At 47.3% G+C, this 72,089-nt stretch overlaps 1 protein-coding gene across 1 annotated transcript; it reads right to left on the minus strand.

The window, feature by feature from the left end:
- Positions 1-17,897: 17,897 nt before the first annotated feature.
- On the minus strand, positions 17,898-33,444 carry LOC112890380 (cellulose synthase-like protein D5). Its single transcript, XM_025957282.1, has 7 exons — positions 33,369-33,444; positions 31,333-31,502; positions 31,151-31,234; positions 30,392-30,402; positions 20,608-21,192; positions 19,717-20,500; positions 17,898-19,625 (listed from the first exon to the last, which is right to left on the minus strand). The coding sequence occupies exons 1-7, from the start codon at positions 33,442-33,444 to the stop codon at positions 17,898-17,900; spliced, it is 3,438 nt and encodes a 1,145-aa protein (XP_025813067.1).
- Between the last annotated feature and the right edge of the window lie 38,645 nt (positions 33,445-72,089).

The following is a 72,089-nucleotide window of genomic DNA, read 5'->3' on the forward strand; positions in this document are numbered from 1 at the left end:
GCGCCGGAAGAAGTGAACGACGACGATAAGAAGCAGGACATGTTCAAGAAGGGGTTAAGCCCGGAGCTACGGACCTTGCTTACTCCCCAGATCTATCCGGACTTCAATACCCTAATGAACAAGGCCATCCTCACGGAAAGGGCCAAGGCCGAAGAAAGAAAGGACAACAAACGCAAGTTCTTCGAAAGTAAGGCTCGCCAACAAGACCGTTTCCAGAAGCCGAGAAATTCCAGCTATACTGCACCAGGAACTCAGGCCCCGATGCAGTATAGAACTCAGTCCCAGGTGACAGGATCACAGGCCCCGCCTAGAAGCCAGAATACCTCGAGGGCCCCACAAAGCAATGCAAGTCAGACCACCCCCGACAACAACAATGTCAGGGCCTGTTTTAACTGCCGCGAAGTAGGGCATTACATTGCCAATTGCCCTTATGCCAAGAATAAGCCGGCCACGTCAGCCTTCTCCAACACAGTGAATGGACCCAGACCAGCCCTGACCGGTGCCAACCGAGTGCCCGTCCGCAACAATGACAACAGTCAGCAGACGAAACAGCCCCAGCAATCGTTTGGACGAGCCCGCGTCAACCACATTGATGCGCAGGAGGCTCAAGAAGCTCAGGGAGTAGTGCTCGGTGAGTACCTAGTCAACTCAGCTCTGGCAACAGTACTATTTGATTCTGGAGCATCGCACTCATTCATATCCTCGAGCTTTGTGGAAAAACACAAAATACCCACGGTACTACTAAAAACACCCCTATTAACCCGGACGCCTGGAGGCGACATCAATTGTCAATTAGGCTGTCTACGGGTAAGAATCAATTTAAGTGGGGTAGAATTTCTAGCGGACTTGGTAGTACTTAAGTCAGGGGGAATAGACGTAATCCTTGGAATGGACTGGTTAAGTCGACACAATGGCCTCATAGGCTGTACTGACAAAGTGGTACATCTAACAAACCCTGAAGGAGTACAAGTGATCTGCCATACCCGGGATAGTAAATTTGACCCAATGGTGTTTAACATGGAAGCCCAGCCCTTAGAAGGAGTCCCGGTGGTGAACGAATACCCAGATGTTTTTCCCGAGGAACTTCCCGGTATGCCACCAGACAGGGATATAGAGTTCGTCATTGACCTTATCCCTGGAACCTCCCCTATAGCCAAAAGACCCTATAGGATGGCGGCATCTGAGTTGACGGAATTAAAGAAACAACTAGAAGAACTGCAACGCATTGGTTTCATCAGACCAAGCTCGTCGCCGTGGGGAGCCCCGGTTCTGTTTGTCAAAAAGAAAGATGGGAGCATGAGGATGTGTGTAGATTACCGGGCACTGAATGAAGTTACCATTAAGAATAAGTACCCCCTCCCCAGGATTGATGACCTGTTCGATCAGCTAAAAGGAGCCAAGTACTTTTCCAAGATCGATCTAAGGTCAGGATATTTTCAGCTCAAGATTAGAGAAAGTGACATCCCTAAGACAGCTTTTGTCACCCGCTACGGGCAGTTCGAGTTCACCGTAATGTCCTTCGGACTAACCAATGCCCCTGCTTACTTTATGAACCTCATGAACAAAGTATTTATGGACGAGCTGGATAAGTTTGTTGTAGTCTTTATCGACGACATACTTATCTACTCCAAGAGTATTCAGGAACATGAGCAACATCTGCGGGTAGTATTGGAAAAGCTGAGGGCACATAGGTTATATGCCAAGTTCAGCAAGTGCGACTTCTGGCTGGAGAGAGTAGCTTTTCTTGGTCACATTCTGACTGCGGAAGGCGTAGCAGTGGACCCAGAGAAGGTCGAAGCTGTTTCCAATTGGCAGCGACCAACTAACGTCAGTGAAATCAGGAGCTTCCTTGGGTTAGCCGGGTACTATCGGAGATTTATCGAGGGATTCTCTAAGATAGCTCGACCCATGACAGAACTCCTTAAAAAGGAGAAGAAGTTCGCTTGGACGGAATCTTGTGAGAAAAGCTTTCAGGAACTAAAGCAAAAGTTGACAACCGCCCCAGTGTTAACCCTACCGGACATTCATCGGGATTTTGTCATTTACTGTGACGCGTCCCGACAAGGATTAGGATGTGTGCTGATGCAAGACGGGAAAGTCGTTGCTTATGCCTCCCGCCAACTCAGGACTCACGAGCAGAATTATCCGACCCATGACTTGGAATTAGCAGCCGTAGTGCATGCCCTCAAAATTTGGAGGCATTACTTGATTGGGAATAAGTGTGAGATTTACACTGACCATAAGAGTCTGAAGTATATTTTCACCCAGTCAGATTTGAACCTAAGACAAAGAAGGTGGTTAGAGCTAGTCAAGGACTATAATTTGGAAATCCGTTACCACCCCGGAAAAGCGAATGTGGTGGCCGATGCCCTGAGCAGGAAGACTTATGGACCCAAGGATGATAACCTACGCGAGGAAATGGCACGATTAAATGTGCACATTGTTCCTCGAGGTTCGAGCCATGTGCTGAGCGTTCAATCAACCCTAGAGGATAGAATTAGAGAGGCTCAAAGCTCGGATCAAGAGTTAATGAAGATCTGCAAACAAACTGGAGAAAACAAAGCGCCGGGCTTCAGGGTAGACGATAAAGGAACGTTATGGTACGAGAATAGGATTTGCGTACCCCAGAATGGAGATTTCCAGAAATTGATCATGGACGAAGCCCACAACTCGGCCTACTCTATCCACCCGGGATCCACCAAAATGTATATGGACATAAAGCAAAAATATTGGTGGAACGGAATGAAGGCGGATATTGCAAGATTCGTGGCTCATTGTGACACTTGTCAAAGGATAAAGGCCGAGCATCAAAAGCCGGCAGGATTATTGCAACCCTTACCTATTCCGGTGTGGAAGTGGGATGAGATAGGGATGGACTTTGTAGTAGGACTGCCCCGAACACAGAAGGGACACGATTCCATATGGGTAATTGTGGATCGACTCACTAAATCGGCACATTTCATACCCGTAAGGACCACTTATGGCGGAGAAAAGCTGGCAAAACTTTACGTGGAAAACATAGTGAAGTTACACGGAGTGCCTAGCAGAATTGTCTCAGATAGAGGGACCCAATTTACCTCTAGGTTCTGGAAAAGCTTGCATCAAGCCATGGGCACCAAGTTAGATTTCAGTTCCGCATATCATCCACAGACTGACGGTCAAACCGAGAGGGTAAATCAAATTATGGAAGATATGCTGAGAGCATGTGTCCTGACTTATGGAAATGATTGGGAACAGAGTCTGCCCTATGCGGAATTCTCGTACAACAATAGTTACCAAGCCAGCCTGGGCATGTCGCCATTCGAAGCTCTCTATGGGAGAAAGTGCAAAACTCCCTTAATGTGGTCGGAAGTTGGAGAACGTGCGCTAGTAGGGCCCGCACTCATAAAAGAAGCAGAGGAGAAAGTAGCGGAAATCCGCGAGAAATTGAAAGCGGCTCAGTCCCGACAAAAGAGCTACGCAGACAAGAAGAGACGGGAAATAAGTTTCAATCCGGGAGATTTTGTCTATCTCAAAGTCTCACCCATTCGAGGGACACGAAGATTTCAGGTACAAGGAAAATTAGCCCCTCGATACATTGGGCCGTATCGAGTTCTAAAGAAAGTCGGAACCGTGGCGTACCGACTGGAGTTACCAGAAGAAATGTCGGATATACACCCAGTATTTCATGTCTCGCAATTAAGAAGGTGTCTGAGAGTACCCGAGGGAGAACACGTGCCGGTGGAAACAATAGATCTGCAACCGGATCTGCGGTACCAAGAAGTGCCGGTTAAAATTCTGGACACTGTCACTAGGAGGACAAGAAACTCTGAGGTGCGGATATGCAGGGTTCAATGGAGCAGACACGGAGTAGAGGAAGCAACCTGGGAGCGCGAGGAGGCCCTAAAGAAAGAATTTCCCCATCTATTTAGAAGCCAGCCGAATCTCGAGGACGAGATTCATTTAAGTGGGGTAGGTTTGTAACGCCCTAAGAATTTCAAGCCTAAGCTACGCGTTAAAGGTTCCGATTAAAAACGGATTCACCGTAACACCCTGACCCCCTTTGCACACGTGCGCGTTACGTCCCCCGCCCTGTGACACACAACGCACGGCTTCCCCCACGCGCACCGCCTCGACCCTCGCCATCGTGTCACGACGATCACGCGCGACCGCTGCCGCAATTAGCGCCGGCGCTCCTCGCGCAGCGCGCGAATCCAGTGCGCGCGTGGCCGACCGGCCGCGGCTGCCGCCGCGATTGGCGCCGCCGCGTTTTCCCTCCACCCCCTCGCTGTTCTCCTTGCGCGTGCGCCGCGCGCGCGAATCCCGCCGACACGCGTCGCCTTTCCTCCCCTCCCCATTTTTCTTTTCTTTTCTTCTTTCCCCTTTTCTTTTCCCCCATTTCCTTTTTTTTTCTTCTCTTTCCCTTTCTCCCCTTTTCTTTCCTTTTCCCTCTTCTCCTCTCCTCCTCTTCTCCCTGTTTCCCTGCTCCCGAGCGCTGCACGGCCGGCCCTGTGCGCCGCGCCCGCGCCCTGCCTGGCCCTGCAACGCGCCCACGCGCGCGCGCACGCGCCGCGCGTGGCCGTGCGTCGCGCCGCGCCGCCCGTCGCCGCGCCCTCGCCCCTGGCCCGCGCCGTGCCGCGCCGCGCGCGCACGCGCGCACGGACGCCGCGCCGCCAGTCGTCACTCGCCGCTGCTCCCCTGCCGCGCTGCCCTGTGCTCGCACAGCACCCCCCCACGTGCCCTCGGCGCCTGCGCCCCGCCGCCACGCCGTGTCGCGACGGCCGCGAGCGGCCAAACTCCATTAATGGCCGCCCGCGACCGCCGCCGGCCGAGCCCACCGGCCTCCACCGCCCCTCCACCGCGGCTGCCTATAAATAGGCCCCTCTGGCACCTCCGGCACCCCCACAACCCGCCACGCCGCCTAGCCCTTCCTCTCCCCATGCCTAGCGCCGCCCCTCCGAGCTCCCGCGGCCACCTCCGCCGGCCTCCGTCGCCCGACCCCCTCGCTCCACCTCGGCTCAAGGTGAGCGGGGGAATCAATTCCCCTTGGCCCCCTCTTCCTTTCCCCCCCACGCGCCCGAGCCGCCCCGGGCCCCGGCCGCCGGATTGAGGCCGGCGCCGAGCTCCCTCCTCCCCCTCTGTTTTTCCTCTGGCAAAAGGAGGAAGAAAGGGGGGCTTTTGCCCAAAGCCCCCTCCCCTCTTCCTGTTTTTCCAAAGAGCCCCCCCCCCCCCCACTCTAACACCCCTATTCACTCCTTTTTACAAAAGGAACCCCGCTCCTTTTAATATTTCAAACCAAGCCCCCCCACCACGTAAACTTAATTACACTCGACACCCGTTAGCATGCCCTAAATACCCCTAGTATTCGCAAATGAGCCCCTACCCTCTTTAGGTAATTGTGAATAGGCCCCTGGACCCCCGTTTAAGCCCTGAAACCCTCTTTAGCGCGTCATTTTATGTGTGAAACGACCTCCGATCGACCCGAAACTTTACCACGCCCTTTCTAGTATAGTTCTAGCCATGCCATTAAGAAACCACCCAGAGATATTGCCCCGACCTTCGTAACTAAATTATTTCCGATTCAAACTCGACGATAAAAGCTTTTACTTCTTGTGCTTGATTGTGTGCCTGTTTGATTGCGTCGTAGGACACGGAGTGAACGAGGAAGGACCCGAGCGTGACCAAGCAAACGAGGATCAGTACTGCGACCCCGAACCCAAGGGACAGTGCTTCGACCAGGACTTCTCGCAAGAGTTTGACGATGGCAAGTTCAATCCCGCCCTTTGATGCATGTTTCTGTCCTAGTTTTTATAAACACAACCCAGTGGCCTGTTTTATGAAATTGCATGGTTTTGCGTGTTGAAAACATGGTAGGATAGCCACCCTTGCTTGAGACAACCATACTTTGACCACCTGATTTTATAAAGAAAATGTGTGTGTGTGGGAAGGGATAAAATGTGGTTTTGAAAAGCGAGTTAGACGGGATGGATGGCATTTCTGTGTGAAACGCCGTTGGTGTGCTCGTACCTGTGTGGTTGAGCGAGGAAGGGAGATATCCATCTTGTCACCCCTAAGGACCGAGTTGATGTGACATCTCACCTAGCTTCTTGTCGTGCGAACCACTTGACCGTTGTATGGGCAACGGCTTAGCATAAACCCCACTAGTTAGCCTGATAGCCATCAGGAGAGCTGAGAGCAACGGGTGATCGAGGAAAAGGGATAAGATCTGTGTGACTTATGCCCTGGTTAAACCTCAGAGATAGGTTGAGTGACCCCTTGATGGATCCCGTGATGGCTAGTCAGGTCTAGCTAAGGTGGGTAATGGCTTTGTTGGGATCTGCACCGGCACTAAGGTGTTCGTGCTGTGGTACCCCACCTGTGGGTAAAGTTGCACACCTCTGCAGAGTTAAAATCTATTCGAATAGCCGTGCCCACGGTATTGGGCAAGTTATGGTGTGGTCACATAACTAGTGATTCTTTCTGGGAATGAATGGGCTGGCGTGAGTTGTTTGGAAAGTGTCCGGCAGTTGTGCCGTGTGCTACGGCGGACGGGGAGTCCGGTAGCAGTTTAAAACTTGGATCCTGTGTGGATCAAAATCGTGTGCCAGAAAACTCGTTTTGGAAATCATTTTTAAACGAACCCTTGCATACAGTTGAGTTTTTCACAAATGAACCATAACCTATCCTTGGATTGTCCTGTGCATATGATTACTGTTATACCCCCCTCCGTGGGTGTGATTGGACTTGCTGAGTACGTTTGTACTCACCCCTCTCTTACTTTTACGGTGGAAGACCCAGACTACATCCCCGAAGACAACGAGTAGGGTTTCGTCCTGCACCCAATCTTGCCTGTGGTTGAGGCCACCGTTGGATTCCGCATGGCGCAAGACTCTGATGATCCTTTATTCGTCGCTAGTGTAGTTGTGTGGGTTCTGGTTGTAATCCTCGCGATAGTGGCGCTTCACTGCCCATTACCGCGTAGAGTTGTACGGTGATGTACCATCTGATGTAATAAAAGTGTTATCAGCCTCCTGGGACTGATAAACCAACACTTTTAAGTCTTCCCTGATGGGGGGACGCTTCATTCAGTGACATGAGAAAATCTCTCAAAAGGTGGCACAGTTCAGCAAGCGGAGTTCACAAACATATATCAGGAAAACACCTACAGCTAACTTGGAGAACCTAACAAAAAGTAGGATAACACAGTGCTAACAAACAACATAAGGCATATTAAATCTGTGATACAACCAACCATTCAAGAAATATTCTATACCACTATAATATATTTAGCCAAATCAGTGAGTACAGATAAATAAGAAGCTAAACTGAACTGAATATCGTCAGATACAAATCGCTAATCAATGATTTACCTCGAGTATCGACGCAACGATCACAGATCCCTCGCTCCCAGCTGCAGCATCATCGATAATCGGCGCACATACATTGATTATCGGCCTTAATCGCATGAAAATAAGTGAACGGAGCTGAAATCACCCGCTCTCTTGCTCTGTGCTTGCGCGCGTGTGAGGAAAGTGAGAGGCAGGGGAAAGTGAATTGGAGCGCGTGTGAGGAAAGTGAGAGGCAGGGGAAAGTGAACCGGAAAGGGACAAGGGATGCTCCGTGCTTGCGCGCATGTGAGGAAAGTGAGAGGCAGGGGAAAGTGAACTGGAAAGGGACAAGGGACATGAGGTTGGACAGAAGGTCGGAGAGAGAGTGACTGTGGTCCTCGTGAGGCCATAGTGTGGTGGAAGGGTTAACGGGTTAACGAGTTAGTGGATCGTAATGGGTAGTTAGATAAAAATATTTTTTCCCTAAGCAAACAATTGTTGCTTTTAATATGTGACAACATTCTGGAATCAAGAGAAGGTCTAGTTTTTTATAAAAATAAGTTCTCTACTTTTTATAAATTTTTTTAAATTTTTGAATTTTCCACTGAAATCTAGTGAAATTTCAGTCGGTTTACGTTCTCAGCTAGCATCGGTAACGATAAATTTCACTGATAATCGCGATTATCGAGCGGTTTTGTATTCCCTGCGTCACACCGAAGAAGAGAATCTTGCTATTTACGACTATTAAATAAAAGTATTAAATAAAGTTTTACAATTTTTTCACAGATAGGTGCTAATTCGCGAGATAAATTTAATGAGCCTAATTAATCTATAATTTACTACACTGATGCTGCAGTAACCATTCACTAATCATGGATTAATATACCTTATTAGATTCGTCTCTCGAATTAGCTTATGGGTTCTGCAATTAGTTTTGTAATTAGAGTTTATTTAATACCTCTAAATGATAAAATTCTCTTTGATGTGATAGGCTAAAGTTTAACCCTCCGGAACCAAACACCCCTAAATATTACTTGACCGCCGGTTAAAGCGGTGAGAAAATTATTAGCAACAGCCAAGTTTAAAGAATATTTACTCAGGTGGCGAGATATACATCTAGATTGATAACATGTGCGAGATATACATCTAGATTGATAACATAGTTGGCAAGATTTTTAGATCTTACTATCTCAGTGAGATAAATCTAGCTGACCTTGTATTTTCAAATTCAGCAACTCAGTACAGACGCCTAGATACTCACATGTACACTTATTCCTATACACGTAGCTGTATCTCTGTGAGAACCTCCAAAAAATTAAGATATTTTCTAAATTCTTAACGCCTTTGCAGATAGCATAAGGTCCGCATCATTTTATTCTATATATTTCTCATACATTTTAAAACATCAATACCAGCACTTATATCGGATCCCTGAAAAAACCTATATCAATCGTCTCTAGAGTCCATCTTATATATTTGAATTGCTTAAAAAAGTTATACATTTCAAGTATTTATTCTAGTTGTTAAGCCTATCGTTTATGGTATATATTTGAATTTCTATAGTAGTGAATTTTTCTTTAATACCCATACCAATCCGTACTTCTTATCAAAACAATTTTTCTTGCTTAGAGTTATTTTCCGTGCTTAGCAAATTTATTTTCTTTGTTTTGTATATTTTCCTTGGTGCTAAGAACAATTTCTATTATTGACCGAACTTTTTCCATGCTCCGAACATTTTGTCGAACCTGACCTGGCTCAAATGGCCAAATCCTCTCGAACATAACCCGCTCCACTACTGCAAGCTTATTTTTTTGAATCGAGGCAAGCCCTATTTCCATTCCAAAGAAACGGAAAAAATACATGGCCTTACATCCAGAAACAGCCAAAAGAAAAGAAGGGGATAGTTCGCCTCGCGACTTTGAGGGCACCCCTAGACTACTTAACTTCGTTCAAGCTAATTAGTGTTCCTACAATAGCACTCCTAGGATTTCTAAGAGCAGAGAAGCAAAACACCTGCCGCATGATCCGTGAGACTTTGCCCTATGATGAAGACGAGATACAGAGAAGCAAAACACACGCCCACCAGCGTGATTTCCATTTTCATCCGACATCAAAAGCCATGCCTTCAGTTCTCCTCATCCTCCTCTTCCTGATCCTCATCCGGCATGGGTAGCAACATCCTCACCGCAACAGTGTTTCCAGCTTGCATCGCCAGCGCGCCAGCAGGGCCTTGACTCCTTCCAGCAGCCCCCCTTGAAACTCCTCGTTGTACAATCCTGCCCAATAATTCATAAGAGAACAGGCATGTAAGAGGACTTCAGCTGGATGTTTGATGACCTTCTTATCAAAGCAGGCTCTGTTCCTGCTCTTCCATATTTCCCAGCAGATGGCGGAGAGACCGAATTGATACAGCCTCCGTCCACTTGGGAGCCATTTCTCCATCCACAGCTTGTATTGCTTAATATTACCCGGGATGCCTTTGGAGCTTGTATTGCTCAATATTACCCGGGATGCCATTTGCTCCAAAGGAGCTCCCCACAATCCCCCACACTACTTTAGATACAGAGCAATTGAAAAAGAGGTGTTCCACTGTTTCATCTCGGTTGCAGAAGTAGCAGGTGGGCTGTCAGATCCAGGCCTACGGGACTGTGCACACAGCGTACATTTTCTAAAATAAGAGATAAGACATGGCCCAAGCTCTATATCTATTGTAACTACTTGTAGCATAGTAGAATTACTTATATAGTAGTAAACTAATTGGAGACGATAGGAAACTACCTGAAAAGTATTCGGATAGGACTCCTGGAATTGTACTTGACTAGAACTTCCATATAACCCTATCCCCTAGACTATATAAGGGCGGATAGGGACTCCCTCCAAATGGGAGATCACCCAATCACTACCTAAGATAATACAAACCACACAGGACGTAGGGTATTACGCTCTCGGCGGTCCGAACCTGTCTAAACTTTGTGCTCCTTGCACCTTCGAGTTCCTGATCTCGGCGACACCCTACCTATAAATTCATCACCTCGGGGGTATCCCTCAGTGGGCGTGGCGGTAAAACACTGACAGCTGGTGCACCAGGTAGGGGCGTTCATCGAGCATCTACTGGAGAACTCGATGGCATCTCTCATCTTCACCAGCACCGTGCTCGATGAGGGCACAACTTTCATCTTTGGCTCCTGGATCCGCGTCGCTAACGGCTTGGGTGGCTTCAACATCCACCTAGTCGACTCCAGGAAGCCGGAGGCCTCTACATCTACTCAAAGCAGAGACCTCGACGAGTTGCTGCTCCCCGATCTACCCATGCAGATCGAAAGGATGTCTGTTTTCGACACGACTTCAACTCGTGCTGCACCAGGACAACTCGGATCAGATTCAAACCGATCTGAGAAGCCTTCACGATCCAAGTCCCTCTTCAACTTGGAGGAGGACTTGGATCGCCTCTTCAAGATTCGAGATGAGGGAGCCACCGTGCGTCGGCCCCCCCCCCCCGGTTCTTGACTACAACTCTAAAAATGAAGAGTACCCGTTAACTACAAGTTCGAGCCGAGGAGGACTCAAGGACGGGGGAGCCACCGCTCATTGGGAGGCCCCAGTTCTCAACAACTACTCGCAACCTGATGATTACTTCGAGTCGTTTTCGGGTAATCATCCAGGTTTAACCATAACATCTACGCCGCAAGACCATTTCGTGTATTGGAAGGGTCTAGAGCCCTCTGAGTTACTCAAATACAACTCCCGTCTTGTGGCAGAATCCATCCTTTGGCGTATCGACCCCAGGTTGCCGGAAGATCTTGACTACTCCGCCCAATTTCAGCTCACGTCACAACATCGACGCGCTGCAGCGACGACCTCGACTACTCGACTCGCGCCACAGTTATGACTGCTTCGACAAATCGGCTGTGCCAACAATAACTTCAACAACTCGTCTCGACTACAAACTAGTCGGGAACTAGTCTCAAACTACTCGGCGACTAGATCTGCACGGTCAACAACAAGTCGGAATTAGCTCCGACTAGTCGGCTTCGTCGACAAATCACCCAAGGATCAAAGCTACGCTTCGCCGCCTACTTTTTGTGCAACACACACTCTCTCCATCGGCAAACTCGAAACTCCCAAACCTTGTCCAGATTGGCTTGAGATGGTTCAACCCACGACCCTCTCCGTATTGGAAGAGGATTTTGATCATCTACCACCACTCGAAGTAGGAGAAGCCACCGCGTGTCGAGGGGCCATTGTTTTCGACAACTAGTCGCATTCAGCTACTCATGTGATCTGGGGTCCGATAAGGGGATCAGATTGGTCGGGCAGGTTTGGGCATCGGAAGGGCATGAAACCCTCCAGGTCTCTCAAATCAAGTCCACCATGATTCATTGTCACACCTGGCGAACTACCTTTTCAAGAAGGCAGACCCCTCCCTCCTTCGGACGATGAAGATGAGGTATATGTGGTGCGGAGTGCCAAACGCTTCGCCCCCAATCGAGAAGTACTCATGACTCACGTCGATGAGGACTGTGAAGGCCTAGAGCGGGTCCAACTAGACAACTACAATGACTACCTCCTTGATCCACTCGACGAAGACATGGACGCAACTATGGATAGTGAATCCCCAACCAGCATCAAGGTAGAAGATGCAGATGGCATCCAGAAGGAACGTCGTAGGCTCATCAATGCGAAGCGCGACCAACGCAGACACCGCGCGGTTGAGTCAAACCAGCAGGGGAGTGGCAACCTCCACGGCTCCTCCACAGCCAACCTTCATGCCATCATCAATGCCGGCCGGGACGCCCGTAATGTCATCATTGCCAGGCAGCAGGAGTGCAAAGAAGTGGAAGCCTACAGCCCCACCTACTATAAACTCCCTCTCAACTATCTGGAGACTACTCGAAAGCGCAAGTCAGAAGCCGGGGAACAATCCACCCATAGAAGGAAGACTCTCAGTTCGAAGAAACGATTCAAGGAAGCCCTCCACGGGCAATGCCCGTGGCACCCGAAGAGCAAGCATTCTGTGTTTGAATGTCAAACCCTTCGGAGGGCCCTAGGAGCTCCGCCAAGTCTACAAAGAAAGGCGACAGGACTACCCGACTAATGATTTACTCATAAATTAAGTACCCGGTTCACGGAGGTTTTCTAAGGGTCTTTTAGGTGTTGCATTTGTTTAAACCATTGTTTTGGGATTATATCTCGAAACAAGGGGTTCCGTATGCCTAAAAGCACCCATTTTTACCACTTAGTCCGGGTCGCTATTTATATTCATTATTCAGGTTAATCATGACTCCCTCGCTAAACTTAGGAACCCTGTCACAGCCGAACCATGTGACTGCCAAAAGTGGTTGCCTCGTTTGGCAATAACTAGTGGAACCCGTTAATTAGTCAAATAAAACACCTACGCAATTGTCTATCAAATACTTCCTGTAACACTCACATTACTAGTTCCTGACTAGTTTTCTATATTACTGAATGGGGCCTTGCACCCAAACTACCAGTAACCCCCAGATTACTAGTTCCCGACTAGTTTTCTATATTACTGAAGGGGGCTTTCTCCTAAACGTCCAGTAAAACTCCGTTTACTAGTTTTCCACTAGTATTACGCGTAGTTTACTGAAGGAGCCTTACTCCTGTATGACCTCGCCAACGATCTCGACGAAATTCAATTTTTCCTATCCAGCAGCAGCCTGAAGCACCCGTACCACCCGCATGGAAATCAACCGTGCAATCGACGACTTGATCCACAACCCGTAACCCCTCGAACCAAATCTGCCTTGGTTGGAGGTCATGTACCACAAGTTCTTCTCCAAGTCGGAGTAGGATTTGAATCGTCTACCACAAGTCGGAGTAGGACTTGGATCATCTACGACAAGTCAGAGGAGGATTCAGATCGTCTACTACAAGTTGGAGGAAGATTTGGATCGTCTACTACAAGTTGGAGGAGGACTAGCCAGCATCCATCGAAGGGCTCCCGTCCCCGCCAATTACTCGGACTTCATCAACGATGCACTACCATTATCAAACGACCACTAGGGCCTGATGGCGCCTCCATCTTGGTTGGGCGGGCCCGGGCATTGGAAGGGCACGAGTCCTCCAAGCTACCCGACTCAGCCCACCTTTCTACGCCTCCAACTTGGTCGGGCGAGCCCGGGCATGGAAGGGCACGAGTCCTCCATGCTACCCGGTTCAGCCCACCTCTATGCGTTTTCAACTAGGTCGGGCGGGCTCGGGCATTGGAAGGGCACGAGTCCTCCAAGCTACCCGGTTCAGCCCACCTTTCTGCGCTTTCAACTTGGTCGGGCGGGCTCAGGCATCAGATGGGCACGGATTCCTCCAAGCTACCCGATCGCAGCCCACTTTTCTACGCCACCAACCCCGACAACCTGTTGGGCCTAGAACCGTTCCAAGAAGGCAGGACCCTCGATTCCTCGATGACTACTTCGCCCTTGCCAGGGCACTTGGCGATACGCCGGCGACTACTTCGACTACACAACTAGTTGGAAGCGGGACTCATTCCACCAGTGACTAGTTGGAATCGATTCTGACTAGTCGGGTTTCATCAACAAACCATTGCGGCTTCATCAATGAGTGACACGGCTTCATCGGCAATCTATCACGAATCAAGATCGACAACTATCCATGCTCGTCTGGTTTCTACACTCTTGGGCTGGGTGCAACAAGGCGACTGTCCACGTGAAGACGGAGACCCGATTCAAGGAGGTTTCACAGAGATCTTTAGGAAATTTATTTAAGCATTTTCTCGAGTTTTATCTCGACACAACGGGTTTTTTCCCAAAGAATTCGTTCAACCACTCGGTCAGCAGATCAAGAAATTTACCCAAAACAGGGCTTGTTTTTCATCTATATTTCTGTGCCGTACAAACTATCTTGGTCCACCCAAGGATTTTCTTCGGGCTAACCGAGACATCTTCGCATGGCAACATACGACTATTTTTAGCCTGCCCAAGGATTTCCTTTGGGCTAGCTGAGTCATCTTTGCACAACAACTACTTTTGTAACAACGCATGTACAAGATTGCGTTGTCACTTCCTTTGGGCCAACCCAGACATCTTTGCATGGCAACATATGACTTGTCTTGGACCGCCTAAGGAACTGATCACCCTAAGGACCTCGTCATCAATCCTTTCGAGCGAACCGTCATGTTTTCGTAAGTCAACATAGGAATTCTCATAGCCCGCCCAAGGAATTGACTGAAACTACCAGCAAGATTTATTTCTCCCACGCTAATTGACTTCCAGTCACCTTCACATACTTCCAGTAACGCTCTGATTACCAGTTTCCGACTAGTACTCTATGTTACTGAAGGGGCCTCGCTCCTATACTTCTAGTATAACTCCATTTACTGGTTCACGACTGGTATCCGTGTAAGTTTATTGAAGGGGCCTCGCTCCCATTATCCAGTAACGTTAAAACTACTAGTTTCCGACTAGTACTCTATGTTATTGAAGGAGGCTCGTTCCCATACTTCCAGTATAACTCTGTTTAATGGTTCACGACTGGTATCCGTGCAAGTTTACTAAAGGGGCCTCGCTCCCATTATCCAGTAACGTTCAGACTACTAGTTTCCGACTAGTACTCTATGTTACTGAAGGGGACTAGCTCCCATATTTCCAGTACAACTCCGTTCTACTGGTTTATGACCGGTATTACGCCTAAGTTTGCTGAAGAGGCCTCGCTCCCATACTTCTAGTAACAGATTACTAGTTTCCGACTAGTATGCTATGTTACTGAAGGGGCCTCGCTCTCATATTTGCAGTACAACTCCATTTACTAGTTCACGACTGGTATCCGTGCAAGTTTACTGAAGGGGCCTCGCTCCCATACTTCTAATAACGCTCTGATTACTAGTTACCGACTAGTATTTTATGTTACTGATGGGGTTTTTAATCCCATACTTCCAGTAATGTTCAGACTACTAGTCTCTGACTAGTACTCTATGTTACTGAAGAGGCCTTGCTCCCTTATTTTCAGTATTACTCCGTTTACTAGTTTTGACTAGTTATACATGGAGTTTACTGCAAGGGCATTGCTCCCAACACAATTTCATGTCTATCAGTTATAACATACTTTTATGTTTTCCTTGCAGGGGACCTGATCTGGACCATACTGCTGGGCGAGTCGGATTCAACTCCGATTAGTTGGCTTCATCAATAATCGCCAACGACTACTCCGACTTCGCGAGAACATTCGACTACATGTCACCGACTACAACGACTACGGATTGGACTTCGACTAGTTGGGTTCATCAACAACCGTTGGCGACTACTGGACTTCGTGAAGAGTGCACGGCGACACGCTGGCGACTACTTTGACTACTCGTCTCGTCTACAAATTTAGTCGGACTCGACTACGGCCAGATGGCTTCATTAATTGTACTCATCTAGCTCCTTGGCTCGGGGGCTGGCACCACCAACTGCTAGGTATACACTATTCTACTCATCTAGCTCCCTGGCTCAGGGGCTGGATGCGATAAGGCACTAAGCATGCTTTCAGTGACAGCTCTCATGCTTTAACGCTGGACGCTATACAACTACTCGGAAGTTCCCGATTCAAGAGTCTTTTGAAGATTTATCTTGGGAAGATGATTGTTAACCATTATTTCGGAGATTTTATTCCGAAATAAGGGTTTTTTTTAGATTATTTCCCAGAGGTCTTATCTAGTCATTGACTCAGGGAACAAGATTTGATTTGAGAGGTAATTTCGGGCGTTTTTAGAAGTTATTTGCTTCACCATTTTTTCAAGGAAATCATCCCGAAAAAGCGGTTTTCGAATTTAGTGAACCGATTTGCCCATCTTAACCATCAAATCTTTACTGTCATATATTGTATGCCATGATTCTTTGGATCCTTTATTCCAAACCTTGGGGATTTTGATTCAAGGCTCGGGGCTGCGGGACACGTGTCATCAGCGACTTATTTTTCAAATCTATTGGAAGATAAAGATAGAAGACTCAAGATTAAATTGACCCTTAGCCTGATTCTATGAGTCAATCTAAGGCTTGGGGACTACTCCATATGGAGTGCGAGTTTAATCACACCTCATATAAAAGAAGACTTGACAACTATTCGGGGGATTAGCACCTCACAACCTCGATGCAGCCAAGAAAGTACTCAGAGGACACTTTCAAGATGGAGTTCAGGAGAACTTGAAGACGCCTTCAGAAGTACTCGGACACCTGTGGTACTCGACTACGATGAGCTCTGGGGTTTGTCAAACCCAGGTCCACGGAACTGTGCACACAGCATACATTTCCTAGGATAAGGGATAGGACATGGCCCACGCTCTACATCTGTTATAACTACTCGTAGTATAGTAGGATTACTCGTATAGTAGTAAAACTAATCGAAGATGATAGGAAACTACCCGAAAAATACTCGGGTAGGACTCTTAGGCTTGTACCCGACTAGGGCTTCCATGTAACCGTATCCCCCCAGACTATATAAGAGCGGACAGAGACCCCTCCAAACGAAAGATTACCCGATCACCATCTAAGGCAATTCAAACCACACAGGACGTAGGGTATTACGCTTTCAGCGGTCCGAACTTGTTTAAACTTTGTGTTCCTTGCACCTTCGAGTTTCTGATCTTGACGACACCCTACCTATAAATTCACTACCTCGGAGGTATCCCTCAGTGAGCGTGGCGGTAAAACACCGACTTGGGCCCCCTGCCACTTCCTTTTGATCATATTGTCTTTGGTCAAGACTGCATTATTTTCGAAGAGCTAGGAAAAGATTTTGATCTTAGCTGTCCATATATATGCTTGTAACACCCTCCCCCCCCAAACACACATACCCCACTAGTAAGATGATCATACACAAATTTTGTAGAGAAAACCCAATTCCCCCTAACCCACTTGACAAGATCCTCATCATCAGTGAAGGTGTGGGATTAGACTTTCTCTACCACCCCATCCATTCATTGAATGGCATAGGGGATAGCCATCTAGTAAAGGATAGATTGCCTTGCCTAGGCAAGAACTATTTCACTGTTATGTCCTTTTCTCGGCAGAGCTCATATAGCACAGGATGAGTCATGCAGAGAGAAGAGTCTTGGACCCAGGTGTTCAACCAGAAAAGGGTTTTACTTCCATTTTTCACTATAATCTTCCTTCCTCTCAAGTAGATATGCCTGACACTCAAGAGATCAGTCCATACAAAGGAATCATCCAACCTATGTTTCACAGTGCTGAGAGTATTGCCCTGTAGGTATTTAGTTTTCAAATCTCTTAAATCTACTCAAATCTCTCAGGGATCAACTTTTTGTCAACTGTGTTGAAATTTTCTAAAAATATATCTAAATTATGCTCAAGTGAGAAAATGTAGTAAAAAAACACGTGGACCAATAACCAATTACTATACCATCTTAATTAGAGAAAGGGGAGATTTCGCACAAAATCCCTGTACAGTTAGCGTCGATCATCTCTTTTTTTTTTTACACTAGCCCCTACAGGTACAGAATAAAGGACTCTTCCCCTGCCTAGCTACCTTTCTTACTTGCATTCAGAAACAACAAATGTGACACAACAAAAACAATCCTGCAGGCCATCTGATGATGATGATCTTGGTGACTGATCACACATCGATGCCACCCTGTGCGATCCTGTCGTCTGGCGGGCTGATGGTGATCCAGAGCAGGGAGACGGTGATGGAGATGAGCCCCGCCCAGACGTAGACGAGTGTGGGCGTGCGGCCGCGTCGTCCCATGAGCCCCTTGGCGAACGGGTAGTAGTGCGCCAGCACCCAGAAGCTGAAGAACCCTCCGCCCAGCAGCTTGCTGTACTGCGGGATCTCCGCGTACACGGTGCGCGATACGCCGACGACGAGCGCGATGATGTTGATCCCGATGACGGCGAGCGGCGGGATGAAGAGCGACGTCCACTTGACGAGGTAGAGCTCGGCGAAGGGGTCGTCGTCGTCCTCCGCCGCCGCCTTGGCTGTGAGCGTGAAGGAGATCTCGATGCCTGCGATGACCTTGAGCAGGCCTTGCAGCACGGCCGCCAGGTGCGCCGACGTGCCGCCGATGACCCAGAACTGCTCGTTGCGCCACCACTCCTCGAGGCCGATCCCGGACCACTTGACCTCCAGCAGGCAGAGCAGCATGAGCGTGATGGTGATGAGCAGGAGGTAGCACAGGAAGGTCGGGTCCAGCGTGGCCACGATGAACTGGCCCGAGAAGAGGGACAGCGCCGGCAGGAGGCAGTACATGATGAGGAAGAGGGAGGTGAAGGGGTAGATGCCGACGTTGAGGTAGGAGAGGCGCTGCAGGAACTTGAGCCGCCGGGAGGCCAGGAACGCGTTGTTCTTGGAGAAGAAGATCTCCACGGAGCCCGTCGCCCAGCGCAGCACCTGGTGGAGGCGGTCGGTGAGGTTGATGGGCGCCGTGCCCCGGAACGCGTCGCGGCGGGTGATGCAGTACACGGAGCGCCACCCGCGGTTGTGCATGCGGTAGCCGGTGACCACGTCCTCGGTGACGGAGCCGTAGATCCAGCCCACGCGCAACCCCCACTCAGTGCCGTCCTCGTACCAGCAGGAGACGACCGCCACGGACTCCGCCACCGTGGCCGCGTCCAGCGGCGGGCGTGGCATCAGCAGCGCGCCGGGGGGCCGGCCGTTCTGCACCGACGGGTGGTCCTGCAGCGGCCGGCCCTGGTACTCGGCCACGGCGATGGTCTCGATGAACATCTTGGACTTGCCGAAGCGCTGCGGCGCCTCGTGGTCCGGGTGCTCCGGCAGCGGGCGGAGCTCCTCGGGGCCCGGGTGGTGGTGGCCGTGCGGGTCGATGGGCACCTTGACCTGGCCGTAGATGCCGCGGTACTCGTTGGTGCGCGGCGGATTGAAGCCGTAGACGGCGTAGCGGCGGAAGAGGCAGCCGGTCCCGACATACATGGGGCCCTGCAGGCCGTCGAGCGCGCGCATGTTGCCGTCGAAGAAGACAGTGTTGTGGTTGGCGTAGCGGTCGGAGGGGTCGATGCCCTCAAAGCGCTGCGGGAACTGGATGTAGCAGATGCGGTCGCCGCCGCGGTCGAGCATGTAGCACATGGCCTCGCGGATAGCCATGCAGTTGTAGATGTAGTGGTCGCAGTCGAAGTTGAGCATGAAGGGCCCGTTGGAGAGGATGGCCGACGCGCGCACCATGGCGTTCATGGCGCCGGCCTTCTTGTTGTGGTCGTACCCGGGGCGCTTCTCGCGCGAGAGGTACACGAACATGGGGACGCGCACGTCAACGCCGGTAAAGTCCAGGTACGGGTGCGACGCGGCGTCGCCGGGGACCACGTCGTAGTGAGGGTTCTTGATCATCACCTAGTACCAGTAGGAGGAGTTCTGATCCGGCAGGCTGTAAAAATTAATGCTCAACACCTCTGGATTATTGGAGAAGCTAGTCGTACAATACCTGCACGATGCTCGCGTGGTCGCCCTTGGCGTGGTCGGGGGCCGAGTCCAGCCAGGTGCCGGGCCAGTGGGTACCGTCGGCCATCCAGGTGGCCTTCACCGTGGGGACGTCGGCGGCCTGCTTGTCGCGAGCGAGCTTGCGCTCGCGGGCGTTCATCGCGTTGGCACGCCGGCGGATGAGGTCCGCAAGCCCGTTGATGCGGACCTTGAACTCGTCGTACTCGCGCTTGATCCACCGCCGGTCCTTGACGAAGTCCGGCCGCTTCTTGCCCTTGGTGGGGTCGCCCTTCTGGTTGAAGTACGAGTCCGGGTTGCGCGGCTCGATGGAGTGCTTGCGGCAGAAGGGCACCCACACCTTGGCGAACTCGCACGCCTCCGCCATGGCCTCGAAGGTCAGCAGCGCGCCGCCGTCGTCGGAGATGTAGACGAAGAGCTTCTCCGCGGGGTACTCGGTGCTGAGGATGGAGAGCAGTGAGTTCGCCGTGGTCAGGGGCGGCTCCTTGTAGGGGTCGGCGGTGGAGATGAAGACGTCGAGCCCGGGGAGGTCGGAGCGGCCCGTCGGGTTGGTCGGTGTCACGGACTCGAACTTCTCCCGGAGCGCGGCGAGGTCGACGGCGCGGTTGATCGGGTTCAGCTTGGGCATCTGGTCCAGCAGCCACGAGAAGGCGAACCAGAACTCGCACACGATGGAGATCCCCCACAGCCACAGCGCGTCCAGGTTGGGGTTCGTCGCGCGCCAGATCAGGAACAGGAACAGCGAGATGAAGCGCACCAGCACCAGCAACCTGCCACGTGCAAATCAAAATCGATCACTTGACGCGTTGCCAAATGCCAAGAACAAACAGGGAGCATTGGTCGGTCGGTCAAATCCTCCGGACGGCGCGAATTGAACCTGTAGGGGCTGAGAATGCCGGGCGGAATGGCCACCTTCCGGCTGAGCGGCTTCCACGGCTTGTCCACGAGGTCCTCCATCTTGACGGGGCCGCCGCCCGCGCCGCCGCCGTCGTCGTCGGCGTACGCGTTGTTGTCCTGCGGCCAGTACGCGTTGCCGATGCCGTACGTGCCCTTGGTCTCGAACAGCCACCGGTTGTGGTCGAAGTCCCCGGTCTGGCTCCGCAACAGCAGCGACTTGGAAGGCGCCGGCACGCGCGCCGTGGACAGCCGCCGGTCCATCTTGCCACTGACGCCCCCGGCGCCGTCGTCCCCGCCGGCGCCCCCGCGCCGGTTGACAAGCTTAGTGGACGCCGACGGGCCATAGGGCGGCAAGGGGAAATCGTCTGGCTTGGAGCCACCCGCGGAAGTGGAGGACGGCGCGCCACCGCCGCCGCTGTAGGGCTGGTTGTCCGGGGTGGGCGGCATGAGGACGGTGTAGTTAGCATAGTCGCTGCCACCGCCGGACATGATGGAGGCAAACTCCGGCGCGTCGTCGATCTCGACGTCGTTTGAGGAGCTAGGAAGGCGCCCCCTCGACGGCGTCCTCGTTCAATAGACGGGTGGCTTCCACGCCGACGGCGAGGACGATGACGTGCACGTGGGTGCGTGTGCTCCCTAGCTAGCTATGCGATGCCATGGGCCTCACCGTGGAAGCAAGCTGATCGCACATCCACGCGCACGAGCTCGTCGATCGAGAGAGAGGGGGAGAGATGGTTGCATGGCTTGGAGGAAATTGCGAGGCGAGAAGAGATGCGGAGTGGCGACAATTTCGGAGACCGGCCATTGAAGTTTTTAGCTCGCCATGGAAGCATCGGTTGGTCGAAAAATGGAGGCTTTGATCCGGAAGCAATGCATGCTCCAAAAAGCGTGCAAAATTAAAATGGCTAGACTGTCTCGTCTGGATGAATGGTTTGCAGGCTCATACGGTCATACATTCAAGATCCATGAACGCTGCAAGCAATTTGGTCTTATTAGCTGCATGCATATGCACCATGTACATTTTGAATTTTGCACGTTTCGAATTTGTTTGATATAACCTATAACATTTAGGATGCGGAGCTTATACATTTTGATCATTTAGAATTTGTTCAGTATAACCTATAAATTGTTACGCAAAACCTCTCGTGCCTGTGTGGGCACACACAAGTGTTGGCGGCCGAAATTGGCAAGGACCGAGGCATACTGGTCTGAGCGGTTTGCATACGGGTCGGACCGGTCTATAGCCTGTTGCAATCCGAGTAGGTTTAGGTATGTAATTCGGAAAATTTAGAAACTCTATTTCTAATGTGATAGGAGGATGAGTCCCGATCTTCCGAGAGGTACGGTAAACTTGATTGGTGGAGAACTCGACGTTGATGATCCAAGGCTCCGAACGAACAGAACCCCGCAATCACTACACCACTGCTCCGTTGGTTATCACCCGTGTCACACGAATGATCTCGCCACGAAGGCTTATCCCTGCAAGCGCAATCAAGAACACAAGTAAGAATAGAAGATGCAATCAAACAGACTTGATTACGAGATGGGGTCTCACAAACCGATGAACGGCGACACTGTTTGATGACAGAATGAATTTAAGCAAAACCCAAACCCTAAAGTGGCGACGGCTACTGAATAAAAAGGAGTTGGGGGCGTGCAAGTCCCCTGGACGCAACCTTAATGGGCTTCAACACGGTACACGGGCCAACGGCCCAAAAGACGGTGACACAGCACCCTGTCAGATCTTGTGCAAGAACCTTAAAAGGTCCAGCGGCACGTGGCATGAGCTTGGACTTTCGCAAATCCGGAAACCTATCTTTTCGCAAATGAACCCACACCAAATCACCAGGTTCTAATTTTACCTCCTTCCTTCCTTTACTGACAGCAATTCGATAATTTTCATTCATTTTTTCAATTTGTAACTTAGTAGTTTCATGCAACTTAAGAATAAATTCAGAACGTTGTGTAGCATCTAAGTTCACAATTTCAGAAGGTGGTAACGGTAGCAAATCAATTGGAGCACGAGGATTGAAACCATATACTACCATAAATGGACTTAAGTTAGTTGTGCAGTGAATAGATCTGTTATAGGCAAACTCAATATGTGGCAAACACTCCTCCCACAACCTCAAATTGTCTTTCAAAACAGCCCGCAACATAGTAGACAAGGTACGATTAACTACCTCCGTTTGCCTATCAGTTTGTGGATGACAAGTAGTAGAAAATAGCAACTTTGTTCCCAATTTATACCATAAGATTCTCCAAAAATGGCTCAAAAACTTAGCATCCCTATCAGAAACAATCGTATTTGGTACACCATGTGTCAGACCCGGGGCCACCGGGCTGGGCACATAACGTAGTTTAAAGAGGTCTAAGAGATTAAGTCCATCTTATCTCTTATTCATTTTGTTTATCTCTTGTTTATCCCGTTTAAATAGGAGATAAGCTAACCAACACGGAGGGGATCTACTCGAAGATATGTTCTGGTATGATCCCTCAGCGGAGGTTGGTTAGCATCTTTGTAACTCTGGCCTCTCGGGTATATAAGGGAGGTCAGGGACCCCTCTCAAAACAGAAAATCACTAGGTCATTCTACATCAAAGGCAATACAAACCACCATACAGGACGTAGGGTGTTACGCTTTTTGCGGCCTGAACCTGTCTAAGCTTTGTGTTCCTTGCACCTTCGAGTTCCTGATCTCGGCGTCCCTTAACCCAAAACTTACCACCTTGGGTATATCCCACGGTGGGCAGCCAGTTAAACACCGACAGCTGGCGCGCCAGGTAGGGGAGTGCGTCGAAGATCCACCGGCGAGCTCGATGGCATCTTTCAATTTCATCAGGTCAGTTCCCTCTCAGGGTACGACATTCATTTTTGGCTCATGGGTTTGCATCGCAGATGGTGTGGGCAACTTTCGGCGATTCCTCGTCGACATGAGGCCAAAAACCTTCGCTGCGGATCCTCGCAGCGGCCTCGACAAGTTCGTCGATGAGCTCAACAACTTGTCGCTCCATACTTCCGCATTACGGATCGAGATGGAGTCTGCTCCTGGCTCGACTTCTTCTGGTGTTGCGACAACTTCCCCTGGTTTGGACTTGTTCCAATCTAGGGATCCGCATAGCCGATCTCAACTCGGCTCATGCAAACTGGCCACTGATCTTCAGGAGGCCAACATATCTGGGTCCCTCTCCATGTTAGAGAAGGATCTGGACTTGCTGCTCCAGGACGGAAAGCCTAAATCCACCGCGTGTTGGGGGGCTTCGGGTTGTTCTGGTCCCGGTGATTTGGTGATCACCTCTTTGCCGGAGGGGCGTGTTGTGCATTGGAGGGGCATGAGGCTCTCTGATCTACTCGAGACAGAGGGTCGACTTGTGGCCCACCTTGAGCCCTTGCCTTTTCAGGAGGGCAGGCCATTGGCCACCGTGGCGGAGGGGTCGACTGAACTAGTCGACGAAAATTCTCATGAGCTTTCCTCCCGCCAGGTGCTGATGGCCGAAGAAGGCGAGGGCGATGGGGACCTTCCCATCAAAAACTTTGAAGCGATCTTCGAAGATGAGATCACGGCCAATGCCGGCGATGAGAAAGATGCCGATCGTGAGGCGCGGAGGGCCAGGAACAGGGCCCGCGCAATCCGGCGGAGGAGAACCAACGAGCGTAGGCGATCTATGCATCGCGAGCTTGACCCTGAGTTCGCTGCCGTAAGTGAACGGGGTTTCAGGACTCCGGTAGCCAACATCGCCAGGGTGACGGCCATTCTCGAGCGCAGCCACGATCCGGAGGTGCGTCAAGCTCTTCTCTACGCGCAGAGGGCTTGGATCCAGCTGGATCAACACAACCCGGCATCCACCATCAGAGAGGAGCGCGTAGGTGAGAGACGCAGTCAGGCTCACAGCCGAACAGCTGGTGGCCGCCCTCGACACCATCTCAGCAACGACAACGCCCGCGGGAGTCAGGCCCCTGGCGGGAGGCAGCAGCCACCGCAAGGAGGTCATCCGCGACAAGCCAATCATCGATTTTCTCTAGAGGATCTGTGCCAGCACATCAATGACGGTCGCGACGCGCGGACTGTGATCTCTTCCAGGTGCAAGACCCGCGAAGAAGTCGAAAACGAAGGTACTGACTGTAGCGATCGGTTTCCTGCTTTCTCTGCATGTTTCAGCAGCTACAAGTACCCAGAGGGCTTCAAACCCATCAGCATTACCAAGTACGACGGTAAGCAGGCTCCTCAACAATGGCTCCGTTGTTACTCCACGGCCATCGAGGTAGCAGGGGGTTCAAACATTACCAAAGTCGTCTACTTCCTGATGGCTTTGGATCCCGCACCGCTCACTTGGTTGGAGAGCCTCGGCAGCAACTCCATCGACTCCTGGGAACGACTTAAGAAGTTCTTCATCGACAATTTTCAGGGAGCGATTGCCTGTGCAGGTACTCGACACGATCTTGCCCAGTGTAAGCAAGAACGTAACGAGCTTCTGCGGTCTTACACGCGTTGCTTCTTCGACGTCCGCGCTACCATCACGAACATCTCGGAGGACGACATCATCGATTGCTTCTACAACGGCATCACCGACCCGGGCATCTATAGGGATTTCGGGCGGAACAGGCCAAAGACTGTTGCGGGCCTTCGTGATATGATGCACGATTGGTCCGAACAGGAGGAGAAGATGCGGGAGCGGTTCCCACGGCGTCAGGATAGCAATCTGCGGTGCTCAAACGACAACCGCAACGACAAAGGCCCGCGGGACTTTTCGGGTCCGCCCCGGAAGCGAAAGCCAGATGATGTCATCGCGGCCATCGACCGTCCTTCACGAGGCAAGAAGTCGACGACGCAGGAGGAGTTCGAGAAGCTCCTGCAGAAGAAGTGCCTGTGGCATCCGGGCGCCAACCACGCCGCCATCGACTGCTACCACCTTCGGAGGACGTTCAGCAACTCCGGTGGCGGAAAGAAGAAGAAGCAGCCTGCTGACAAAGAACCCGAGGATGATGATCAAGAAGATCATGGGCGCAACCCGAAGTTTCAAGACGCTTCGAAGGTTGTCAACGTCATCTTTGGGGGAGACGAGGATTTTGGTTCCAGGCGGGACCAGAAGCTGCTTCTCCGGGAGATTTTGTCCATCGAGCCGGCGGTACCACGACCACTCCGTTGGTCGGAGGTCCCCATCTTGTTCTCCCGCGATGACCAGTGGATGAGCTTTTCGGAGCCCAGTAAGTTCCCCTTGGTCCTGGATCCTGTGGTGGCAGAGGTCAAGCTAACCAAGGTCCTCATTGATGGCGGAAGTGGGCTCAATCTCATCTTCGTCAGCACATTGAAGAAAATGAGCCTGGACTTCAAGGACATGCTGGTTCCCAGCAAGTCCCCTTTTTACAGCATCATCCCAGGTAACGCGGCACACCCGCTGGGTACGGTGGTCCTCCCAGTCACCTTCGGCACGCGGGAGAACTATCGTACCGAGTTCATCAAATTCGAGGTGGCTAACTTCGAATCTTCCTACCATGCCATATTGGGTCGACCGGCACTTGCCAAGTTTATGGCAGTGCCGCATTACGTCTATTTGCTTCTTAAGATGCCAAGACTCAGTGGAGTACTCACCCTCCGTGGCGACCTGAAGAAGTCATACGACTGTAATCAGGAGGCGATCCAATATGCTTCGACTACTCGCGTGCCAGATGCTTCGGGAGAAGTACTCACGGCCGCGCAGCAGCTTTCCCAATTCGGGCTGGAGATTCCTTCCAAGAAGGCCAGCAAGTCGAGCATCTAGTCGACTGATGACGTGGCCCTCAAGATGATCCAGCTTCAGGAGGGAGATTCATCTAAGACCGTTGTCATTGGCGCCGGCTTAGGTGACAAATAGGAATTCGCGCTCGTCAGCTTCCTTCGGGCTAACCGAGACATATTCGCATGGAAACCAGCGGATATGCCAGGGGTGCCCAGGGAGTTGATCGAGCATGCTTTGAATGTACACCCGAAGGCTACGCCTAAAAAGCAACGCCTACGGAGGTTTGCCCAAGACAAGCGTGAGGCCATTAAACGGGAGATCGCTAAACTTCTCGCGGCTGGATTCATTAAAGAAGTAATCCATCCAGAGTGGGTAGCGAATCCCGTTCTTGTAAAGAAAAAGAACAATGAATGAAGAATGTGTGTCGACTACACTGATCTCAACAAGCATTGCCCAAAAGACCATTTTGGGCTGCTGCGCATTGACCAAGTTGTCGATTCGATGGCTGGTTGTGTCCTTCTTTGTTTTCTTGATTGTTACTCAGGTTATCATCAGATCGCGCTCAAGGAGGAGGACCAAATCAAGACCGCTTTCATCACCCCGTACGGGACTTACGCCTACAAAACAATGTCCTTCGGGTTGAAGAATGCAGGAGCAACCTATCAGCGTGCGATCCAGATGTGTTTCGCGGTTCAACTGCACCGGAATGTTGAGGCCTATGTGGACGACGTCGTCATCAAGACCAGGGCATCCAGCGACTTAATTGCAGATTTGGAGGAAACATTTAGCAGTCTACGCAGATTTCGGTGGAAACTCAATCCCACCAAGTGCGTCTTTGGAGTACCTTCAGGGAAATTGCTCGGGTTCATCGTCAGCAACCGGGGCATTGAAACCAACCCTGTAAAGATCACGGCCATCACTGATATGGAGGCTCCAGCCACAACCAAGGATGTGCAGAAGTTAATAGATTGTATGGCGGCCCTGAATAGGTTCATCTCCCAACTCGGGGAGAGAGGACTAACTTTCTTCAAGCTCCTGAAACGCCAAGATAAGTTCCAATGGACGGAGGAGGCTGAGCGAGCCTTGCAGGATCTGAAACATCATCTTCAGTCACCTCCGATCCTTACAGCACCGTTGCTAGGGGAGGATCTACTACTTTACATCGCGGCAACAACTCATGTTGTCAGCAGTGCTATTGTAGTCGAGCGAGGCGAAGAAGGCCATGCGTTTGGAGTGCAGAGGCCTGTCTACTTCGTCAGCGAAGTCCTCTCCGAATCCAAGGTACGGTATCCAGCTGTTCAAAAGCTCTTGTATGCAATCTTAATCACATCAAGAAAGCTACGCCATTACTTCGACGAGTACAAGATCACTGTGATCACGGACTTCCCGCTGGCGGATATTCTTCATAATCAAGATGCCACGGGGCGCATATCCAAGTGGGCAGTGGAACTGGAGGCTTTGTCAATCAACTTCAAGCCACGCACTGCAATCAAGTCACAGGCTCTAGTCGACTTCATGGCTGAATGGAGGGAGAATCAAGTCCCAAACCCAGTGGACAAGCCAGAGCACTAGACCATGTATTTTGATGGGTCCCTCAAGCTCGACGGCGGCGGCGCTGGGGTTCTGCTTATTTCTCCACGAGGTGAACAGTTGAAATATGTCCTTCAGATCCTGTGGGCGGTATCCAACAATGAAGCCGAGTATGAAGCTTTGCTTCACAGGCTTCGTTTGGCGATATCACTAGGGATCAAGCGACTACTTGTATATGGCGACTCTCTTCTTGTTGTTCAACAGGTCAACAAGGAATGGGACTGCAACAAGGAGACAATGGATGCTTATGTACAGGAAGTGCGCAAATTGGAAAGCAATTTCTCCGGCCTGGAGGTTCATCATGTATTGCGGGAGCACAATGTCGGCGCGGATATCCTGTCCAAACTGGGGTCCACACGCGCCCAGGTCCCGTCGGAAGTCTTCGTCGAGGAGCTCAAGCAGCCATCCATCAAGTCTTCTCCGCAGGTAACCATCAACACGGGTCCCCAACAACCCGATCGAGAGGTTATGGTGCTGGAAGAGGACTGGCGAGAGGCTTTTATCGATTTCATTTGAGATCAACGGCTACCAGCGGGAATCGACGCCAAGAGCGCAGAAGCGGCATGCGTCTTACGAAGAAGCAAGGGCTTCGTCCTGGTCGACGGCAAGCTCTATCGGCGTGGCGCTCGGTCAGGAGTTCTCATGAAGTGCGTCGCAAAGGAAGATGGTTACGACATACTGTGGGAGATCCACGAAGGCGTCTGCGGCAACCAAGCGGCTTCAAGAAGCTGGTGGGGAAAGCAGACAGGGCCGGTTTCTGGTGGCCCCCGCAGTGACCGACGCGGAGGATCTTGTGCGTAGGTGCCAAAATTGTCAATTCTTCGGCAAACAGACGCATGTTCCAGCTCACAGCCTCATCACCATACCGCCATCCTGGCCTTTTGCCTGTTGGAGTCTTGACATGATCGGGCCCTTCACGACGGCGCCAGGCGGTTTCACCCATGTTCTGGTGGCTATCGACAAGTTAACTAAGTGGATCGAGTACAAGCCAATAGCCAAGCTCACGCCAGATCGGGTCATCGACTTCATCTCAGATATTTTGCATCGTTTCGGCTTCCCCAACACCATCATCACGGACTTGGGATCAAACTTCACGGCGAACCAGTTCTGGGAGTTCTGCGAGAATGCTTGCATCGAAGTTAAATATGTCTCAGTCGCACACCCAAGGGCCAATGGACAAGTCGAGAGGGCGAACAGCTTGATAATTGACGGCCTCAAGAAGAGATTATATGATGAAAACAGCAAAAAGGGAGGCAAGTGGGTACATGAGTTGCCGCATGTCGTCTGGGGGCTTCGGACCCAACCGTCCAAAGCCACAGGGCAAACGCCTTTCTTCCTCGTATACGGATCTGAGGCTATTTTACCAGCCGACATCATGTGGAAGTCTCCCAGGGTCGAAATGTATAATGAAGGCGAGGCGGACGAGGCACGGCAGTTAGAGCTCGATTCTGTGGAGGAAGCTCGCTGCACCGCTCTTGTTCAGTCAGCTCGGTACCTGCAGGGGATCCGGCGATATCATGATCGCAACGTCAGGGAGCGGTGATTCAGTGTTGGTGATTTGGTGTTGCGTCGTATTCAGGATGAATCTGGCCTACACAAGCTCAACTCAAGGTGGGAGGGCCCGTTCATCGTCAAGCAGGTTACAAGGCCAGGGTCTTATCGACTACAATATCCTGAGGGTCAGGATGTCCCGAACTCCTGGAACATTCAGAACCTGCGCAAGTTTTACCCTTAATACGAGGCCCGGTGATCGCTGAATCCCCGGGGGCTTGGAAGATTTCTTCTCCCCGAATCAATTTGGAGGCTATGAGCCACATAACTCGGGTTGTACATTCCTTCTTACCTGCATGATGGCCATGGTCATGCGCAAACACTTATATATAAATCGACTTCTCGTCGTGAATGATGCGGGGGCTACGGCCACGTTCTTCCCCTTTTTGACTTCAGTTCCTGACGGAACCCTCGGCTCCGTCTAACTTCTCCACATATCGAGTTCCGCCGCGACCTTGGATGCTCGCACGCGACAGCAGTCGCATTTTTCCAACATAGTCGACCCGTTCGACTGGTTTATTCCCAGTTTGTTGGATAAGCTCGTGCAAGGAGCTGCCTGGACTACATCCTGCGTGGTTGCACCCTGAGTAGTCTCGTCCCTGCCACGAACACGGCCTACTCGCGGCGATGCCTGCGCTCGCTCCCAGCAAGTCCGATCCGTCCATCCAGGTCCTACCTAACTTGTGGAGCGCGCTCCTACGAGGAGCAACCCTGACTATGTCCAGAGTCGATGCACTCGGGGTAGTTTTGCCTTAAAGCCTGGCAATTGTGCGATGATGCTTGCGTTCTTTTCTAACAGTTTTAGACCCACGAGTTCGGGTCGTGGACAACTTGTTAGATAAGTTCCTACATGGAGCTACGGCTACCTTCAGGGTCGTTGCACCCAGGGTAGTGTCTACTACTTACGCCTTGTAAGCCTGGATATCAATTCAGCACAGGCACATACACAAGTAGAGACATCAAAAGAAACTATATATACAAGGAAGTGAATACTTATTTTCAGTACCCTAATCCTGCATTACACTTTGAACTATGTGTTCTGATACAGGTTGGGCCTCTAGGAGGTATCTGTCGAATTGCTCCTCGGTGCAGTCCGCCGCCATGCCTTGAGCAAATATCTCCAGCTTCGCGCTCGGCAGGAAGGACTTCACGATTGCGAGGGCATTGTTGACGCACGTGATAGGTGCCTCGGAAAGGAACTTCATCACTTTCTTCGGGGCCTCACGGAGACGCTCTAGCAAGGGCCGGGGGTTCGCTTCGCCTTCTTCTGGTGGGTCCACCATGTCCACCAGCTCCCGAGCGGCCCCCCTGATGCTCTCGAGTTCTTCGCCCAGCGTCTTGATTCGCTGAAGGCTGTTGACGAACTGTTGCTCAGTGTCACTGATCACCTTCTGCAGCCTCTCGACGTCATCTGTACAGCGATAGAGCAGGTTCTTCATGTCAGTAAGTAGCTCTTCTTTACTGATTAAATTTCTCCTAAGCTCTGTGGTGGAAAGCTTTTCAGAACCCAGGGTGAGTCATACAGAGCAAAATACCCGAGGGAAGCAATGGTTTACCTTGGTGCGCCTTCTTTTGCACCCTGAGCTGCTCCTTATGCGCCTCGAGCTCCTTCTTCTGTTCCTCGAGTTGTTGCTGGAGCTCGGCGTTGACTTTCTCAAGATGTACATTCTCCGTCTTCTCGTCGTCAAGGCGCTTCCTCAGGGCATCGAGTTCCTTACGGTCACGGTCAAGGGTCTTCAATTCCTCTGCCTATTTCCGGGAGCGGGCGATCACACTCTGCATAAAAAGGGAAAAGCCAGATTAGCCACTTGACTCAGCCACTGTCAGAAAATGCTCTCAGGTCTTACCATGGTAAAGTCATGCGCCTTCTTGAGGATATCGACACTGTCATCCGTCAGTAGCAGGTCATCTGCCAGGTCGGTGGCAACGGCTTCCTGACTACCCGATCCGGCCAGTAGCAGCTCATCGGGTCTCCCGGAGGTTCCCACGGCTTCTTCAGTAGTCAGCTGCTGGGCACCTGCAATCACAAATGTTCTCAGCATACAGCATGCGGATCCCGGTAGCTAGCCGGGGCGGTCAGACACTCACCTGCGCCATCTGTTGGAGCGGCGCCAGGGGCCTCGACCTGTTTCTCGCCACCGGCCCCGGCCTCAACTTGTTGGAGCTTGGGAGGCGGCAGGTCGGGCAGCGTGGTGTCGGCCCCGGGGGCTGGCTCCGTGGGCGTCGACCCTTCGGGGGCCGATGCCTCGGGGGCTGACGCAGCGGCGACTGGCCCAGCACTTGATGATTCCTCCCGGGTCGAGGACCTGGGGGCTGGGGCAGTCGAAGTTGGCGTCAGCTGGAGGTCTGCGGCACTTGCAGCACTAATGAAGTCGAAGTTAGGCAACACATAAGCTGAAAGATCAAATCATTTGCAGTGCAACAAGAGGCAGACTTACAGTCCAAATTTTTTCTTAATGGCTCTCTTCATCCGCACGGCCTGACGCGGCGTCTCCGTTGCCGGCGGCGGGGTTTCACCGGCTTGTGGCGCGGTCCCTGCCACGGTGATGGTGACAGCGGCGGTGGTCGCCGGGCTCGCCCTTTCTTCTTCGGGCTCGGCCCGGGCGGAGGATGCGGAAGGACTACAGGTGGATGTTATAAGTACAACTCAGCATCAAGGTAACACATTACAACAAACAAGTAGGCTCTTATCCAGTGGATTCGAGTTCCTGCGCCTTGCGCTTGCGCACCAGTCGATAGCCTTGCAGCACCGGTGGCAAAGCGCCGGTCAACTCCACGCTCTGCTCGAAGGAGTTGTCCTAGCGCATTTTTCCTTCGGCTCCTTCTCCCGCCTACGAGCTCACGCCTTCGGTGGACTCGCTGCTGTGTTGAGCTGCAGCAAGGCGAGCCCTCTTGGCTTTAGCGGCAGCAGAGGGGAGGAGGTGGTCCGGTCGGGGGACGTCAGGTCGCGGCGGGTAGCTGCGGTACACCTCCGTGTGTCCCTGCAGAGAGTTCTTCAGTTGCGTAATGAAGCAAAAGCGGTTATCTTCAGCAAAAAGAAGTCGAATACTTACCGGTTTGGGCGGATTTCGTGCGGAAATCAGTGTGGGCACGTATGGCACGGCCTCCACGTCTAGTAGCACCCGCTGAACTCGCTGGAGCGCGACTTCATCTGACAAATCCTCTGCGCACATGCGAGAAGGATTAGCGGGGCCTGTGTACTCGAATCCCAGGCAATGGCGCTGCTGGATGGGTTGGACGCGACGCTTGTAAAATGCGAACATGACGGAGGCACTGGTCAGTCCCTTCTTCTTCTGTGCCTCAATGACGTCCAGCAGCTCTTTGACTTGGTCCATCTCCCCGCCGGAGGGTTCCAGGATCCATTCCCCCCTGATTACAGGTGGTCTGTTCGACTTCATCGGCAGATGGGGAGCATGGTTTTCGATGTAAAACCAATGGTTTTTCCATCCAGGAAGGTTGGAGGGGAATTTGTATGTGAGATATTTGTCGCCGGCCTGCTGACGCAGTTGGATGCCGGCGCCTCCAACAACGGAAAGGTTCTTGGAGGTGGGCTGTGGTTTGATACGGAAGAGGAAGCGGAAAAGATCCCAGTGGGGTTCGATTCCAAGAAAAGCCTCACAGTAATAGATGAAAATTGAAATGTGGCAAATAGAATTTGGGTTGAGATGGTGAAGCTCAAGCCCGTAGTAATACAGAAGGCCTCGGAAGAAGGAACAAGAGGGGAGAGCCAATCCCCGTTCGGCAAAATGGAGAAATGTGACGATTTTGTCAACATTTTCCATGGAAAAAGGTTCGCGGTAAGAGGGGCGCCAATTGACAAGGGTCTTTTCTTGCACCAACCCCTCGGAAACTAGGTTCTTAAGGTGGTTGAGGGAGCACTTACTGTGTGACCACTCCGCGGTTGAAGGCTGCGCCTCGTCCGTCTTCTTCTCTTTGATCTTTGCTTTCTTGGGCGCCATCTCCGATTCACTGGCCACGAGATGCTCGGGGGCTGCGGGGAGAGTGGCGGGGAGGTTGGAGCGGGAGGATCTCCTTGGGGGCATGGCGGCGGCGCTTGGCTCAGATTGGGGATTTTGGTGGCTTTTGGCGGAATGCGGATTGAAAGCGCGGTTTTTTCCCTACTGTTGTCGCGGGGTTAAATAACCAGTAGGGTGGAGAAAAGTTACTGTTCCGAAGTTCAGGAGTCACTTCCGAGAATATTCCAAAGTCGAGGGGTCATTTGGTGGATTGTTTGGATTAAATATTTGATTAACCATTTTTTCAGGGTTTGTAAGCCCGAAAAAAGGGGTTTTTCAAATTAATAATCTAATACCCATCATCTGTACCATCATTTTGGTAATTTCGCAAGTTGTCATTTTTTGTCTGCATGCCACGGTTGTTGGATCCTTATCTCCAAATTTTGTGGGATTTGGATTCAAGGCTCGGGGGCTGCAGGATACGTGGCATCGACTACTTATTTTTCAAATTTTTTGAAGGATAATCAGGATTGCAGATTAATGGGACCCTCAGCCTGATTCCCTGATTCAACCTAAGGCTCGGGGGCTACTCCATATGGAGTGCGATTTTTCAATCGCACACCATAGTAGAAATAAAATTCAGGGCATGAGCACCTCATAGCTTCGATGCAGCCAGGCATGTACTCGAAGAAGGTTTTCAAGACGAAGCTTCAGAAGAAGTCGAAGACTGCTTCGAAAGTACTCGATAAGGCTGCAGTACTCAGCTACGAAGAGCTCGGGGGCTTGTCAGACCCGGGGCCACCAGGCTGGGCACATAACATAGTTTAAAGAGGTCTAAGAGATTAAGTCCGTCTTATCTCTTATTCATTTTGTTTATCTCTTGTTTATCCCGTTTAAATAGAAGATAAGCTAACCAACACGGAGGGGATCTACTCGAAGATATGTTCTGGTATGATCCCTCAGCGGAGGTTGGTTAGCATCTTTGTAACTCTGGCCTCTCGGGTATATAAGGGAGGTCAGGGACCCCTCTCAAAACAGAAGATCACTAGGTCATTCTACATCAAAGGCAATACAAACCACCATACAGGACGTAGGGTATTACGCTTCTTGCGGCCCGAACCTGTCTAAGCTTTGTGTTCCTTGCACCTTCGAGTTCCTGATCTTGGCATCCCTTAACCCAAAACTTACCACCTTGGGTATATCCCACGGTGGGCAGCCAGTTAAACACCGACACCATGCAAACGCACAACCTCATTAAAGAACAAATCAGCAACATGTGAAGCATTGTCGGTCTTATGATAGGGTATAAAATGTGCCATTTTTGAGAAACGATCAACAACCACAAAGACACTATCCCTCCCCCTCTTTGTTCTAGGCAATCCTAAAATAAAGTCCATAGAAATGTCCTCCCAAGGTGCACAAGGAACAGCAGAGGAATATAAAGACCATGTGGATTAAGTCGAGACTTAGCTTTGTTGCATGTGGAGCAACGCGAGACGTAGCGCTCCACATCACGCCGCATCCGTGGCCAAAAGAAGTGAGCGGCCAGCACGTCCTCCATCTTTTTAACACCAAAATGTCCCATCAAACCACCACCATGCGCCTCCTGCAACAGCAAAAGACGAACGGAGCTAGCTGGAACACACAGCTTGTTAGCACGGTAGAGAAGGCCTTCACGCAGCAGAAATTTTTGCCACATTCTTCCCTCTCTACAATTTGCAAAAGCATCTTTGAAGTCCAAATCAGTAGCATATAAACCCTTTATGGTCTCTAAGCCAAAGATTTTATGAGAAAGTTGGGACAGCATGGTATAACGTCTAGATAAAGCATCGGCAATCACATTGTCTTTTCCTTTCTTATGTTTGATGATGTAAGGAAATGACTCTATGAACTCAATCCATTTAGTATGACATTTGTTCAGATTAGCTTGCCCTTTAAGGTACTTCAAAGATTCATGATCCGAATGTATGACAAATTCTTTAGACCACAGATAATGTTGCCAAGTTTGTAAAACTCGCACTAAAGCATAAAGTTCTTTGTCATATGTAGAATAATTCAGCAAAGGACCATGCAATTTTTCATTAAAGAAAGCAACAGGTTTACCTCCTTGTATGAGCACTCCTCCAATGCCAATCCCACTTGCATCACACTCAAGCTCGAAGGTCTTCTCAAAATCAGGAAGTTGCAGCAATGGTGCTTGTGTGAGCTTCGATTTGAGAGCCTCAAAAGCCTGTTGTTGTGCTGGTCCCCATTGAAACGGTACTCCGTGCTTTGTCAACCCGTGAAGAGGTGCTGCAATGGTGCTGAAATCCCGCACGAAGCACCGGTAAAAACCTGCAAGACCAAGAAAACTTCGAACCTGCGTGACCGTAGTCGGAAGTGGCCAGCTTGTGATGGCAACAATCTTTGCCTCGTCCACCTCAATGCCATACGATGTAACAACATAACCAAGAAAAGATACACGATCGGTGAAAAAGGTGCACTTCTCAAGGTTACCAAATAAACGGGCATCTCGCAAGACATTAAAAACAGCACGCAAATATTCAAGATGTGCCTCATATGACTTGCTGTAAACAAGGATATCATCAAAATAACCCACCACATATTTGCCAATGAAAGCACGTAAAATCTCGTTCATCAATCTCATGAAAGTGCTAGGCGCATTAGTTAAACCAAAAGGCATGACTAACCATTCATAAAGACCGAACTTGGTTTTAAAGACAGTTTTCCATTCATCCCCTAAAGCCATACGAATCTGATGATATCCACTACGTAAATCAATCTTGGAGAAAACAACAGAACCACTCAGCTCATCAAGCATGTCATCCAAACGAGGAATAGGATAGCGATATCGAATGGTAATGTTATTGATGGCTCGACAATCAACACACATACGCCAAGTGCCATCTTTCTTAGGAACCAAAAGAACAGGAACAGAACAAGGACTAAGGCTCTCACGAATGTACCCGCGGTCCAGAAGGGCCTGGACTTGTCGCTGAATTTCCTTAGTCTCGTCGGGGTTGGTCCTGTAGGCAGCACGGTTTGGCAAGCTCGCCCTTGGAATCAAATCAATCTTGTGCTCAATGCCTCGCACAGGTGGTAATCTGGGGGGTAGCTCCGGCGGAAAGACACCCATATACTCCTGCAAAAGGTTAGCAACAGCAGGTGGCAAAGCAATGGACGCGACCTCAATGGAATATAAAGCATGTTTGCACACTAAAGCATAACAAGGTCTAGTAGAGGTAGATAACTCATCAAGATCGGATTTAGTTGCCAACAAAACAGGATTGTTTAACTTAATAGGCTGCTGATTTTCGAAATTGAAAACACCCTTTTGTTTAGCATTGTTCTTTTTCTCAGTCTCAAATTGCACAGTTTTAGTGGGAGTCATTGGCAACAACACAATTTTTCTTTGCCCTTATGCATGAGAGTATACTTATTAGATCTACCATAGTGAATAGCATCAGTATCAAACTCCCAAGGATGTCCCAACAAAAGAGAGCAAGCATCCATAGGCACCACATCAAAATCAGCCAAATTATGGTAAGACCCAATTGAAAAATGTATCCTTGCTGTTTTTGTTACCTTTACCTTACCATTGTTGTTGAACCATTGAATGTGATAAGGATGTGGATGCTCCCACGTGGTCAAGCCAAGTTTCTTGACCACCTCAACATTCACCAAATTGTTGCAGCTATCTCCGTCAATGATTGTATGCACACGGCAGTCCTTGACGATAAGAAACATGTTGAAAAGGGTGTGACATTGGCATTGGTCATCCGCTCCCACCGTGGCACTCAAAGCTCGGTGCACAATTAAGGTCCTGTAGTTGTTGGTCGCAGATGTACCAAGAACCTCCTCAGCACCTGTTGTTGGTCAAAACCCACCGGCGAGCAACGACAGGCAACACGAGGAGCCGGGAGGCTTCTGGGACGGCTGGTGGGCCCCGGTCCCTCGGTCAACGGCCCAGCGATCTGGCGCACACCCTGGCTTGGAGTCGCTAGGCATGCCACCTGATCCCGCACCTAATCAGGAAGGTGTGATGTATTAAACTCTTGTATGCACAGACACTTGTAAAGGTTAGTCCGAGCCGTGATTGGCTCATCTCTCCTCCCCGGTATCGGCTATGAAGAGCCGATTGCATCAATACCGGATCGGATCTTTGGAACAGGTAATACATATATGCATTTGATAATAAAACAAACCCTGCTTCATAAATATCAATCTAATCCAATCCACGACAACTAAGCCCTCATTGCATGATCGGAACATCCTACACGTGATTGAGCCTAACGAATACGCAAAAGCATCGGAACAAACAACCTAAATAGAGATCCTAAAAGCTGCCGAAGAGCCGATTCCTAGAGCAACCTCTATCCAAGCTACGATCCAATACTAAACATACTGCCGGAACTTTCAACTCGTTTGCAAGGCCTAATTATGCACATATCGAACTAAATCTCTAGTAAATAGAAACTAGCCATAACAGATTGGATCTATTAATAAAAACGAAGCAAGACGCAACCATCGCATCTGTGATCTAACACGACGATTGCTAAGCGCACGGGAGCAACGAACAAAGCATGATCGGGATACAAAGAGGATAACGTTACTCTATGTGCGCTATGATAACTAGTGCTACTCGCCATCTACAAGGCTTCAGAACGAGCAACACATAAAACGAACGAGCAAGGGTGATGCTACCCCGATCACGCAGAGCGTGATCGGAGCCGCATAGCACTTACCCGATGAAAACCCTAGAACAGGGAAGGCAATGCGCCGAGAGTTGTTGATGAATGATTTCTTTTCTTGTTTATTCGTGGTACATATTTATAGTCTGTAGACTCGTCCTTCTTAACTAACCCTAACCAAACACGACACGACTCTTAACCGCCTATATCTTAATTTACACGGCCTTTCTGGCCCCAATCACCTGCACAGGGTCCGATTCGCAAGCTTATCGTAACTGTCTTCTAGGCCCATCTTGCTCCATGGCCCACTTCTAGCCCGGTCAGATTATGGCGATAACAGCACCATCATCGGAACCTGAAATGTTAGCTGCAATAATATGTTCATCTTCAAAATCAAAAGCACTAGCATACCCACCATCGGCAGTAGCAATAATGGTTCGTTTGCTAGGGCAATCTCGCTGCATATGGCCAAATCCCTGGCAGCGGTGGCACTTGATGTCGGATGTGCGACCAGTGGAAGTGTGAGCCTTTGCTGCAACACCAGGAGGCATCTGGGACTTGCTGCTATCTTGTCCCTTTGAAGTTGGAGGTGCGGTGTTGCGTACAACATCGGTGGAGGGAGGTGTGGCCGCAGAGGACGCCGCTTTGGCTGGCGCCGAAAACTGCCATGGCGTGAAGGTGTTGTTCCGCCGCTGTTGACGACCCTGCAGTTCTTTTTCTGCCAACATAGCAAGTTGAAACAAATGTTGTATAGAATGATATTCCTTATAATCAACTATGACTTGGATCTCATGCCGCAAGCCCCCATAAAACCTAACAATCTGGTCTTCCTGATCCTCAACTACCACACAACGAAGCATATCCTTCTGCAACTCTTGATAGTACTCTTGGACAGACATGTTACCCTGATCAAAGCGTTGTAATTTCTTATGAAGATCATGTCTATATGATGGAGGAACAAACCTAGCGCGCATCTCTTCTTTTAATGCAGTCCATGTCTGTGGGGCATTACATGCAGTGACAAGTTCATTCCACCAAATGATAGCGAAATCTTTAAACTCACTAGTGGCTTGTCTAACTCTATGACGCTCAGGAACTAGATGGGAACTAAATTTCTGTTCGACCGTCATCTCCCAATCCAAGTAAGTCTCAGCATCATAAGATCCATAAAATGGTGGAATAGAAAACTTAATCTTAGCATAAGGATCATTATCTTGCTCAGGAGCATGAGGATGACGTCTACCATTACCTCGCATACCTTGACGATTAAGCAGAAGGCGACGACGCTGCTGTGCGTCAACCTCATCATCGTCGAACTCGTCCTCCGTGTCGTTGTGGGCAAGGCCACCGGTAGCAGGGACGATGGGTGGTGGATCATGGTGTGGAAAACGAGCTTCCACCGCGTCCAGCCGTGCGGCAAGACCATCAACACTTGTATGAATCCTCTGAAAGGTGGTTGTTGTAGTGGTCTGGTACTTGTTGAAAGCGTTAGTCATTGCCCGCATCATGTCTTTTAGTTCCATATGTGACACGCACTCAGTATCGTCCGGAAGTGTAGAAGGAGAGGTCTCGTCCATCGGCGCCTTTCCTGTCATAGTTAGAACAAAATAGAAACGGAAGGCAAAAGGTTGTGAACCCTACGACTACACTCTCTGAAGTAGAAGTGGAAAAACAAGTAGTAAGATGTGTCTTACCCCGCTCTTACAGTGTCCTACCAGCACTGCAGGTGGCAAACGGTGACCGGTATGACAACACAAAGAGAGTGGGTGTGATTGCATAGGGTACCTGTTTTGCTCGGGAGAAGGTGGAGCTTGGGAAGGCTCAAGTGCAGTATATGTATGTGGCACACAAGTTAGTAACAGATAGCAATGCTGAATAAGTGTCCAAAGAACCTGACCTAGTTGCTGGCCTAAAAATTTATTAGAACAGTTGTGGCAGCAAGCAAGGAACAAGGATCAAAGATGATGAGCCACAAAGACAGTACCAACAGGTATCCAACAATGCACATAGAAACAGCAAATTCCCCCTGTTTTGTCTTTTAGCACTAGTAGGAATCAAATTTTTGTTTTTTTGCATTTTTTTTATATTTTTGCTCAACTAGGGGCACAAGAGAGGAAACAGCACCAAATATCAGCTCAAACCGATGAAAGATATGATCGGTACAATTTCAGGAGCGTTTGGAAAAACTGGTGCTGGAACTTCATAGCCCGAATCAAGTGCCTTCCTGATTTTTTTTAATTTTTTTGAGAATGCCGAACCCGGCATAGCAGGGGAATCGTATGTGCAATTTTTCAAGAGCTTTCTGGGAAAAAAGTTCACCTCAATCGGAGTCCCGAGCGAAAAGTTATGCCTGATTTAAGGAGGACTCTCCGAATTAGGGTTTGTGGCGGTGGAAACTGATTCGGATACGAATAGGTGGATCGGTGGTGGATGGAAAAGTTTCTGTAGATTGATTTGTTTTTTTTTGTGGATGGCAGCGGATGTTAGAAACAAAACAAAACTAAAACAAATCTAAACCAGTAACCAAACTCAACCTAAGACACGAACTCAGAACTACGGACTCCGAAACTAAATTGTGCAAAAGGCCGAGCGAGGGTTGTAGGTCGGAACGAGTAACAACAATTTTTTTTGTCTTTTTGTGGACTATAGGACGAAAAAAAAACAAATCTAAAGGCACACGAGTATACCTCACGGGCAACCTGATAACTGATACCACTTGATAGGAGGATGAGTCCCAATCTTCCGAGAGGTACGGTAAACTTGATTGGTGGAGAACTCGACGTTGATGATCCAAGGCTTCGAACGAACAGAATCCCGCAATCACTACACCACTGCTCCGTTGGTTATCACCCATGTCACACGAATGAGCTCGCCACGAAGGCTTATCCCTGCAAGCGCAATCAAGAACACAAGTAAGAACAGGAGATGCAATCAAACAAACTTGATTACTAGATGAGGTCTCACAAACCGATGGACGGAGACACTGTTTGATGATAGAATGAATTTAAGCAAAACCCATACCCTAAAGTGGTGATGGCTACTGAATAAAAAGGAGTTGGGGGCGTGCAAGTCCCCTGGACGCAACCCTAATGGGCTTCAACACGGTACACGGGCCAACGGCCCAAAAGACGGTGACACAGCACCCTGTCAGATTCTGGATGTCCACTTGTGTCGACAATTCCTGTCAACTCAGAAGGGATTTTGAGGTGGGACTGGTGCCATCTGAAGCTCTATGAAATTCTGGTTCCAACCATATATAGAATGTCCAAATCCGACTCCGTATGTGGCCAGGGCATCAGTTTTGGTGAAGTAAGGTTCTAGAATCCGAGGTGGAGTCAAAGTCGAGTTGGACGTGGACTCCTCCTTGGTATGAACGTCCTAGCACCTCCTCCTTGAGTCCTTGGCCTTCTCCAAGTCCTTGCTGGTCCTCTCCATTGTTCCTGGAGATCCAACTATCGCGCACGTGCTCTAGTGATCGGTCCTTGCATTGTATGCAAAGGAGAGATATCCTCATCATAATGGGACCGACATTCTTGGTCTATATATGAAGGACTACGGCCGATTGAGGGCAGCCTAATCGAATCAAACATATTTGCAATTACTTTTTTTATCTCCAAACCATCTCTTTTCGAAACCCTAATTTCTATTTTTCTTGCATCTCTACGGCGTTCGAGGGCATTCTGGGTGGCCTGCCGACCTCAGAACAACCCTAGCATCACCAACCCCAATAGGGTACCTCCTGGGCAGGTGGATCTAGATTTTGGTAGTGTGCCTCAATGGACCGGTCTGACTAGTCCGCGCAGGAGAATTGTAAGAGCGATCGTTGCGATCCGCGCGTTCTAGCACATTCGGTGTGTTGTTCGAATTTCGCGTCTGGGAAGAAGATCTTTGTTCCATAGATCAATCTAATCTACTCAAGCAAGATGGACGCAAACACCGTGCTCGACAAGGATAGCATTATGACTGCATCTATCGAGGAGCTTAGTGAGGAGGAACGTCAAGATTACTTGGTGGCCAAGGAGCACTACAAAGCACAATTTTTGAAGGGATTTATGAAGAATCGGCAAGAGGCGGTCACGAGGGTTCAAGACTGTATTAATAATCAAGTTGAATATGAGGTGCTTTTATTTGTGTTGGAATTTTGCAATCTATGGCCGTGAAACATGTGGAGGGCATTTGGTGATTCATTTCTAATGGTGCAGCAAGTATCTAAGGTATGCCAATGCTATGATGGATCATTGAATACTTATCTTGATAAACGCCTAGATATCATCTGTTGCTTTGATGAATTTGTGATCTATTATATACCAAGGGAAAAGAATGGCAGAGCTAATACTCTGGCGCAACAGGCATCTGGTTACAAAATTGTGAAAAAAAATATTTTCATGTTAGGAAACCGAGGCATGCAAACGCCGATGCGCAGGTTCTGTACGAAATGACCCGACCAGTTTGTCAGACCAGTCTGACCGCCATGATGACCGGTCTGACTGATACTTCTTCTGAAAGCAACAACTTGGCCGTGAAAATTGTTAAATTTGATGAGGTCGGGGTGGGTGACGGGAGGGTACATATTATAGAATATTTGAAGGACCCTAGTCGTGGTGCAAACAGAAGAATTCGATATTTGACATTCAAATACATTTTTCTTGATGAAGAGCTTTATCGTCGAACCACCAAAGATTTACTTCTCAAATGCTTGGATACGGATCAGGCTAGAGTTGCTATGGGAGAAGTTCATGAAGGTATCTGTGAAATGCATCAATCGGCTCCTAAGATAAAGTGGTTGCTTAGGAGGGCTGATTTTCATTGGATTAGCGTGATTGCCAATTATTTTTGTTAGTACAAGGGATGTGAAGAATATCAATGGTTTGATAATTTGCAATTGGTGCCTGCTACGTTGATGCATCCTATTATCAAGCCATGGATGTTCCGAGGATGGGGATTGGACTTTGTTGGGCAAATTCATTCTCCTTCATCAAGAGGGCATCGCTTCATGTTGGTGGCTATGGATTATTTCACTAAGTGGACCGAAAAAATTCCTCTCAAGAACATGACACATAAGGACGTAATTGAGTTCATTATAGAGCATATCATTCATAATAGATTCGGGACTGTACAAACTTTCAGGATGGATAGGGGTACTTCATTTTGTATCTAAAGAGGTACATGAGTTTACCGAATTTTATAAGATTAAATTCCTCAAATCGTCTCCATACTATGCTCAGGCCAATGGTTAGACCGAATCTAGTAACAAGACTTTGATTAAGCTCATTAAGAAGAAGATAGAAGATAATCCTAGAAGATGGCATGAGGTTTTGTCTAAAGCTTTGTGGGCTCATTTATATCTAGACACAGTGCTACTAAGGTTACTCTTTTTGAGCTTTTGTATGGTCAAGAGTCTGTTTTATCTGTTAGGTGAATCTGGCCAAGCAAAACGATCTTTCTGTTGTTGATTACCATAATCTGATGATGGATAATATTGATGAGGTTGGAATCATCTAGGCCCCTAATTCGAGTTTTGGTAATTAATGATAATATTTGTGGACTACCAATCTCTTGAGAAAGAAATGAGTATAGGTTGGTCCATGAGAATATGAGCATACGTTGACATCATGAAGAAACTTGGAGATGATGTTGAAGGGATATGCTCAAGGCAAAGGTATTTGATAGGGCTTTTCTATTTTTGTCGGGCATAAGGTGTTTAGCGGATGAGGATTGACCGAATTAATATGATAGATAGCTGTCAGAGATAGATCCCCTGGGTACCGCAAGGAAGCTACCCGTGAGGAAAAAGAAGTCTGATTCCTACTAGGATTCCACTGTAATCCTATTAGGACTCATACCTTGTAATCCTACTAGGACTCCTACCTTATAATCCTACTAGGAACCCCATCCCCTGGGATATATAATGGAGGGCAGGGATACCTAGATAGGAGGGAACCAACAGAGAACCAGCAGAGAACCAACGGAGAGCAGCCAACAGGCAACTCAACTCCCAAGCGCAGGGCGCAATATACAACACCCCAAAACAAGACGTAGTGTATTACGCTACTCTAGCAGCCCGAACCTGTCTAAATTTGTGTCTTGTGTTCTTGCGTTCACCTTCAAGTTCCAAATCTGGCGATCCCTCACCAAATAATCACCTACCTTAGTGTATCCCTAGGTAGGCCGACGGTAAAAATACCGACAGCTGGAGCCCACCGTGGGGCTGATCGTCACGATCATTGGGCGAATTTGAAGGACCTCTTCATCAACATCAATCCACTCAAGGTGGCGGATTGCTACTTCATACATATGCATCGGTGGATTGATTCATTAAGTTCGAGATCGGATCCTTCAGCGAACGGCTACATCGACCTCGACTACTCGGTTCGACTTCACCTCGCGCTGCAACGTCAATGCACCGCGGCCGCTGACCTCGACGACCCGATTCAACTTTGGCTTGTGCCGCATTGTTCGCGCGCAGCAGCGACGAGTTCAACTACTTTGACTTCGTGAGGACGATCGGTGGCACGCCGACGACTAAATCAACTACTCGTCTCAACTTGAAAACTAGTTGGAATCAACTCCGACTAGTCGAGCTTCATCAACAAACCATCGCAGCTCCATCAACGAGCTCTACGGCTTCGTCAACATTCGTCAACAAATCAAGCTAAGTGACTTATACCTTTTATACCTTTTCCAATTTGTTCTTCACAAGATCGGCTACCTTTTTGGGTACGCCTCTCGACGGGCATGAAACCCTCGGGGGCTACTCCATGATCGACTACCTATCTGTGTACGTCTCTTGATGGGCATTTAAACCCTCCAGAGCTTGAAAGCATCTAGGCCCCTAAATTGTGTTTTGGTAATTAATGACAACTATAAGTGGACTAACTGCTTCATTGAGATTTATGAGAGTAGGATGGTCCATAGATGAATAGTTGAAAAGAAGCAAATGCCGCAATGATCTAAGAAGAGACTCAAAATGGACAGCTCAAGGCAAAGGTATAACATAGGGATTTTATTTTTGTCGGTCCAAAGAAGAGTAGGGAAGAACTCGACCGGGTTTTTAGGCTAGATGGCCGTACTATTAAGAGGGGTTGATGTTTGTTTGCTCGAAAATTTGCTAAGTGCCTTATGATCGAGTCTTTGCATTGCATACCTTGAGAAACATGGCACATGAGAGAAAAGATGCACACATAACGAGAATTCCTGCACTTCACGCCTGAACCGGACAGTCCAGCACCCCCGGACAGTTCGGTTGCTGACGGCGGACAGTCTGATTTGTCTCCAGCATCTGAGACAGAAGGTTTCGTCCAACCGGGCTGTCCGGCCTTGTATGGCGGACTATCCGGTTAGGCTGTAACGGCTAGTTCAGACCACACCGTTTTTGCAACAGTTGACCGTTGGGGAAGCAAGCGGACTGTCCGCCAGTAGCTGGCAGACTGTCCGCCAGAGTCGCAGAAAACCCACCAACTCCTCCAAATGGCTAGTTTGTGTTGGTAGGCTATATATACTCACCCCTTGGCTGCATAAGAGCCTCTTAGAACTTGAGAAAGACACTAGAACATACTTGAGCTCTCATTCACTCATCTCTCACTCACCATTGCTTAGTGATCGCATTCTTGTGAGTTGGAGAGTGTTTAGTGCATTGCATCAAAGAGGTTGATCATTGAGGCATTAGTGGGATTCCAAGCAAGCGTCATTGGCTTGTTACTCTTGTAGGTTGCCGCCTCCTAGACGGCTTGGAGATCGTGTGTACCACCGAGCACTTAAAAGGAGATTGTGAAGGTGCCATGGCCAAGTTTGTGAGAGGTTGAGCTCGCCTCACCGGAGCGGTGAAGAGCATCTTAGTGGAACCAAGGTTTGGAGAGGTTCTTTGATCGATTGGCTCAAAGACTAAGTGAAGACTTGGTAGAGGAGCAATCGAGTTCATTGAATCAACCTCAACGTGGATTAGGGGTGACCGGCAAGTCATCGACACCACGGGATAAATTCTTGTGTCTTGAGTATTGTTTCTTACCTTGCAGTTCTTTACCGCATCTACTCTTGTGCAAGTTTACATTCCTAGATTCTAGCTTTGCTTGATCACCCTAGGTTGCAAACCCAACTTAGCTCAACTTAGGCTAGAAATTTAATTCTCTTGTTGTACTAATTAAATTTCCCCTAAGTGCTTTGTTTTTAGTTAAAACCGTCTATTCACCCCCCTCTAGCCGGTGTCCTTGATCCTACAAGTGGTATCAGAGCCGTGGACTCCAATTTATAAGGATTTAATCATCCCAGAGTAGGACAAATGGCTCTAGAGGGAAATAATCATGTGGGGAAACCTCCATTCTTTGATGGGAACAATTATGATTATTGGAAGACTAGGATAACGGCTCATCTTAAGGCAATGGGAAGGAAAATATGGAAAATTATGATTGAAGGTTATGTGATCTTAGATGAGAAGAACATGACTAGGCAAGATGAGGAGAATGAGCCATTAAATGATCAATCCGTAAATGTGTTGTACGGTGCTCTTGATATTGGGGAATTTAACCGAGTCAAAGGACTTGAAAGTGCTCATGGGATATGGGAGAAACTCAAGGAAATTCATGAAGGTTCAAACAACGTCAAAGAGGCAAAATTGTACATCTTCAACGGCAAGTTTAGTGAGTTTGCTATGAATAAGGATGAAGATGTGCCTACAATGTTCAACCGGTTAAATGATATCGTGAATGAGCTCAAGTGCCTTGGGTTTATTGTCCCGGATGAAGAATTCTCTCAAAAATTCCTAAGATCTCTCCTGGAGAAGTGTGGCAGAACCAACCTAAATTATACCGGCTCAAGCACGCGAGTCCCCTCCAGAGGACTCCAACGTACTTCAAACGGTACAATCCCTTGGTCTGTCGGGTAGCGTCCCGATAAACCACCGATACAGGATCAAATAGGGTTACCACACACGAAGGTGAGTCTAGAGATACAGTCACCATCATATTTTACATCACAGGGAAATTACTTTACAAGGGTTTCTAAAAGTAGTACAAAGATCCACACTTAGTAAAGTTATTACAAAGTTTGCAGAAATCGCAAAGGTTCCAAACTAAGAGTCATTATTACAAACCAGTTTTAAAGTTCAAGTTCGAGCAGCGGAATTCAAAGTACGATAACTATACATGTCGGTAGTAAGGACGTCATGCTAAGCCATGGCATAACATCACTCGTTATGATCGGGGTTGGCCGGGGACGGATCCCACTCCACGGACCAACCGTCATGCAAAGCATAAGGCCAAGGCATGGGGTAAGTAGGGTCTTATGAGACATTACCTGAAACAAAAATCATACAGCAAGGCTGAGTGCTCTAATACTCAGCAAGGCTTACCCGGAAATTTGGGTATACTTAGCCCATAACTAGACCATGAAGGCTTTGATGAGGAGGTAAGTTTTGTTTCAGCTGAAAAGCGATAAAGAGTATGTCCTTACTTTCATATTTTAGCTTTCAGATTCTAGTTCCTTTAGCCATTCTTAGTAAGCACTTATAACTACTCAAGCAAGGTAGAGTCTCTTTAAAGCATACATCAGTATTACTCCTCATAAGGTTGCCCTTGTTACTCTATGTGGCAAAAGAGTTAAGTAGTCTCAATCTTCATGAGAAACGGACGATTCTGAATCAAATTTCAACCCTTGCAAGGTAAACCTAACTCACACGCTTGGAACACCAACAGGTCATTCTGAAGCAACCGTTTGCCTTTCATTCCGGGTCGTGGAACAATGCCACCACAAGCGACTGTTGGACCATACGCACATCCAATGTGCAGGACATACGTCTGTAGCGTGACTACATGACCGTATTCCCGTCTGCTCTGCAGAACGTACTCCCACAGTCGGTGCATGTAAACATAAAATAAAAGTCGAGTGGTGGGGGACGAGTCCACTTGCCGGGCCGATTGGTTACTAGGCTTACCGCTTACCATATTTCGTGGCATGTGGCTAGTACTTTCAAACGCTTAACTGCCACTACCACACACTGCGACTTTAACCAAATTCATCAACACAGACGGGGTATCCTTAGATACTACACATAATCCCGTCCGTCATCCTTATAGTGATTGCAGAATTGTAATCAATCAATTCCTATATCGCGCGAGTGACAGGAAATCACTCGACTTCTACCGGTCCTATTAGCATAGCACTAGTCGGACTCAGTTTCTAATATTCAGTACATTGGTTCCTAGGGAGATGCATCTACGGTTTCCAGACAACTCCTAAGAACTTAATGCACAAGTATATAAATATATAAAGATAAATTGCAGTGTAAATAAGATTCTGGGTTTATGTCCGGGGCTTGCCTTCACTGGCGGGGTTGGGGTCAGAGATATTAATAAATTCTGCCGAACTCGGGTTCGGGGCTTCAGTTAATTCTCCAACGATGTTCCCGGCGTCTCCAGAGACTTGCACTTCGGGTTCTGGGAGGATCTGATAGTCACCGTTGACGAGAAACGTCGAGTCTATATGTGATCAAAATGATACAGTTTAGGAAATGCATAAATTGATATTCTACTTCACAATAAAGTTGCAATCCAAGGAACACATCATTACATATTAATAAACAACACAGTTGCCTCCTTACTGGGCAGTCATTTATCGAGTATTAAATAATTTACTTAGTTACATTAAGTGAGGGGGGGGTGTTAACTCTAATTATTTAACTAACTATAAGAAGTAGCATGGTTAACTATTAAACTAATTACATTTAACACCTTTATTTAATTAACTAGCTAATCACTTTGAAAAACCCTAAGTTATTATTTAATATAGATCTATTAATCAAGTTCTATTTATTTTAGTTATTTTACACCTGATCATGGGTTGAAAATTTGTGGGTATGCTTCACTACTTTAGAGTAACATCTTAAAACATTTTCATAATTTTTCGGGAATAAAAGCTAGTATAAAAGAATTATCTTTGGAAACAAACCAAAAATTCATAACTTGGGGTATGACCTACTATTAATCCTAATATTTTTACCATGGATTACACAATCAAAAAGGAAATTATGGTATAAATCTCAATTACAAAAACAAACAGAAACATCCTTAATTAAAAATTTAAGCATTTCATCATCATATAACAAAAGTACTCGAAATCTAAGTAAATGAGCAGTAAGGAACATGAGATTTTTACACAGAGCTCTACATAGCACATACAATCTAAGTTTCAAATTTCAGCTATAACACATGCCTACAACATGAGATACAAATAAAACACATATTTTCTAGTATTTAATCCACAACAGAAAATGTACATATATAGCTCAAGTTTACTATACAAAAGTAGTCGAATATAACTCAAGGATTCCAACAAAACTAGTTTGGCATTGTTTTGAACTTTGTACAATTTTCTATGAATTTTTGAAGTTCACAGCTTATGAATTGGGGGGGGCTCTGGAATTTTACAAGGACACCCTTAGAACTTTTGAAATCTTTACAGGGATGCCCTTGGCTCGTCGGGGAAGAAAGGCAGGGAGGTCGCCGGCCAAATTCCGGTGAGGGGACGGCGAGGGGTTGGAGGAGGAATGGCCAGCGAGCACCAGGAGGTTAAGGCGCACCTGCTGGAGGTCTTGGGAAGGGGAGGTGATGACCGGAGGGGGCTTTCCCACGGTGGCCGAGGCGGCGGCGGAGGGGTGCTCGTCGGCGAGGAGGTTCCCGGCGAGGAGGAGGGCGAAGCTTGGGCTCAATAGTTGCAGAGGATGAGGGGAAGCTATTGAAGTAGTCGAATTGGGCGGAGGAGGGGCGGAGGTACAAGCTCGACGGCGGTAGGAGCTTACCGGCGAAGGGGCGAACGGCGGCGAGGTAGCTCCGGTGGAGGTCCGGCCACGGGGAGTGTCTGGTGAGCGTCAGTAGGGCATGGGGAAACTTCCTAGGGGGTTGTGGTGGCACGGGGAGAGTTGGAGTGGGCTGCCCACGGCGAGCAGGAGGGCGCCGGAGTTGGAGGAGATGGCGGCGGTGGTGCTCGGGGTCCTGGGCAAGAAGAGAGCAGGAACAAGAATGGAATGGAAACACAAGAAACTAGTGCTGCTCTTGAACCAGAAAATAGAAGGCGAGGGGACGTGCACGGGCAATGCCACGGCGGCGGCGAGATGGCGGCGGTAGAGCCGCGGGACGGCGTGGCACGCACGCAAGAGAGCAAGGGAGGGGGAGTTAGAGCGGCGCTCGGGTTGGGGGCGACGCGTGGAGCGGCTAGGAGCTGGAGGTGGTGCCGGGGAGCGGCCGAGGCGCAGCACATGGCCGGGGAAGCGGCGCTGACACCGGTGGTAGGAGTGCAGCGGGCGAAGCAGAGGAGTTGCCAGAGGAGAAAGAAGAGAGGAGGAGGTCCGAGGGACTTCGTTGGAAATTGCAAAAACCTCAGGGACTTCATGGTAAACAAAAATTTCGCACTGGTCCAAAGCCCTAATGAGGAAAAGGTCGAAATAGAAGTTGTAGAACTTTTCAAATTCTATAACTTTGCTTTAGGGCTCAAGTTCAGAAACCTAAACCACCATGTTTTATTTTATGATTTTGCTCTCAACTTAAAATTTACATAAGTTTTGTCCTATTGGTGTAAAGTTTATAAACTCTTGGGCTTATCTGCAAGCATTTAAGGCTGGTCATGATTACTTTCACCTTTTTCACTTTGACCCTTGGTAATTTTTGGATGTTACTTTTATACTTCAACTAATTTACATAAAAGGACTTGTATTTTCATAAATTTACACAATTACCCTTACTTTCATAACTTTGCTAGATTTTCACACAATTTAATCCACACCAAACATTATTTTTATTGGTTTGTTCTATTTGACACCTAGGGTGTCACAACCTTCCCCCCTAAAAGGAATCTTGTCCCGAGATTACAGGAATGACTTGATGAGAGGGTAGATACCTAAGAATTCTTGAGGAAGTCTGGGAAGTTTTTCTGAAGATAATCTTCGGTTTCCCTGGTAGCTTCTTCTTCTGTATGATGATTCCACTGGATTTTAAACATTTTGACTGTTGCTCTTCTAGTACTTCTTTCCTTGGTATCTAAGATTCTGATTGGAAGTTCCTTATAGGAAAGATCGGGTTCGATGTCAATACTTTGTGTATCAACGATTTTGGTAGGAACACGAATACATTTCTTGAGCTGAGATACATGGAAGATATTATGAATGGCTGCTAGCCGAGGAGGAAGTTAAAGTCGATAGGCTACGTGTCCACAAATTTCAAGGATTTTAAAAGGACCAATGTAGCGAGGAGCGAGTTTGCCCTTGATACCAAATCGTTGAACACCTCGAGTAGGAGATACTCGCAGGTATACAAAATCACCTATTTCAAATTGTATTGGTTTCCTTCTTTTGTCTGCGTAGCTCTTTTGTCTTGATTGAGCCACTTTAAGATTGTTCCGAATGATCTTTACCTTTTCTTCTGCTTCATTAACAAGATCAGGTCCAAAGATTTCACGATCACCAGTCTGAGACCAATTTAAGGGGGTTCTGCATTGGCGACCATATAAAGCTTCAAAAGGAGCCATTTTGATACTTGACTGATAACTATTATTATAGGAGAATTCTGCCAAAGCTAAGCATTTGTCCCAATGCTTGTCATATTGGATTATACAAGCTCGAAGCATATCTTCTAGGATTTGGTTTATCCTTTCTGTTTGCCCATCTGTTTGCGGATGATATGCGGAGCTTCGGATTAACTTGGTTCCAAGAGTTTGTTGGAATTGCTCCCAGAAACGAGCAACAAACTGTGCTCCACGATCAGAGATGATCGTTTTAGGTATCCCATGGAGACGTACTATTTGGTCGAAATATATTTCTGCATACTTCCTAGCAGTGTAAGTGGTATGCACTGGAATAAAATGAGCAGTCTTGGTTAACCTATCCCCAATCACCCAAATAGAATCGTGCCTTTGGGAAGTATTGGGTAAACCTACGATAAAGTCCATACTGATATCTTCCCATTTCCACGAAGGAATAGACAAAGGTTGTAGTGTACCAGAAGTCCTTAAATGACTGGCCTTAACTCTCTGGCAAACATCACACTCAGAAACGTATTTTGCTATTTCTCTTTTCAGACGAGTCCACCAAAAATTCCGTTTCAAATCTTGGTACATTTTCGTACTACCAGGGTGCATGGAAAATTTAATTAGATGTGCTTCATCCATTATTTGCTTGCGAAGCTGATGGTTCTTGGGTACAACTATACGTCCCTTAAACCGTAGAACTCCTTTAGAATCCTCTTGGAAACATTTATACTTCTCTTCTCCTTGGGCTAATTGTTGTTTGATCATTTTGACTCCCTTATCGTGTTGTTGTGCCATCACAATACTATCCTGGAGTGTAGGCTCAATTGCTATATGATTCAGACTGCCTTGAGGAACAATTTCTAGATTAAGCTTCCTCATTTCCCAGCAAATAGTGTTGCTAAAAACTTCTACTGATAAACAATGACAATGTGACTTGTAGCTAAGTGCATCCGCAACCACATTGGCTTTGCCTGGATGGTAGTGTACTTTAAGGTCATAATCCTTTATAAGCTCTGACCAACGTCTTTGCCTCATATTCAAGTCTGCTTGCGTAAAGATGTACTTTAAGCTCTTATGATCCGTATAAATATTGCACTTGGTACCCATAAGATGGTGTCTCCAAAGTTTGAGTGCAAGTATTACGGCTGCAAGCTCAAGGTCATGAGTAGGATAATTCTGTTCATGCGTCCGAAGTGCTCTAGAGGCATATGCAATCACGCAATTATCCTACATGAGTACACATCCCAGTCCGGTGCCTGATGCATCACAATAAACATCAAAAGATCTGGATGGGTCTGGCTGAGCCAAAACTGGAGCAGTGGTGAGATGTGCTCTTAACGTATGGAAAGCTTCTTCACATTTCTCATTCCAGGAGAATTTTACTCCTTTCTTTAACAACTCAGTCATGGGCTTAGCTATTCGGGAGAAATCTGGAATGAAACGATGATAGTAACCAGCAAGACTGAGAAAACTGTGAATTTGATGGACCGAAGTAAGGGGTTTCCAATCCATCACTTCTTGAACTTTACTCGGATCAACAGCTATACCGTTCTTAGAGATGGTATGACCCAAAAATTTGATGGTATCTAGCCAGAATTCGCATTTAGAGAATTTGGCATACAGACGGTGATCTCATAGACGTTGAAGAACAACATGAAGATGTTTAGCATGATCTTCAAGAGTTTTGGAATAGATCAGAATATCGTCGATAAAAACCACGATGAATTTATCGAGTTCCGGCATGAAGACAGAATTCATGAGGTACATAAAATATGTCAGTGCATTGGTAAGACCAAAGGACATAACCAGATATCCATAGAGTCCATATCTGGTGGATAAAGCGGTTTTCAGAATATCACTTGGTCTAATCTTTATCTGATGATACCCGGAGCGAAGGTCAATTTTGGAAAATATCTTGGCTCCGGCGAACTGGTCAAATAGGATATCAATGCGGGGGAAGAGGGTACTTATTTTTAATAGTAACCGCATTGAGGGGACGATAGTCAACACATAGTCTAAGACTATTATCCTTTTTCTTAATGAACAAGGCAGGGCATCCCCAAGGTGAAGCACTTGGGCGGATATAACCCTTATCCAGGAGTTCCTGAAGTTGAAGTTTTAACTCTGCCAATTCATTGGGTGGCATACGATAAGGTCTCTTAGAAATGGGGGCGGTGCCGGGTTGTAGCTCTATAACAAATTCAACATCTCTATCTGGGGGCATTCCAGGTAACTCATCTGGAAAAATATCTGGATATTCACATACAACAGGAATATCCTCTAACTTGATTCCTGCTGTATTATACACACAAGATTTGATATATTCTTGTGATGGAAGATGGAGGATGGTATGTTCATATTCTGGAGAATTTATTTCCACCACTCGAGAAAAGATATCTAAGGATACCCGATGTCTGGTCATCCAATCCATACCTAGGAGAATATCCATTCCTTCTAGGTTTAATAAAATTAAGTCTGTTCTTATTAAAGTGCTACCCAACTGAATTGGTACACCTCTACAAATTTGATTTGATGCAATTCTACCGCCAGGGGTTGTTATCATATAAGTTCCATTAGTGGGGTAGAAATCCAAATCTATTTTGGTCCCAAACCTTGTACTAATAAAACTATGGGTTGCACCAGAATCCAAAAGTATAATAGCAGGGTGATGGTGTAGAGTGAATGTACCCGTCATCACTGGTGCACCTTCCGGAAGTTTCGATAGTGTAACATTCATGTAATTAGATATCTGGACACTAGGTATTAGTGAATTGTATGTATGTTATGAGTTGTACAGAGAGCTAGGGGTGTAATTGTAAATTATAGACTTTTATAAGTTCCTATGTGTAATTGTGTGAAAATGCTCTTAAATGTCAAATTTAAATGACTATAGGGAAGAAAAGTACAAATATTAAGTTAAAACATAAGTAATCATGACATCTCAGGAAAATTTGTAAACACACCCAAAGTTTGATCAAATTATTGAACAAAGACAAAAGTAATTTAAATTCTACCTTTATTCATAAATTTAACTTAAAGAGTTGTAAACTTTGAGTTTCTGAACCTAAGCCCTAAAGCAATGTTGTAGAGTTTGAAAAACTCTATAACTTTCATGTTGACCATTTTCTCATTTGACCTTTGTAGCAGTGAGAAATTTTAGTTTACAGAGGGGTCCCTGAATTTTTTTGGAAATCACAAAAAAGTCCCCCTGACATCTCCCTGCTTCGTCTTCCTCTGACCACCGCCGCTTCCCTCTCTGCCCTCTGCTCCTGCCACCGCCGCTCACCGCCGGCGCAGGCCCCCGAGCTCCACCTCCAGCTGCTACACATGCCCACGCGTCATCTCCTCTCGATCCCGACCTTTTTCCTCTTCCCTGGTGGCCTCTCGCGCGCGCGCCACGACGACCCCGAGCTTCCTCCGGCCGCCACCTCCTCGTCGCCGTGGAGCGCTCACCACAGAGCCTTAACTTCTTGTCTCTCGCGCGCATCAGCTTTCCTGTGATGCCTACGCTCTATTCCTCCAGTTCCAGTGCACAATTCCGAGCGCTCGACCCACATTCCACCGCCGCCGTCTCCTTTTGCTCCGGCCGCGCACGGCATCACCGTGGACAGCAAGCACCAGGCCTCCTCCGTCCCAATCCACCCTTGCGCAAGCTTCCCCGTAGCTCACTGGTGCTCCTCGACCACTCGTTGCCATCTAATTGCAACTGGAACTTCGTCTCCGACGAAGCGCCGCCGCCACCACCTTCGGCCTCACCGTGGGCAGCTTGCTCCGAGCCTTTCCACGCCACCACGATACCCTAGCCAGCACTACATCACCCCTGTGAAGCTTCCCGACCCATCCATTGACCCTCTAGTCCAGCACATCTCCCTCCCGACGATCGCCGGTATTCACCTCCGCCGCCGCCGCCACTGTCCTCGTCGATTACCTGTGACCCGATGTGTTTTCTTCCAATTGATGGTACCTACACGTTCCCTGTGTCTCACTGAAGCTCGTGCGCAGGTTTGCTGCCAACGTTCACCGCCGGAGCACTGCCATCGACGGAGACCTCTCCGCCGCCGCCTCGGGTCCTCGTCGAGACCTCTCTCTCCGGCCATCCCAGTCCTCGACAAGTAGCGCAGCAAGACCACCGTGAGTCCCTGAGCCTTTCCCTGCCCTTGGACCTCGCCGCCGGTGACCACCGTCGCCGGAACACGGCCGCCCCTCCCTTGCTCTGCTTCGGCCTCTGGCTTAAGGACCTCGGTTTAGAAGAATCAAAAATCCAGGGGGTTTTGTGCATAGCCTTAGACTCAGAGGAATAGTAACCGAAGGACCTCTTGTGTAATTTATGCTGCTAACTTAGAAATGCTATAACTATTCAAGAAAAATTCATAAAAATGCAAAATAAATTTTGTTGGAATCCTTAGATAAAGACCTACAACTTTACTTAAGAGATAAAGTTCAGTTTTTGAATGTTTGATGATCTAATTTAATTGTTAAGTTTAGTTACTTGTAGGCTTAAGAAATACATAGTAATTCATAGAAAAATGATAAAATGGTAAAACCAGTGATGTTAATTTTCTTTTAACATGTAGAATTGAAGAAAAATAATTATCCTAGTATTCCAGTATTATTTCCTTAATGTACAAATATTAATTAGAAATAATGTGTAGTTCACTTTGTATATTTAATAATTACATATCTAAATACTGAAAAATCATGGAAATATTTTAGGGTACTATTCCTTAATAGTAACACATGTGATTAAATTTTCAACCAAGGGTTAGGTGTCAAACAATTTAGACATAGTTTATGTAGTCCATAATATATTAGTAACTTAAAGTTCATATAAACAATTAGTGTAAGCAATGAATAAGGCCATTTAATCTAGCTGTTAGAAACCACCCCAACCAGTTGCCCCATGCCACTAGTTAGATACTTAACATAGTTAAGTTTGCTGTTTAATGTATCTAAGTAAGATAGTTAATACTCGATAAATGACTGCCCAGTGCAGGATAGTCAGGTTATTTGTTTTAATGTAATATTCTGTTAATTGGATTGCAACTTTATTGTGAATTAAAATAAAAGTATATGCATTCCATAACTTGTAACTTTGCATCTCATATAGACTCGACCACTCTCGCTGACGGGGATTATCAGCTGATCCCGGAACAAGAAGGAGTTTATTTTGAAGACCCCGGGAATCTCGTCGCAGATTTCTCTGAAGCCCCGAACCAAGGTTCGGAAGAAAATAATTTGACTAACCCCAACTCCACCAGCGAAGGCAAGCCCCGGACATAACCAATTATTTTTATTACACTGCACACTATATTTATTTATGTATTCTATGCATTAAGTTCATAGGAATTGCTTGAAACCTTAGTTGCATAATTTCAGGAACCAATGTACTGAATACTAGAACATGAGTCCGACTAGCTGCTATGCTGATAGGACCGGTAGAAGTCGAGTGATTCCCTGTCACTCGCGCGATATAGGAGTTGTAATGTTTACATTCCTGTTATCACTATAAGGAAGACGGACGGGAGTTTGTGAGGTATCATGGTCAAGATGATACCCCGTCTGTGTTGTGGAACTTGATAAGGTCGCAGTGTGTGGTAGTGGTGGTTAAGCGTTTGAAAGTACTAACCACATGCCGTGAAATATGGTAAGCGGTAAGCCTAGTAACTAATCGGCCCGAGGAGTGGACATACCTCCCACCACATGTATTTGCTTCTTTTGGTTACTTTGTTCGACATGTAGGCATACGTGTTGCTGGGCAACTAGGAGTACGGGTTTTGTAGTCGCGCTACAGACGTACGTCCTGCACTTTGGAAGTGCGTATGACCTGCAGTCGCTTGTGGTGGATCTGATTCACGAGTCGGAATGAAAGGTAAACGGTTGCTTCGGAACGACCCTGTGGTATTCCAAGTGTGTGTGTTAGGTTTACCCTTGCAAGGTTTGAATCTCGATTCAGAATCGTCCGCCTCTCACGATGAATGAGACTGCTTATTCCCTTTACCACATAGAGTAACAAGAGCAACTTTGTGATTATAAAGCTGATGTTTGATTAAAGATTCTACCATGTTTGAGTAGTATTAGGTGCTTACCTAGAATGGTTAGTCAACTAGAATCTGAAAGATAAAAGTTGAAATTAAGGACCTACTCTTTGTTGCTTTTCAGCTGAAAACTGTACCCAAAACCCAAAAAGCCTGCATAAATCTAGCTACATGGCTAAGTATACCATGAGCGGGTAAGTCTTGCTGAGTATTAGTATACTCAGCCTTGCTTTTGTTGATCTACTTCAGGTAATCCCCCTGATGAGCTAGCATTCATTACACCGTGGCCTTACCCCGTGCCTGATGGTTGGTCCGTGGAATGGGATCCGTCCCCGGCCAACACAGATTCCGCCGAGTAATATTATGCCAGGGCTAGCATAATATCTGTAATAACGACGTGTATAATGTCTACACTTTTCAAACTCCGCTGTTTTGACTGGAAACTTAAACCTGTTTTGTAATAATCTCTCCTCAGTGGGAGCTAATGATACTTTGTATATTTTTGTAATATAACTGCCTGTGGTGTAAATTATATTGGCATTATATCTCTGGACTCACCTTCGTGTGAGGTACCTTGTTGGATCCTGCGTTCGGTGGTTTATCGGGACGTTACCCGACAGACCAATATTATTATACCGTCTGAAGTACGAGGTAGCCCTCCGGCGAGGACTCGCGTACTTGAGCCGGTATAATTCAGGTTGGTTCTGCCACAGCTGGTATCAGAGCTAACAAGTGTACCCTGAAGATATATTTAGCCTTAAAAATAATTTATAGTATAAAAATTGGTCAATCAAGTATTTGCGAACTACGTTGGATTCGTTAAGGTTTATGTATAGTACGTAAAGCCCTAGGGTAATGTTATTAAGGGAATTAGAGGTGGCTGTAATATATATATATAACTCTAACTCCCAGCATTACTTTTCAGTTGAAATTTAAATTCGTGTACAATCCAACTTTACTTTCTGTAACGACATCTTCGATCGTGAGGTAAGAAGGTAAGAATCCTCAGCCAACTGAGGGAGCTTGGCCTTCCTGTCGGTGATGCGAACCGAACGCTGTTTCTCAAGCAGTGGCCTACTTGAGATGCTGCCAATGTACCAATTTCGGTTGACTACATTGGGAGTATATGGTTCGGCGCAGGGTATGGCGATCGCTGTTCATACCCCCGCATTTTGCAGTACCCCCGTGAATACGTTATTCGATAACGTATGTTAACGTTGTCTGTACGGCGGTAATTGTACAGATGCTGTTTCTATAGTGAGCAGTAATGAATGGGGACGCTTTCATGACATGTTGGCATGAAAGGTTCATTGGATATATATATGTGCAATGTGATTTTCTGCAGGTACACTAACCACGATTCCGAAACTAGGACGGATAGGACCTATCGACTAGTTAATAGTGAGAGACGTATGAAATATGCCACCGAGATTAACTACGTAAGTCCGAAGATATTCGGCAGTTATTTTTAGTTGAGAGGTTGATTAGTGCGTGCATGCATAATACACTAATCAACAAAATCAATGCATACTTATTTGTTGTCTGAAGAATAGGTACATGTTGGTTTTTTTTTTAGTTTGGGTAAGTAAGAATCCTTAGTTGGGTATCTTAGGTATCCATCTGATTTCCAGCCTTTGCTGTTATCAGAATCAGCTATCTTAATCCATTTTACCTTGTAAATTCTCAACAGGGTAAAAATATCTTACCATTTGCATTGTTGTCGCAGATGGCTACTCCTGCTAATGCCTTTTGGGATCAGGAGGGGCACTTTCACACTAATGCTCTGCACTGGGAAGGGTTTCCTCGTCTCTTGTGGGAATCCTTGAGTCTGTTTCATTATACAGAGCCTCCTCTGTATGATGGGGTAGAATATCGTGAAGAAGGAGTTCCTCGCTGCAGGGTTAAGATGATAATTCCTCAACACCCTTTCCGCTCCTTATGGCATCCCATAGAAGTGGAAGTGGTTGGATATCGTCTGGTTGATACCTTTGAAACTACTGCCTTAGAAGCCATCAAACTTTTCTGTAATCAGCATCCAATGGAAGTTGCCGCATATCCTATTGGGTTATTTCCTACCATAGACGCTGGTAACCTGGAATGGGATTTTCGGACAGACCATCTTGGTCATATGCTAGGAGATCTGGCTGAAGAAACCGTTCGTATCATTACCAGGTTTATGGATGTGCAACATTATTACCAGATGCTACTGCGTCATGGTATGAATCAGATAACTGGTGTGGCTCAAAGCCACTATCGGAATGCTGACCGTCAAGTGACCCAAATAGTGGAATTACAAGCCTTGGTGACACAAAAGGATGAAATCATTGCAGCAAGGGATGAGACAATCCTCCATCGAGAAGATCAGATCAATGAGAGTGATCATATTATCACTCAGCGTGATACTGTTATTGAGTTCCTACAGGCACAAATTCATGATCTGATACTTGTGGCTGATGATGCCCAGGCTCACATTGAGGAACTGCAGCAACAACCGATACATCCCGCTATACCCATAATGCCTGAAGCAGAAGAAGAAGATCCAGAAGAGATTGAGGGTGTTTCAGAGATTGATTCTGAACACGGGGATCCTGTTCTTAGTCCCTATCACTCTCCCTCGGGCAGTCAGTCTTCTGTAGGCAACTTCGACGATTTTTAGTAAATCGTCGACTTTCGAGATGTAATCCAAAGGAATGTAATAACTTAAGTAGTTAGTAGCTTATCTAGACCTCGCGCCATTTGTTGTAACTTAGATGGCCTGCGTAGTGGACTTTCGGACATGTGATGTGGAGAACTATCCGAGTCAGTGACATAATATAACTTCCTGTTTTATCATCTTGTTTACTATCTTTGAATTCTGAAATGAGATGATTGAATGGAATGTATGCATTGTTTATCTAAAGTGTTATGTCTTCTGAAATTGGGAGTAAGGCTATATGGTTAATGATGGACATCTCCTTTATTTCAGATGGTTGGAGCCACACGCGGAACCCCGGAAGGTTTCCGGGCTGATCAGGCCAGCGGTTCTCAACAACCGCCACCACCTCCTCCCAACCTTGCCGAAGTTATGGCTCGGCAAACGGAGTTGCTTAATTTGCTGGTTCAAGCACAGCAGAACCAGCAGCATCAACAATTCCGAGGAGGCCGTGATGATCGCAATCCTCCTGTGGCTAGTTACCAAGATTTCCTCAGTACCCAGCCGCCCTTTTTCAGTAAGGCCGAAGAACCTTTGGATGCCGATGCTTGGCTCCATATCGTCGAATCGAAGTTCGCTTTACTGACAATACCGTGTGCGGACTCTAGCAAAGCTTCCTTTGCTGCCCAACAACTCCGTGGTGCTGCTCGGATCTGGTGGGACAATTTCTATGCCATGCAACCTGCAGGGCATGTTATCACTTGGGATGAGTTCCGGATCGCCTTCCGAGCACATTATATTCCAGCAGGATTACTGGAGCGAAAGCTTAATGAATTCCTGGCTCTTACTCAAGGCACCAGTACAGTTTTGCAGTACGCACAAAATTTCAATCATCTGTGCGAGTATGCAGGATATCATGCGGATAACGATGCCAAGAAACAAGACCGTTTCCGTCGAGGCCTTAACACCAAGCTCAAGGAACGCCTGAATCTTGTGAGGGCTAATACTTTCAGTGAGTTGGTTAATATGGCCTTAACTCAAGAAGATTGCATTGTGGCGCATTATGCCGAGAAAAAGCGGAAGAACCCTGCTGGACCCTCGAGTGCTCAACCACCGAGGTATCGGGTTATTCCCAATACACCGCCCAAAGCACCACAGCGGAATGCCCCAACAGGTAGACTGGTTTTCAGGCCGCCTCAACAGCAAGGAAGGTACAGACCTCCCGTTCCCCCGCAACAAACACAACAACCTGGCCAACGGCCAAATATTCAACAAGTGCCACAGAGAGGCAGCAATTATCGCTGTTTCAATTGCAGGAGTGCGGATCATTTTATCCGAGATTGTCCGCAGCCCAAGAAGCCTAATCCAGGGCAAAGCTCTACTCAGGGTAACCAGAACAAGGGCAAGAAGCCGGTAATGCAAATCCGGCAAGGACGGATTAACTTCACCACTCTGGCAGAACTTCCAGATGGAGCTTCTGTCATGTTGGGTACATTTTCTATTCACCATCAACCAGTTGTTACGTTATTTGATTCAGGAGCAACACATAGTTTCATTAGTAACAACTGTGGTACCCGACTAGGACTTGAATCTTGTCCTATCCAGGGGTCATATATGATCTCTACCCCTGGAGGAAATATTACTTCCAACCAAATAGTTAAAAGTGTGCCAATTCAACTGGGTAGTAAAGAGATCAAAACTGATTTGGTTTTATTAAGTTTGGAGGGTATCGATGTTATACTTGGGACAAACTGGATGACGGAACATCGAGTACGGTTAGATATATCTTCCCGAGTTATCGAAATTGATTCACCATATCGTGGGGCCATTACCCTTTATCTGCCTCAGCCCAAACGTCTGCATCCTTGTACTTATGCTATCACAGATATTAAAGTCAAGGATATTCCTATAGTGTGTGAATACCCCGATGTCTTTCCAGACGATTTGCCTGGAATGCCACCAGATAGAGACATCGAGTTCATCATTGAACTTCAACCTGGCACTGCTCCTATTTCAAAAAGGCCGTATCGCATGCCTCCAAATGAATTAGCAGAATTGAAAATTCAGCTCCAAGATCTTCTTGATAAAGGTTATATACGCCCAAGTGCCTCACCTTGGGGTTGTTCTGCTCTCTTTGTCAAGAAGAAAGACGATAGCCTAAGGCTATGTGTCGACTACCGTCCACTCAATGCGGTTACTATTAAAAATAAGTACCCTCTTCCCCTCATTGACATTTTGTTCGATCAACTAGCTGGAGCGAAGGTCTTTTCTAAGATTGACTTACGCTCTGGATATCATCAGATTAAAATCAGGCCTAGTGACATTCCAAAAACGGCCTTCTTAACCAGATATGGACTTTATGAATATCTGGTTATATCATTTGGACTTACTAATGCACCGGCATATTTCATGTATCTCATGAATTCCGTATTTATGCCGGAACTTGATAAATTCATCGTGGTCTTCATCGATGACATTCTGATATACTCCAAAACTAAAGAAGACCATGCTAATCATTTACGTGTCGTTCTTCAACGACTATGTGATCATCGCCTTTATGCCAAATTCTCGAAGTGTGAATTCTGGCTGGATAGTGTGAAATTTTTAGGGCATACTATTTCCAGTAAAGGCATATCGGTTGATCCAACCAAAGTTCAAGAAGTTATGGACTGGAACCCTCCCACTTCAGTCCATCAAATTCGAAGTTTTCTTGGATTGGCAGGATATTATCGCCGATTCATTCCAGACTTTTCTAAAATAGCTAAACCCATGACTGAGCTATTAAAGAAAGAAGTTAGATTCTGCTGGAATGAAAAATGTGAGGAAGCATTCCATACCTTGAGAAAACTCCTGACAACTGCTCCAGTGCTAGCTCAGCCAGATAGCACTCAACCTTTTGATATCTATTGCGATGCTTCTGGAATTGGCCTTGGTTGTGTTCTTATGCAAAACCATCGGGTCATTGCCTATGCATCAAGAGCACTTCGGACTCATGAGCAAAACTATCCAACGCATGATCTTGAATTAGCATCAGTCATTCATGCCCTCAAGATCTGGAGACATCATCTTATGGGCGCTAAGTATAATATCTACACTGACCATAAGAGCCTCAAGTATATTTTCACCCAAGCTGACCTAAATATGAGGCAAAGGCGTTGGTTGGAATTAATCAAAGACTATGACCTTGAGGTACACTATTATCTGGGCAAAGCTAATGCGGTTGCGGATGCACTTAGCCGCAAGTCACATTGTCACTGCTTAACCATATCCACCTTTAGTGACACTCTTTGCCATCAAATGAGGAAACTCAATCTTGAGATTATTCCTCAAGGTAGTCTAAACTTGATATCCACTGAGTCTACTCTGCGGGATAAAATCATCATGTCGCAACTACATGATGAGGGTATCAAAATCATCAAATCAAAGTTATCCCAGGGAGAAGCCAAATATAAGTGTTTTCACACTGATCATCAAGGAGTCCTATGGTTCAACAATCGCATTGTTGTACCTAAAGATCATCCACTTCGTAAGCAAATCCTTGATGAAGCACATTTGTCCAAATTCTCTATTCATCCTGGTAGCACCAAGATGTATCAAGACCTACGACAACATTTTTGGTGGACCAGAATGAAAAGAGAAATTGCCAAATATGTATCTGAGTGTGACACTTGCCAGAGAGTCAAAGCTAGCCACTTAAAAGCTTCTGGTACACTTCAACCACTACCCATTCCGTCATGGAAATGGGAAGACATTAGCATGGATTTCATTGTCGGTCTTCCCAACACATCTCAAAAGCATGACTCCATATGGGTAATCATTGATAGACTCACAAAAACCGCTCATTTTCTTCCTGTGCATACCACTTACTCTGCTAAAAGGTATGCCGAAGTCTATCTAGAACAAATCGTTCGATTGCATGGGGTTCCAAAAACCATCATTTCTGATCGAGGGCCCCAATTTATTGCACGGTTTTGGGAGCAATTGCAATCAGCTCTAGGAACCAAATTGATTTGAAGCTCTGCATATCATCCCCAGACTGATGGGCAGACTGAGCGGGTTAACCAAATCCTTGAAGACATGCTCCGAGCTTGTATTATTCACTATGGTACAAGTTGGGACAAGTGCCTTGCTCTAGCTGAATTCTCTTATAACAACAGTTATCAAGGTAGTCTTCAAATGGCTCCTTTTGAAGCATTATATGGTCGCAGATGCCGAACTCCTTTGAGTTGGTCAGAGACCGGTGAACGCAAAATCTTCGGACCAGACCTAGTCGTTGAAGCCGAAGATAAGGTTAAGGTTATTCAATCTAATCTTAAAACCGCTCAGTCCAGACAGAAGAGCTATGCAGATAAGAGGAGGAAACCTCTACAATTCCAAATAGAAGATTTTGTCTATCTCCGAGTATCTCCTACCAAAGGTTTCCAACGTTTTGGCATAAAAGGGAAATTAGCACCCCGGTATGTCAGACCCTTTGAAATTCTTAATGTTTGTGGCCCAGTGGCTTACAAACTTCGTCTTCCATCTCAATGGGCGGCTATTCACGATGTCTTCCATGTCTCTCAACTTAAGAAGTGTGTTAAAGTACCCACGGAAATCGTTGAGACATGTGCCATTGAGATTGAACCCGATCTATCATACATTGAACAACCTCTTCGAATCCTGGATACTAAGGAAAGATTCACCAGAAGAAGGGCAGTTAAAATCTACAAGATCTTATGGGATCATCACACCGAGGAAGAAGCAACTTGGGAAACAGAGTCTTATCTTCAACGGAATTTCCCAGACTTCCTGCAAGCCAATCCCCAAATCTAATCATCCGCTTCTGCTCAGCTTCGGAATCTCGGGACGAGATTCTTTTTAAGGGGGGAAGGCTGTAACATTCATGTAATTAGATATCTGGACACTAGGTATTAGTGAATTGTATGTATGTTATGAGTTGTACAGAGAGCTAGGGGTGTAATTGTAAATTATAGACTTTTATAAGTTCCTATGTGTAATTGTGTGAAAATGCTCTTAAATGTCAAATTCAAATGACTATAGGGAAGAAAAGTACAAATATTAAGTTAAAACATAAGTAATCATGACATCTCAGGAAAATTTGTAAACACACCCAAAGTTTGATCAAATTATTGAACAAAGACAAAAGTAATTTAAATTCTACCTCTATTCATAAATTTAACTTAAAGAGTTGTAAACTTTGAGTTTCTGAACCTAAGCCCTAAAGCAATGTTGTAGAGTTTGAAAAACTCTACAACTTTCATGTTGACCATTTTCTCATTTGACCTTTGTAGCAGTGAGAAATTTTAGTTTACAGAGGGGTCCCTGAATTTTTTGGAAATCACAAACAAGTCCCCCTGACATCTCCCTGCTTCGTCTTCCTCTGACCACCGCCGCTTCCCTCTCTGCTCTCTGCTCCTGCCACCGCCGCTCACCGCCGGCGCAGGCCCCCGAGCTCCACCTCCAGCTGCTACACATGCCCACGCGTCATCTCCTCTCGATCCCGACCTTTTTCCTCTTCCCTGGTGGCCTCTCGCGCGCGCGCCACGACGACCCCGAGCTTCCTCCGGCTGCCACCTCCTCGTCGCCGTGGAGCGCTCACCACAGAGCCTTAACTTCTTGTCTCTCGCGCGCATCGGCTTTCCTGTGATGCCTACGCTCTATTCCTCCAGTTCCAGTGCACAATTCCGAGCGCTCGACCCACATTCCACCGCCGCCGTCTCCTTTTGCTCTGGCCGCGCACGGCATCACCGTGAACAGCAAGCACCAGGCCTCCTCCGTCCCAATCCACCCTTGCGCAAGCTTCCCCGTAGCTCACTGGTGCTCCTTGACCACTCGTTGCCATCCAATTGCAACTGGAACTTCGTCTCCGACGAAGCGCCGCCGCCGCCACCTTCGGTCTCACCATGGGCAGCTCGCTCCGAGCCTTTCCACGCCACCACGATACCCTAGCCAGCACTACATCACCCCTGTGAAGCTTCCCGACCCATCCATTGACCCTCTAGTCCAGCACATCTCCCTCCCGACGATCGCCGGTATTCACCTCCGCCGCCGCCGCCACTGTCCTCGTCGATTACCTGTGACCCGATGTGTTTTCTTCCAATTGATGGTACCTACACGTTCCCTGTGTCTCACTGAAGCTCGTGCGCAGGTTTGCTGCCGACGTTCACCGCCGGAGCACTGCCGTCGACGGAGACCTCTCCGCCGCCGCCTCGGGTCCTCGTCGAGACCTCTCTCTCCGGCCATCCCAGTCCTCGACAAGTAGCGCAGCAAGACCACCGTGAGTCCCTGAGCCTTTCCCTGCCCTTGGACCTCGCCGCCGGTGACCACCGTCGCCGGAACACGGCCGCCCCTCCCTTGCTCTGCTTCGGCCTCTGGCTTAAGGACCTCGGTTTAGAAGAATCAAAAATCCAGGGGGTTTTGTGCATAGCCTTAGACTCAGAGGAATAGTAACCGAAGGACCTCTTGTGTAATTTATGCTGCCAACTTAGAAATGCTATAACTATTCAAGAAAAATTCATAAAAATGCAAAATAAATTTTGTTGGAATCCTTAGATAAAGACCTACAAATTTACTTAAGAGATAAAGTTCAGTTTCTGAATGTTTGACGATCTAATTTAATTGTTAAATTTAGTTACTTGTAGGCTTAAGAAATGCATAGTAATTCATAGAAAAATGATAAAATGGTAAAACCAGTGATGTTAATTTTCTTTTAACATGTAGAATTGAAGAAAAATAATTATCCTAGTATTCCAGTATTATTTCCTTAATGTACAAATATTAATTAGAAATAATGTGTAGTTCACTTTGTATATTTAATAATTACATATCTAAATACTGAAAAATCATGGAAATATTTTAGGGTACTATTCCTTAATAGTAACACATGTGATTAAATTTTCAACCAAGGGTTAGGTGTCAAACAATTTAGACATAGTTTATGTAGTCCATAATATATTAGTAACTTAAAGTTCATATAAACAATTAGTGTAAGCAATGAATAAGGCCATTTAATCTAGCTGTTAGAAACCACCCCAACCAGTTGCCCCATGCCACTAGTTAGATACTTAACATAGTTAAGTTTGCTGTTTAATGTATCTAAGTAAGATAGTTAATACTCGATAAATGACTGCCCAGTGCAGGATAGTCAGGTTATTTGTTTTAATGTAATATTCTGTTAATTGGATTGCAACTTTATTGTGAATTAAAATAAAAGTATATGCATTCCATAACTTGTAACTTTGCATCTCATATATACTCGACCACTCTCGCTGACGGGGATTATCAGCTGATCCCGGAACAAGAAGGAGTTTATTCTGAAGACCCCGTGAATCTCGTTGCAGATTTCTCTGAAGCCCCGAACCAAGGTTCGGAAGAAAATAATTTGACTAACCCCAACTCCACCAGTGAAGGCAAGCCCCGGACATAACCAATTATTTTTATTACACTGCACACTATATTTATTTATGTATTCTATGCATTAAGTTCATAGGAATTGCTTGAAACCTTAGTTGCATAATTTCAGACCAATGTACTGAATACTAGAATATGAGTCCGACTAGCTGCTATGCTGATAGGACCGGTAGAAGTCGAGTGATTCCCTGTCACTCGCGCGATATAGGAGTTGTAATATTTACATTCCTGTTATCACTATAAGGAGGACGGACGGGAGTTTGTGAGGTATCATGGTCAAGATGATACCCCGTCTGTGTTGTGGAACTTGATAAGGTCGTAGTGTGTGGTAGCGGTGGTTAAGCGTTTGAAAGTACTAACCACATGCTGTGAAATATGGTAAGCGGTAAGCCTAGTAACTAATCGGCCCGAGGAGTGGACATACCTCCCACCACATGTATTTGCTTCTTTTGGTTACTTTGTTCGACATGTAGGCATACGTGTTGCTGGGCAACCAGGAGTACGGGTTTTGTAGTCGCGCTACAGACGTACGTCCTGCACTTTGGAAGTGCGTATGACCTGCAGTCGCTTGTGGTGGATCTGATCCACGAGTCGGAATGAAAGGTAAACGGTTGCTTCAGAACGACCCTGTGGTGTTCCAAGCGTGTGTGTTAGGTTTACCCTTGCAAGGTTTGAATCTCGATTCAGAATCGTCCGCCTCTCACGATGAATGAGACTGCTTATTCCCTTTACCACATAGAGTAACAAGAGCAACTTTGTGATTATAAAGCTGATGTTTGATTAAAGATTCTACCATGTTTGAGTAGTATTAGGTGCTTACCTAGAATGGTTAGTCAACTAGAATCTGAAAGATAAAAGTTGAAATTAAGGACCTACTCTTTGTTGCTTTTCAGCTGAAAACTGTACCCAAAACCCAAAAAGCCTGCATAAGTCTAGCTACATGGCTAAGTATACCATGAGCGGGTAAGTCTTGCTGAGTATTAGTATACTCAGCCTTGCTTTTGTTGATCTACTTCAGGTAATCCCCCTGATGAGCTAACATTCATTACACCGTGGCCCTACCCCTTGCCTGATGGTTGGTCCGTGGAATGGGATCCGTCCCCGGCCAACACAGATTCCGCCGAGTAATATTATGCCAGGGCTAGCATAATATCTGTAATAACGATGTGTATAATGTCTACGCTTTTCAAACTCCGCTGTTTTGAATGGAAACTTAAACCTGTTTTGTAATAATCTCTTCTCAGTGGGAGCTAATGATACTTTGTATATTTTTGTAATATAACTGCCTGTGGTGTAAATTATATTGGCATTATATCTCTGGACTCACCTTCGTGTGAGGTACCTTGTTGGATCCTGCGTTCGGTGGTTTATCGGGACGTTACCCGACAGACCAATATTATTATACCGTCTGAAGTACGAGGTAGCCCTCCGGCGAGGACTCGCGTACTTGAGCCGGTATAATTCAGATTGGTTCTGCCACAGATAGAGTAGTGAAATTTACTCTTCCTTGACGGACTTGCATAACCTGCCTTTTGCCCTTATTCTTGGGGTTGGAGTTGGAAGCTTGTCCAGGGAATGTTTTCCTTGGTTGTGGGCAGTCTTTAACAAAATGTGCCGGACTGCTGCAGTTGAAACATCGATTGATGTTATTTCCTTGATTAAACTGTGGGGTGTTCGGCCTTGGACCAACTGGTCGTTGCTGCTACTGAGATTGAGGCACTGGTGATCTGTTGAATCGAGGCTGCTGAGGAGGTCTAGCCACCCATCTGCCTGCTGGAACATTTCTGGGCGGAGCTCGGGAAGCTGGGTTCTGAATTACCTGATACCTCGAAGGCTATGCATTCGAGGGTCCAGTCGATATTTTCTGCCTTTTCTCAGCACGATGGGCTGAGATACAGTCCTCTTGGGTAATGGCGATGTTGACCAATTCATTAAAGTTGTCAGCCCTAAGCAGATTCAAGCACTCCTTCAGCTTGGTGTTTAGTCCGCGACGGAATCGATCTCTTTTCTTGGCGTCCGTATCAGCATGGTAGCCTGCATACTGGCACAGGTGATTGAAAGCCTGTGCGTATTGCAGTACAGTATGGTTCCCTTGGATAAGTGCCAAAAATTCATTGAGCTTCCGCTCAATGAGTCCTTCCGGGATATGATGTGCTCTAAAGGCTGCCTTAAATTCTTCCCAATTGACAACATGTCCATCCGGCTGCATTGCATAGTAATTGTCCCACCAAAGGCGAGCATTACCACGGAGCTGTTGGGCTGCGAAGAGAGTTTTGTTTGCTTCGGAGCATGGGACAGAAAGTAGTGCAAATTTGGATTCGATGGTACGGAGCCATGCATCTGCGTCAAGGGGTTCTTCAGTCTTATGGAAGAGCGGGGGTTGCGTACTAAAGAAATCCTGATATCCAGCCGATGGATGCTCTTCACGTCCACATTGAGGAGAACGGAACTGATGTTGCTAGGCCTGCACTAGCATGTTCAAAAGTTCGGTCTATCGGGCCATCACTTCCGCTAGATTTGGTGGTGGCGGGGGTGGTTGTTGTGAACCACTCGCTTGATCCGATCTGAATCCCTCTGGGGTTCCGCGTGTAGCACCTACCATCTGAAATATAGAAGTTGTCCATTAGCATTCACCAATACTTGCTTCTAATTTCAGAAATCATACCGTACCAATATAGCTTTTATTTGAACAGTACAAAGTAATAAATCCAAGTCACAAGTGTTAACTTAACCATCCAAACAGCAACACAGATTTACATAACCAACTGAAACTTGTTCCATATTACATCACATTGTTCCAAACCAAACCATGCACAGGTTTGCCACATATTCTACAACAAGTGGCTCGCAAGTCATCTAACTACTCACTCCCACGTCACACTATGTCACATTATCTACATCTAGGATGCCGTCAACTCAAATAAGACTAAAAGTCATCAAGGTTGCCCACAGATGACTGACTACCGGAAGAGGAATGATAAGGACTAAGAACAGGATCTCCATGCTCAGAGTCGATCTCGGAGACTCCTTTGACTTCTTCAGGGTCTTCTTCTTCATCATCCTCAGGCTCATTGTCAACAGGCTACTCTGGTTGCTCATGAAACATGTTGATGTGGTCAATAGCTTGGCCCAAATTAAGGTTAAGCTCATGAACTTGCTCTTGAAGAAAATCAATGACAATGTCACGCTGGGTGATGAGAGCATCACTCTCCACAATCTGTTCTTCTCGATGCTGGATGGTTTCTTCCCACTGAGTAATAACTTCTTCCTTGGCAGTAACAGCAGCTTGGAGTTCCTCAATTTGCGTATTCTGCCGGCCAACTTGATTACGATACCTTTGGGCTATGTTGGTCAAGCGATAGATACCGTGCTGCTGAAGCGTCTGATAACGATACTGTGCATTCATAAATCTGACTGAGGTGCGTAAAGTCTCTCCGGCTAGGGTTCCCAGTAAGTGGTCACAGTATGTCAATCTGAAAGTCCATTCTGGGTCACGAGAATCCATTGTAGGAAATAAACTGATAGGATGTCCTGCAACTTCCTCAGGGTGTTGATCACAGAAGATGTGAATAGCTTCTATAGCTGCCGCTTCAAAAGTATCGGCGAGGCGATGACCAACCACATTGACTTCAATAGGCTGCCACAGAATTAAGGTTTGGTGCGGAGGAACAGTCATTTTTACTCGACAATGAGGAACGCCTTCTTCTTCATACTCTACTCCATCATAAGGTGGAGGCTCGGTGTAGCCAAACACCTGGAGAGATTCCCACAAAAGATGAGGAAAACCCTCCCAATGCAAAGCATTGGTATGAGCGTGTCCCGCGGAATCCACAAAGAACCTTGGAAGCTCGGCCATCTGAAACAAGGATTCAAATGGTGAGATTACAAGTTTTCAACCATACGCCTTAAGAAGACTGCGGAAAAAAGTGAGTTAGATTGATAGATTGATTGGAATACAGCTACCCAACTAAGAACTCACAAAAAGGAACAAGATGACCTAATCTGATAACAGCAGAATCTAAAAGTCGGAAGATTGCTCTAGATCTTGAGAATAAAGTGATAAAGGTATTAACCTTAAGGCCGTCAAAAATAACCATTTCAAAACTGTACTGGTTACTAACTCACTCTAGATATCTTTAAATCAACAAACCATGCCACTCATTCAATCAAATCAAGGAATATGCATGCACGTGCTACGCGTCCTTACAACTCAAAATAATTGCCAAATATGTTTGGACTTACGTGATTAGTTTCGGTGGCACAATATATTCGTCTCTCCCTATAATAGCTAGTCGGATATCCTTATTCGTCTTAACCTATTTAACCGTGGTTAGCGTACCTGCAGAAAACCACCATATCTAGGAACCTTTC

This window comes from Panicum hallii, chromosome 4, assembly GCF_002211085.1.
Source record: "Panicum hallii strain FIL2 chromosome 4, PHallii_v3.1, whole genome shotgun sequence".
Taxonomy (NCBI): Eukaryota; Viridiplantae; Streptophyta; class Magnoliopsida; order Poales; family Poaceae; genus Panicum; species Panicum hallii.

What these genes read in the sequence shown, in the direction of transcription:
- LOC112890380 (XM_025957282.1), bottom strand. Translation starts at nt 33,444, where the DNA reads ATGGCGCCCAAGAAAGCAAAGATCAAAGAGAAGAAGACGGACGAGGCG. An exon ending in AACCGCGGAGTGGTCACACA is followed by an intron (nt 31,503 to 33,368) that starts GTAAGTGCTCCC and finishes TTGTGATTGCAG; the next exon opens with GTGCCCAGCAGCTGACTACT. An exon ending in GGCATTCTCAGCCCCTACAG is followed by an intron (nt 20,501 to 20,607) that starts GTTCAATTCGCG and finishes TGCACGTGGCAG; the next exon opens with GTTGCTGGTGCTGGTGCGCT.